This window comes from Convolutriloba macropyga, chromosome 14, assembly GCF_964194025.1.
Source record: "Convolutriloba macropyga chromosome 14, txConMacr16.3, whole genome shotgun sequence".
Taxonomy (NCBI): domain Eukaryota; kingdom Metazoa; phylum Xenacoelomorpha; order Acoela; family Convolutidae; genus Convolutriloba; species Convolutriloba macropyga.
The window spans coordinates 47,515,676-47,587,764 of NC_134481.1; the positions used below are offsets into that span (position 1 = coordinate 47,515,676).

The window sequence follows — 72,089 nt, forward strand, 5'->3', positions numbered from 1 at the left end:
TAAAATTGGAACCTGGAGCCGTATCTTAGCAGCAAGAAGCAAAAGCTACTGCCGTCAGTAACCAATCAAAATTATATTTTCAATGTAACCAAACTTATTCACAATTCTTATCTCAAGCAATTCTGAAAAAAGTGGCCTAAGCCGTGGTGCTATGTGAACGAAGTAGAAGCCGAGTACACTACAAATAATGTAGCAACAAAAACTAAATTGGATCAGCCATTTGACTGGAGACGATAGAGCAGCGTCAACCGAACTAGAAACTTCATTGCCTACTGCATGAGGCTGAAGACGAAACAAAAGGGCGCTCTCAAAGCACAAGAGATGCATCAAGCGGAACAAATATTCCACAAGTATCAAAGTCGTTAACAAGCAGCAAAGAAATCTCGAGAACATTGACTATCGCCAAATTGTCACTCTTCATAGGGGAAGATGACACCATTCGAGTCAATGGTCGTCTGAAGAATTTGAAATTTGATGAGAACGAGAAGCATCCAATATTCTTGACAGCAAAGCATCCAGTCGCACAACTTCTGTTGGAGAGCGCACATCGTTATAACCTAAATGAGGGCATAGAGTATGCGAGGAGCATTCTTCAACAAGAGTTCTAGCGTGCGGAATGTGCTAAGGAAAAGCAAGTCCAGATGTATCAAAAGTAGACACAGGAACGTCCAACCAATTCATCAAACCGGTGAGAAGCTTGACGAATATGCGTTCCTATTCACTCATACTGAAGTCGATTACTTCAAAAAATCAAAGAAAAGGAAAATGGTGCTGCCTATTCACTTGTCTCAACACGAGCAGCACACATGGAAGTTGCACGGTCATTAGACACCGAGTCATAACTACACGCAGTCACAAGATTCATCACAACAGGTGGCAACTCAAGTAGCATCCTCAGACTACGAAGCAATTTCGTTGGTGCAGCCATTGAACTAAAAGCATTCATAAAAAGATGGGACAAAGCTAAAATCAAAACTACTTAGCTCAGAAACGATTGTTTGGAAATGCAACCCTCTTGGATCCCCACACTTTGGTGGAATCTGGGAAAGATCTGTTCAAAGTTGCAAGAAGGTCATGATTGCAATCTTGGAAAACTGAAGCCTCATAGATGAGGTACTTGATGCAACATTGTGTCTTGGAGAGCAAGCTCTAAACGCAAGACCGCTGACAGCAGTGAGTGACGACCCCGAAGATTTAACAGCACTAAACCAAATTACTTCCTACTGCGGCCGAAAAAAGCTAATGCTCATTCATGCTATCCACTGAACAGCACCAGGATCTGACAAAATCCTTCAAAACAGCTCAAGCACACGGCGACAAGATCCAGAAAAGCCGGACTCGTGCAAAATCATCAAAAACGGAGCAGGAGATCCAAATGGTCGAACGAAAGCGTGCGTAACTTGAACGAAGATCTTATTTGGATGGTAGACGATTCAGTGGAAGGATGTCAGTACAAAATGTGTCGATTTCAATTTTTCAATGGAAATGATGGCGTGGTGAAATCAGCGAGGGTCAAACTGGCACATGGCGAATTCAGTAGACTGGTCGCGAAGTTAAGGCCAGTTTTCTAAGATGGTGTTTACGAGATCGAAAACAGGTCCAGTACTATGTCGTCATTACTAAGGCGGAATTTTCGGGGTATACCTCTACCACGCTAAGAGTGAATCCACTACAAGCTATCTGATTTATATTAAGACAATCAACTGTGGATACCTGGAACTTGTCAAAACTCGACAAGGTCAAAACTGAAATATATTACAAGTTGGGACCAAAAATCTGTACATCTCCCCATTTTGTGATGGGAAACCCTGAGCAGCCAACATTTCTAGCACATGGTTAGGGTTGACTCTAAGCTATTTGTGGATTCGACGAACATCACTGCTTCATATCAAAAAGTATGGCTATTCGCACTCATGAGGCGGAAGAGGACATTTTTCATATTTTCTCATTTTTTTTGTTAAATTTCGAAAATTGTTAATCAATTGAACCCTGTTTTTTATTTGTGGTCACATGCCGTATATTCAAGGCATCCAGGGTCACGTATGCATCTTATTCTCTTACGACAAAAAAAAACAAATAGGGCGGTAACTTGACATCTACTATATAAATTTAGACAAACCACTTACTCGATCAGCCAATCACAAAGGAGTAACACTGATGTTATAGCCGATATATAAATAAATACTTACTTTATCAAATTGTTTCATTAGTGCAATTTTAACGAAATTCGAACCAATAGAACATAGTTTGTCAATCATCATATTCTTAAAGTCAATTAAACCTGCAGTTACAATCCTTTAAGCGTCTGAGCGACTAATTGTTCCCACGAAATTATTTAGGCAATTGGATCAGAGTGAAAAAACAAGCCCTTAAACTCGAGAACAAGGCCGTGAAGATCTGGTTCCGCAGAGATCCTTGAGCAGCCGCAACATTTTCCATGATAAAATTAGAAAAATGAGTACATACATGCGTGATTTTAGTCAACCCAGTTTTTCATTTGTGGCGAGAGTCCAGCCAAGAAAATAAAAGTAGATCTAGCTGAACCCATAGAAATAAAGATGACTCAAGCACATACAATCTTTTCAAATATCTGACACATTTTCAAAATACAAAAAACGCATCAGCAATCTCGTACGGAAAAAAAAACTTTTCACGCGCTATGTGACAGCCAAAAAAGCACAGAAATCAAATTGCAAGAAGAATCTGAGAAATAAGGCTCCCGACAGCACAAATAGTCGAGGAGCTTTAATCATACGTACCTCCGAATATGATTGTTTTTCCAAGATAAAGCCAGGTGGAAGATTTAAGGCTGCGGGCTAATTTTTCTGTACAAAATCGACTTTCCATTAGAACGGTAGTTCCTCGTCGAACTTCAATCATAACCAATTACAGTCGGACGAATTAATCGTTTTTAAGTTGGGACTGAAAATCTGTACATCGCCCCTTTTAGGAAGGGAAACCCTGAGCGACCAAAGGCTTTAGTACATAGGTAGGGTTGATTCCAAACTATCTGTGGATTTGACAAACATCAATGCATCATATCCACAAGTGTGGCTATTATCACTTATATGGAACAAAAAGTGCAATTTTTAAACTTTATCATTTGCTAAACTTTTCTGAAGGTGTTAACCATGTGAACCTTTAGCAGTTTATTCATATTCAAATGCCGTATATTGAATGCATCCAGTGTCACTTATGCAACTCATGCGCTTAAGTCAACAAAAGCAAATAGTGCGGTAAACTGACATTTACTTTATAAATATAGACTAAAATCACTGACTCAACTAACAAATCAAATCGAGTAACAATGATGATATAACCAATTTTTGAAACCAATTTACTTTATCAAAACGTTTTATCAGTGCAACTACAATGTTCATCGAACCAATAGAAACTATTATGACGTGCAGTTGCCTCTCAGACTGACTATACTGATTCTTAATCAACTTTAGTCTTTTGTGCAAGTTTTAGTAGATAGTTAAGATCTGCAGAGTTTCTAAGTTAGAGCTTTCTCGACAATAAGTGAGCAACAGTACTATCATTTGGCTGAAGCCTTGCAAACTTCAGCGCGAGATTGACATAGTTTATCACTAAGGATATCCTTAACGTCAACCAAACCTTTAAACGTCCGAGCGACTAATTGTTCTGACGAGATTATTAGTCAATTGGATCAGGGTGAAGAACCAGGCCGCTGTAAAACTCGACAACCAAGACGTGAAGATTGGGTGTTGCTGCGATTCTTGAGCAGCCAACAAGATGCTCCATGATAAACATGAGAAAAACGATTACATACATACGTGATTTTAGTCAACCCAGTTTTTGATTTGTAAGGAGAGTCGAACCAAGAAATAAAAAAGATCCAGCTGAGCTCACCGAAATATTGATGACTGAGGCAGGCACACTCAATCTTTTCAAATATGTGACACATTTCCTCAATTCAAAAAACGCATTAGCAATCTCGTAAGGCAAAAGAAAGAAAACTTTCCACTCGCTAAGTGATAGCCAATAATTAGCACACAGTCCAAACTGCGAAGAGTCGCTAAGAAATAAGGCTCTCGACACATTAGTCGAGGACGTTTAATTATACGTTCCTCTGAAATTGCTTTGAATTTTTTTCCAAGATAAAGCCAGGTGAAAGATCTAAGGTTGCGAGCTAATTTTTCTGTACAAACTCAACTTTCACTTAGAACGATTATTCCCCGTCAAACTTCAAACATAAACCGATTAAGGCCAGAAGAATGAATCGACAGGCGAGGCAATTGAATTCAGAGGGGTGGTTGAAGAAAAAAGGCGACAAGTGAGGGCCCTAACCCGCGACTTCGACCACTCAGCTACTCCCGCTTTAAAATCGTCTTCATTTTAGCAACAGAATTAATTTCGAAATGAGAGCAATTAAGACCACGCAAAAATGAAGAAGTCAAGCGAGAAAAAGCGGTCACTAGAGAGCCACGAGAACGTTCTGAACAAAAGCTAAAAAACGGTCACGCAATCATTTTGCACGGTCACGCAACCATAAAAACGACACGCATTTACAACAATTGCTTCAAGCTTTATCGCTTCTGTGGCATAGAAAACTCTGTGCAAACACCAATTCGGTAGATAAAGAAAAAAAACATAAACCGACAAATGTCGGAAGAATTGCTCTAGAACGACAGGCGAGGCAATTTAATTCAGGGGCTGTAGCCTAGATCAAATTATGGGTGCAAAAAATTTTCCCCCCGCCGGGATTCGAACCACTGCCCTCCCGATCTACAGCCACAACTTCTAACCACTGCGCTACAGATTACATTCCTCACTTATTCTGCAACCGAATTTATATAAGCTTTACTTCAGAGCAATAGAGATCACTCAAAAATGAAGAACGAAAGCGTGAAAAAGTCACTTGAGAAGTCAAAGAATGTTCTAGAAGAAAAGCGCAAAACTGTCAAGCGAAAAATTTGCATAAAAAAGACACACACGTTTACAATAATTGCTATGAACTGCGTTCAAGAGCAATTAATTAGGTGTATTTCTGGACGAAAATTATATTTCGATTTCTCACAGACCCATTTAAATTTTATTTGAATAGAAGTCCATCAACCTAAGAAAGCATGTTTCAATGAACTACAGTAACCTAAAGAGCGTTTTTATCATTCAATTATTAAACAATGAGAACGAATGCCTCATCAAGCTGTCTGACGTTGCTCCAAGTACATTCCATCAAGCAAATTGTAATTATTATCACCTATAAATACATCCCATCGACTAAGTAGTCGTTTTTATCCTTGAAAAATTTGTTCATGCGTCTACGAGAAATAGCGGTGGGGTATCTATTCCAGAAGTAGCATCTAATAGACAAAAGAACAGTAAATAGAAGAAATACAGAGAGACCTAAGATCAAGGGTACGGCAGCTGAAATCGCAATACCATCATCAGATGGCATCTCTCCAGTTCCGTGAAGATCAGAGTCAGAAAAACCATCAGCACCTTTGTTATCGTTATCTTTTCGGTCATTTCCAGGTGATTTTTTGATACTATCTCCTTTAATTGGTTCCGAATCATCCTCATTGCGATTGCGACCACGCGAGAGCTCTTCTAATCCTTCATAATTGTCAGGTCCATAATCAACTGATCCGCTGTAGTCGTCGTCAAAATTGACAAGAGCTGGTTGTTCTACCGTCAGACGGAATTCTTGCAGGTCAAAGTCATCTGGGTCTGTCTTACCTAAACAAGAAAAGTTTACCAAAAGTTTACAAGCTAATTTGCTTGATTATCGTGAGAACTCAAGAACCAAAATAGAAGAGTACGCTTAGAGCGTACCGAGCCCCTCAGAAGGCCAAACGGCAACCTAATTCCCTCAATTTTTTATAACGTTTCCTTTGGCGAAAAACCAAAACAGTCAAACGAGCGACAGAACAAAAACGGTCAAGCAAAAATTCTGCATAAAAAACTTATGACTAAAATGATTGCTACATAATACGTTCAACGGACAACTATAACTATCAACAATTATCTGCGCAATCCTGGAAGATTGCTGAAAGAGCTGGGAAATAAAGTTTAACAAACCGACTAACTTGGATGAATTCCTCTCGAAAGACAGACGGGGTGGCGTAAGAGGTGGGTAAAAAACGTAATTAAGGTGTTGCTGCAAAAAAAAAATAAGAGGTTGCTGCAAAAAACCTACCCACTGGGGTTCGAACCCCGATCCCTGTTACCAGCATGGCATCTTAACAACTCAGCTACAAGGGTTTTAATTTCCCTTCGTCGCTCACAATCTCTTTTACCAATGAACTTGATTTCAGAACGCGAGCAACTCAAAAATGAAGCAACTGTTGCATTATAGATTGAGCTGTCAACGCAGCCTATGAAAACGATTCAAATTCAGTTCTCTTAAAATAATATTAATCGCTCAAAACTTCTCTATTCCATATCACTCCCGAATCCTATATCTATACAGCCTTCATTAAGCACTCAGCCTTTTCTGCCCCATTTACAAAACAAGGTAAGTAATTTATGCTAGAAAAATCGCACAATTCAGCTTAATCTCACCGCTAATGAGCCTAACAAATGACATAATACACATAAAAAGAGTAGATGAATGACATACGCACAAGAAATAAAACTGCTCTTTTGAGCTTCGCTGCTTCAAAAGTTGTGAATGGAAAAAACCTCAGACAACGACACAAAAAGAGTAATCAAAAGAAAGAAACACAGCTACCTTCAGTCGACACCTTCGCAGCTATAGAAAACGAAGAGCCGACAGCCAGTCAAAACATAGCCGCAAATTTCCGGAAAATAGCCGCCGTTGACGCGCTTGATGCACATCGGGATTGAAACAGAAAAAGAAATAAGATAAAGTGACCAAATTGTTTCCTATTTTTTTCAGTGTCAAAAAGTGTTCTAATTCGGCGTGCAGTTTCAGTTGGATTCTAATATTATACTTAATTCAGCCTCTAAACTGAAAGCTAAAAAGCTTAATACCAATGTCAGCTAGCAAACCCTCTAATGAACTTTGAACATAACTGACTAACGTCGGGCGAATTGCTCTCAAACGACTGGTGAAGGGTTGTATTTGTCAGTAGCTAGCCACAGTTCAGTGAGGCTAGCTCTAGCTTGATTCGACTCTGCAACTTTTAGTTTTCTAGCCTTGTTAGTAAATAAATCAAATAACTGATATTTTAAAAATTTGCAAAATATTGAAAAACTTTTTAAAAGCTTCCAGATTTTGCTGTGAAAATGTTCAAAACTATTTTTTGTCTCTGGAGTTATGTCAATTAACCTATCTAAAAGACTTGAAAAGCTTCGTTGGCCAGTAATGATCGTTAAACTCGGAAAAGGAAAAGTCAAAAATTTTGAAAACAATCGCAAATTTAAACAAAATGTTGCTAAAATTCAAGATATTAAAATCTTTAAAACCAATTAATTGTCTCAAAAAACTATCCATTATCCCTATTTCAAGCGTTAAATAGTTTCCTTGGCTCATAAATAACCATAAACTTGGAACATGATAAAAATTTTCTGAAAATAAGAAAAAAAAATTAAATTTATCAAAAAACTGCAAAGGCTGGAGTCATTAAAAAAATTATACCCATTCAATTAGATCTGAAAAGTATGCGACAGCTTATTATCAAGTCTTGGAGAAGATCCCTAGGACCCTGGTGCCAGAAAAAAACAAAAACTCAAAAAATCAAAAAAAATTGAAAATATTTTCTAAAAATTGCTGATTAAAAAATTTTGAAAAACATCCCATTACATCTAGTAGAAGCTGTGAAATGACCTATAAGCAAACCCCATAGGAGGTTGCTTGGCTCTTGAGGCTGGAGAAACTTACGAAATGACAAAATTTTCAAAAAAAAAATTGAAAAAAACTTCAAGTTTTATCAAAAAATTGCTCAAACTTGTGATGTTATATGTTGAAAACCATTCATGGCCAATAAAAATTCTTTATTAGTTTATTATCAAACCCTCAAGGAGTTTTTCTGGCCCCTGGGTGAGGACAAACTCAAATAATGACAATAAATGTCAAAAAAATGAAAAAAAATGCAAGTTTTAAAAAAAACTGTTAAAATTCGTGATGTTTAAGTGTTGAAGACCATCCCATGGCCGGTAGAAAGTTTTCGCCAAGCTATTATCGTGATGCTGGATATGTGGCTCTTGATGATGGATAAACCTAAGAAATGACGAAAAAATAGCAAGTTGCATAAAAAACTGCTAAAAATTGTGATAATAAAAGTTGAAAACTAATCCATGACTAACGAAGATTTTCCTGTAGCTTATTATCAAACCCTAACGGAGATTTTCTTTTAGGCTGAGAAACCAGAATAACGACAAAAAACGTCAAACAATTGAAAAATGCAAATTTTGTATTAAAAAAAGCTACAATTCGTGGTATTGAAACCTTGAAAAGCATTCTATTACAATTGGAAAATATACAATTACCTATTGTCGAACCCTAGGGGAGGTTACTCGGCCCTTGAGGCTCGAGAAACCTAAAAACTGACAAAAATTTTCAAAAAACCTAAAAAAAGCAAGTTTTATAAAAAAAATGCTAAAATTTTTCATATTCAAAAATTGAAAACTAATCCATGGCAATAAAAACTCTTCAGCAACTTATTATCAAACTTTTAAGGACGTTTTTTGGCCCCTGCGTCTGGAAAGACGTGAATAATGAAAATTAAATGTTAAAAATGAAAAAAAAATTCGCACGTTTTGTCAAGAAAATGCTAAATTTCGTGATAATAAAAAGTTAAGAAGAAGTAGAAACCATTCCACTACCACTAGAAACTATGCAGTAACTTTCTATAAAACTCTAGAGGAGGTTCCTTGACACCTAGAACCTAAAAACTTAAAAAAGACAAAATTTTTTAAAAAACTTCAAAAATTGTGAAAATAAATTGTGAAAAGTTGTTCGTCAGTAGCCACCAGGGGGGGGGGGGGGGGGGGTGTCTTCACCGGGGGCTAATGGTTGATGGGAAGGGAGGGGGTGGGCAACAGTGGGGTGGGGGCAACAACGTGGTGGCGGGTGGGGACAATAGTGGGCAACGGTGGGGGTGTCTTCAACCTCTAAGAACCGCCCTTCTCACCATAAGTTTAAGTCTCCAAAACAGTTTGAGCTGAAACAGAGCTGAAAGGCTCTAAGAGCACTTAATGCCCGCTGGGCGCTACCTGTTTATCCCGTTTTTGAGGACGAAAAGTCAAAAGCGTCAGACGAAAAATTGGTCAAGCGAAAAATCGCATAAAAAAAGACCGACAGGACTAATATAATTGCTACAAACTTCGTTTGAGAGCAATTATTAACCTAATTCTCAATGATTTAATTATAGCAATTTATCCAGTTTTTTTTGAATTCACTCTTTTGACATTGACTGTATTCACTATCTTGCATAATTCATTGAGTGAATGGATTTAAAAACCATTCAGTTGAAACAGTGAGTGAGGTAAGTCAGAAGTCAAACGTGAAAGTATGTAAAACGAAAAACGTGATCAAAAGGTAAAGCGAATGAAAAGGAAAGCGCCTAAATAATAGACCTTTGAGAGTCTGACGGCGGCTATTAAATAGCAGCCAAAAAGACCTACGTGCTAAAAAAACAGCTAAAGAATTGTATTGATGCAGTACTGGACGCCGTTTTAAAGAAAATTCTGCAATATCCGAGAAGGAACTTCATGCCAGCTAGCCTTTTTGCAATAGTATTAATGAGAAATCTTTTATGCACACGCTAAAAAATTATGAGTGGTACAAAAATTAGACGCCAGATTCCACAACATGAGTTTCAACGTTTCGGAAAAGAATTTTGCATTATTTTTCAGGTCTTTTTGAGAAGTTTTTGAAGAATTTCGTATTTCAAACAAGCTGATGTTGGAGAAAAAGAATATCGGGAGTTTGGAAAAGTTTATTTTAATATTTGATTTCAACTAAAACTGTCTACAAAAAAAAGAACAGGTATGATCTATTCAGCAATTTTTTTTGCAAAAGCTCATTTTAAAATTAAGATAAAAATTTTGAAATAAAAATTTCAACTATCTTGAAACATTGGCTGCACCTAAGATAGTCGGTTCTTCAATAATGAAATAGGAACTTAATAAAAGAGTTTTTTTCGATCTTCCATAAATGGTCTTTAGAGGTAAGATTTCTTTCTGGAGGAAAATTTTCGTACTAGGAAGAACTATTCTCATCTATTTTACAGTAACAAATCAAGCAATTTATTTAAAAAAATGTGTCTAGGCATCAACATCTACAGTGTGACATTAGCATTTGCACTTTTAAAATTAAAAAAATCGATAACAGATAAGCAGAAAAACAACAAACCACAGAAAGGTTAGTGGGCATGAGATATAGTGTGGATCAAATGTAGCTTGAGTTCTAATACAAGAATACAACAGACGAATTTTGGCACAATTTCTCTACGACTGGCGAATGGTTGGCTTTTCCAGTCATTACCTTAAGCTTAGGCAACAAATCTTAACTGGTTGAGGTGTAAGAACGGAATGTAGGGGGCAGGGTCGTATTGCAAACTTCGTAAGGCTCTTAAGAGAACGACTCAGCCCTCAAGCTTTTCCAGTCCATCCCGTTTCTAAAGAAGTATGCAAAAATCTGTAGTACAAAAAATTGAATAAAAAAGACCAGCGGGACTATCGTAACTGCTATAAGTTTCGTTTGAGAGCAATAAAAAACGAAGATTAAAATAACTGCTCTTCGAGACGAATAGAACGAGAACAACTAAATAGGTATTCATTTGAACAACTGAGCCCGGCTATTAAAAATGAGTAAATTTGACAAAATAGAAAGCTCAATGAAAGCAAAATAAAAACATAAATCGACAAATGTCCGAAGAATTGCTCTTGAACGATAGACGAGGCAATTTAATTATGGTCTTTAGTCTAAATTAATTTTTCTTTATGGGCGCAAAAAATTTGACCCCACCGGGATTCCAACCACTGAGCTCTCGCTCCATGGCCACCCGCACTCACCACTGCGCTGCGAGTCACTTAATTTTGCTCTGCTGCAACCGATTTTATATTAGCAACTTCGGAGCACTAGAGATCACTCAAAAATGATGAACGAAAGCGTGAAAAAGTCACTTGAGAAGTCAAAGAATGTTCTAGAAGAAAAGCGCAAAAATGTCCAGCGAAAAATTTGCATATAAAAAAGACACACATGTTTACAATAATTGCTATGAACTTCGTTCAAGAGCAATTAGAAATTTGGATAAAATTTCTCGAATACAGGAAAACAGGAGGTACTGCCGTAAAATGCAGTTAAAATCACAAAAAAGAACGACCCTAATTAAGTCTTGAAAATTTTTTATGAGAGCATTTAGTATACTGCTCACTAGAACTACGCATTGACTGAAATCATCACAGCAGTAAGCACCGAGAGACGAATAACCTTAACACGTCTATTGAAAAAAAAGTTTTGTGAACAACACGCTAATGTTCAAAATTTTGTTTTTTTTTCTGATATTACAACATAGACGCCTACAAGTAACAACAATCCTGGTAAATACCAATTTTCCTCTTATTAGTCAGAAGAAAGTTATCAAAACCAAAATGTGGGCATCATACATTTAGTAGAGAAATCAGTAGGTGAATTTTACCCAAGCGCTTTAATTATTTTGGGTCTGTTCCCCATCATTGAGTGTGTGTATGTTATAAACGCCGCAACGTGAACGCGCTATTTTACGTAACCACACCAAAATAGCTATTCATAAAGAGCAGGGGATGCGGAACACATCATACACATCATTTCAAATATTCATCAACCAGAACATGGTTTTAATGAAACTTTCAATCTGAAATGTTTCCATTTTTATCATAAGTGAAGTGAGACACAGGACTGCAAAACGGTTTAAAACAAAAATAAGGTATATTGAAATCCGCCTCGACTAACAAACGAATGCGATTCAAAGCTAATAATTATGATACACTTGAAAACTTAGTTCGCAAAATTGGCTCCGCCTGCAGAGGTAGCTGATTGAATTAAATATAAGACCCGCACAGCTAAGCCCTAGGGCCATAAACAATCTTTAATCAAGTTGCAATTTTCAGACATTGCGAGTGAATAAGGCGGAGCCACCACAAGAGAGAAAACTTGCAAAAGACTTGTTCAACTTAGACTTTAAATCCCAACGGCGTCAGTCAAAACCATCTCAAAAATTTTAATTAAATACTTTGAAATTTCAGTCAGTGAAGCAGAAAAGGAATATTTTCTATAGGCATAATTTTTGAAATTTATCGCGTCAGCTTTATTGTAAATAGTTCAGGAAATTTAGGAAAGATTAATTACTCCTGCTGTAACGCATTCCTCGGAAATTAATTCGAGTTAAGTGGAGTTAAGTTCTATATAAAGAAGCCACCTTCTTATTTGATTTCCGGGATACAGATTGATAACAATATATCCATATTAAATATGGGAATTAAACCCCATTTTAAGCTGAGCAAAAATCATACATTTCAATGAGAAGACGAGACACAAGAAACAATTATCAAAATGCAACGTCACGTCAAATTGAACCCGGTTCTAGTTAATAAATATCAAGAAAATGATTTGTTGACAAGGTATATAATAACCAAAATCGACGTACCCTCTACTGCAGTGCCTGTTTCAGCAGGCATTAGTTGGAGGGGGTACAACTTATAAGGAAAGGCTACAAATGATAAAATTACAGCTTAATAAAGACAACTACAATGCACTTTTCCTCGTGTTCGACTTTTATTAGTAAACTTTCCACCAAATGAGTACAGTTTCTTAAAAACTGTAAATGAGAGTAAAACTTAGATAGAACACGCAAAAATGAAAAAGTCCAGGAAAAGGTCAATCGAAAAAGTGAAATCCGTTAATAGGAAAATTTTATACAAAAAAAAAACCCCAACTGCAAACATAACTGGCAAAGGTCGGGCAAAAATTAATTTCAAACGCATGGCGAGCGGTTGGCTTCGTCAGTAGTTGTTGCGGCTTCGGGAGGCTAGCTAACGCTAAATTGAGGAAGGCATGTGGTGCGGAGGCGGGTTGTGAGTGCAAACCGTAATGGAGGGGCCTAACTCTAAGAACCGCCCTTCCCCAATTTGTTTCCTCAACAGTTTCGGTGTATCTCATGCTTAAATATTAGTAAAGGCTGCAGCTCTAAAAAACAGCTCAGCAACTTAATATCCTCCTGTCTGGATGTACCTGTTTATCCCGTTCTTGAGGATGAAAAGTCGCATGCATGCATGCATACATGTGTGTATGTATGCAATAGTCAGACGAAAAAAAAACTATAAGACAAAAAGTGGGTAGTACGAAAAATCGCGTATAAAAGACCATCAGGATAAAAGTAAAAAGGATTCTTTTCAGTGAGTACTCGTGCTTACTTCAGAGACTGAACTTCATTTTTAAACTTTTAAAAACTGAGCAAAGTGGACGACTATCCAAGTAGTTTTCAAATCATGCGGTTTAATTAAGGCTTTTCAAATATGGCGTTCATTTCACGCTCCTTAATCAGCTCCGGAGAAGCTTAAAAAAACAAGATAATAAAATGATTTTTTAACTGCCCTACCACGAGAATTGTCTCAAGAAATCTAAGCAATTTTTCCCTAAATATTTTCAAAAATAGTAAACTATTGAAACGAGGGTCGCGACCTCCTGGAAGAGAGAACATCGAATTTCCCAGTAAACTCTGTTACTTTTACTTTTATACTCAAAGTCATCGTTGAAAATGTTAAAGACACGAAGAAAAAAAGGTTTAAAAAGTGATCGAAGATTAGGATAAAAATTGACAATATTTCTGACATGCCATTTACAAACCTGATTGCTTAGTAAAACTAAGTCTACAGGAAAAAAGCCGAATTTCCGAAAGTTAAATTAAGTAGAATGACACAGAGTAGAAACAAAGAAAATGTGCACTCTCTTGCATAAACTACGTTTCAATTCTGCTATACGGAATCGGAACATGATGACGTACTGCAGCCATGTCCTCGGTTCGTCAAAAACTTGACTTTAGCAGCAAAATTTCTGTAGTACAGAAAATTGTGCGCTGCAAATTACGAATTTAAGGTGTCCTTGTACCATACTTTGTTAATTTATCAATCAAGACAATTTTGAGTTCCCTTCTTCACATAGAACTTACAAGTTGTAACTGCAACTCCTATTAGTTAAAAAGCGTATCTTGGTAGTTTTTAATTATGAGTCTGATATATGTCACCAGCATGTGGTCTAATGAAAACCTAGTAGTAAAAAATATCAGTACAATGAAAGCATGCCTTTACAGCCCAACCTAGCTCTTTTTCCAATTATAAAGTCAATTGTATTTTGATTGTTGAAACTAATACAGCCCTTTGTATTAAAGCAACAATTATCATACATTGAGCCATTTTAGATGGAACAAGCTTAGCTGTACAATATGATTTCTTTCAACAGCCGCCAAATAGAACGTTGAGAAAATTAGTTATCACTCACATAGCCGGCAGATTGCCGGATTAGCTGCGAAAGAATAGACCTGCGTGCCATATAATAGAGATAGAAACAGATACAGAACTAAATTGAAAAAAAAATCGACGCCGCTCAAAAAAACTAGGTAAAAAACATTCAGCGATAAATTAATAAAGCTTGTTAAAATTCATTCCGCAGAAGCCTCTTATTAGGGACCTTTACTGCACAAATGTGTTCCTTTGACCTTGAAAAATTCAAACTAAACTTAAGTTTTAAAGTGCAAAAGTCATTTTATTGAATAAGGTAAGTCATGTATGATCAAAATCTAATCAGGCAAATAACCAAAAAACTTTTGCTAAAGCAAGTGAGAAATGACGAGGAAGAAGTCATTCAGAAAATTTGACTTTTTCAGCTTTGCTGTGTGAACAAATGTAAAACGAAAAAAGAGCGTCAGACGACGAAACAAAAAACCAAGAGCACCGCAATATAGCTACACTCAGCTTACAGCTTCGCAGCTATAAAAACACCACAAAGACCCGGGACAAAAAAGTGATATTGGGAATTTGAATGATGATCATATTTTCGATATAAAATCTCTTCCAGTCAATGTAGCTCTACAATTAACTAGTAGGCGTAACTTCTATTCGATTTCAATGATAGTTTACATTATCAATTTAGATTTTAGTAAGTAAAAGTAGAAGTCATTTTATTGAGTGAAGTAAGATCTATATATTTAGAAAGTTTGTTGCAGCATTGATAAAACCATATATTCTTTGGCTTATAGGCAACGATTAAATGGTCGACTTAAATAATCGACCAAGACACCGAATTAAAAACAAAGTCACAAAAACAAAATCAAAAACAAACTTAAATAAAAAACAGCATATCAAAAGAGCATTTAGGATAAATACCTGAACAACTTGAGCTGGATATTTTCTCACTTGATCAATGATCAACCATAAAAAGGACGACCAAGCACAGGAAAAGAAGAAACAAAAATGAACAATTGCAAAGAAAAACATCATTTTTTAGGAAAAACTTAGTAACAATATCCGAACTATCGGAACATGCAAAACCAAACGCTGTCAGAACAAACGCAGCAATTTTGATTGGCCATAGAACACAACTAAAAAACACAGTGTTCTTGTGAAAAAAAAACAAGCAAACAAAAACAAACTTTAGGCAACTAAATAGCCATTACACTGCTTCTTTAATATCCAAAAAGTCGGAACGGAAACAATAAAACCTCAACATCTTAATCAGAAGCAAACTCAAAATTGCCAACTGAACTCAAAATTTCCTAATCTTAAACAGAAGCAAACCCAAAATCTCAATCATGCACAAAAACCAATTTTGCAAACTATTTAATGGATAACCGAGAAAAAAACTGAAGTTCTGGCACATGCTGCTCTGCTATCACCATTTCTCATATCGTACTGCATGATAACCAAACGTCATGGAAGCAAAATAAAAGAAGAAACAAAAATAATTAATGCCGAACCGGACAATTAAAAAGTATACGTAGTAATAATAAAAAATTTAAAAAACAAAGTGAGAAGATATCTTGAATTTATCAACAACAAACGGAAAACACAAGACGATAAAAAATTTTCAGAAAACTGGAAAAAAATTGTTTGAACAACTGGAAATATTGAAACGTAGTTGTTGACTTCACTATAATTAAGTCAATAACATTTTAATACTCAATAAATAAACCAAAACACTTAAAAAGCAGCTAACAAAAGAAGCAATAGTTCACACAAGCTCAAAATTTTCAGCACAAGAAAACGGAAACATACCAGCTGTTTGCCGTAGAATAATAATTGATTCCCATAACACCGACTGGGATTAAATGAACAGAAAAGCAATGATCGAAATTGATTTTTGTACGAAAAAATTATGAAAGTGCGTACTATCTTGATTAGATTGCTTAGTTATACATCCCTGTTTCTTAATTACTTAATTAGTGGACGGAGGGACTAGTATCAACATCAATAAGCAATAGGTAAGTAAGACTTCAAGCAGCGGTCATCTAAAATTGGGCTTTATGGGTTTATCCCGTTTTTTGTTCCTTGATACTGATTCTGTTCACTTCAGATTTCACTATCATCAGCAGCAATAATCAGTACGTAACTAAGACTTATAAGAACAAACTTCAAGCAGCCGGCACATAAAGTTGGGCTTTATGGTTTCATCACGTTTTTGATTTCGTTTTTCTATACTGATTCTGTTCACTTCTGTTTGTTGAGCAACCGCAGTTTAAAATTATTTTGAGCAGAATGAGCAATAAAAGAAACTAGCCTATAGATGTAACACAAAATTTGATGCAAAACATATAAGAAGCCGTTATCTAGGTTGAAGCCAAGTAAATTTTTCTTTGACGAAATGGAAAACATATCAGGGAAAATCCTGACAAAATTGAAGAATTTTCGTTGACAAAATAAACAAACTAGACCAAAATGGACATTCAATGCAGAAAAAAACCATTTGAAAAACCAAAAAACCGAAAAAGCGGTAAAAATCAATGTCAAAATGCCGCATGTGAACAAAAAATAACTATCGTTGAGACCCTTTGTATTTTCCAAAGATAAACCCAGAAAGTTTCCAAAGCTAAAACCAAAGTTCAAACGGAAATTGCGTTGATGGAAAAATTGAAGCAATCTAAAATACTTAAAAACAAGGTTTCGAAGAAAAATATTGACATTTTGGTCACGATATTCCATCAATAAGAACTTTCATTACATGAGAGTTTTTATGTACCTTGTAAGGGCTTTGAGTATTACCTCAAATGACCTCAATTAGTGTTAAAGGTCAATTAGAGAGTCTATGAATGGAGTGTATAAATGTAGACCATAAAACCATATGCATAGTTGCTCAAGTAAGAAACCAAAGCAAAACAGAACAACAAGCTTTTGGTGTGTTTAGAATTCATCATAAACTGAAAAAAACAGAAGGACAACTCTTGAACTACAACTCAAAGACTTTTCATTAAACAAACAAGAAATTGGACCTAGAGATTAATCGTAATTGATTAGGAAAAGCATGTAGAAAAACCATCAAAAACAGCTTATAAAGAAGTCAAAATTCGGTATGTGAACAAAAGCGAGAAAGAGAATTTTCGTTCAAACACCATTGTCTTATTACTTTGAATTTAGAACAAAAAATTTATGAAGTTCTTGATAATGATATCTTCAAAATTATCCCATTGTCTCTTGAAATTATCAAGTAGTCCGTCCATCTTCAAGCTCAAAAACATTTCATTCACCCGTGAAGACCAAAAATCTCAAATTTAACAAATCACTATCACCTTGGTCCTTTAAGATTTCGCTACCAAATTATATAGAGATAAAATAGAGAACAGATAAAATAAGTTTTTCAGATTCGAATAAACAAAAAAATGGCATTCAAAGCGTACTTACTTTAGGGATCAGCTTGTTGACACCTTGGTTTCAACAAGCTGATCCTATAAGTAAATATACTTTGATCCGCTAAAGCATTTGGCATCAAAATAGACACAGCACAAAGGTAAACCAAATTGACTAAATGAGCTCGGAAAACATAAAAGTGACGAAAATCTCTGAAAACTTTGAGAAAAAAATCAAAATCATCAAAATTTGTCAAACTCTTACTAATCATACCGATGTCTTCAAAACCAATTGTTTAACAATAAAATCCTTATAGCAATCAACTTGCATGCTAGCAACTTGCAATTCTAAACATTTGAAAAAAAGTGAAAAGCAAAACCTTTTTAAAGCTTCATGGCCCCTACAGATAGAAAAAGTGAAAAGGTTAATGAGAACTTTCCAAGAAATTAAAAGTAGCAGTTTCTAAAGTGTAGACAGTAAAGTAGTTTTTAAGGCAAGTCGTGCCAAAGTCGTGAAGACCGTTCGATCTCAATAAAAAACCTTTCAATCGATCAAATTTTGACTCATAAAGGATCTGCTTAGAGCTGTCCATGAGGATGAGTTAGAGGACGCTAAGTCGTATCAAATTCATACATCCGTCTGATTCCTGTTCAAACCCTTAACTTAATTTGATTAAACATCAAGAGAGCCGTCGACAACCCTCATTCATGTGACTAAATAACAAAACAACAAAAAGAAACACAAAACAGGAAAGAAACACAAAAACAGGCAACATGCAAAAGATAGCTCGCAAATTATTAAAGAGAGCCTCGATAGCGTTGTAGATCTGCAGTTTTAAAAAGATAGCAAAACAAAATATTTTTCATTCAATTCTGATACGTTATATCAGTTAAACATGCATGAACGAATGAACAAAAAGCACTTGAATTGATTGACTTCATAGGGTCGTAACAAAAATCTTGACGAAACAAAAACAAAAACAAAGCAGGGCAAGTCCAGACAAACAATTTAACGAAGTTTTATAGACTAAACAAAAAAAGACCTAGAAATGACATTCATTGGATTTAGCAAAAAAAACAGTCAAAATACCGCAAGTGAACAAAAATTGCTATCATTATGACCCTTTGTATTTTCCAAAGATAAATCCAGCAAGTTTCCAAAGCTAAAGTCAAAGTTCAAACGGGAATTGCGTTGATGGAAATATTGAAGCAATCTAAAATACTTGAAAACAATGTTTCGAAAAAATTTATGGCATTTGGTCACGATATTCCAACAATAAAAACTTATAAAAACTAGATATATCGTTTAGGTAGTAAAACTTCGTTATGATCCTTTGCATTTTCTAAAGCTAAAATAAGAAACTTTCCAAAGCTAAAACCAAAATTGGGATGACGGTAATTGAAGCTCTCTACAAAACTTAAAAACAATGTTTCGAAATTATTGGCATTTTGGTCACAATATGCCATCAATAAGAGCTTTCATTATATGAGAGTTTTTATGTACCTTGAAAGGGCTTATAGTAACCTCAAGTGACCTCAACTAGTGTTAACGTTTAACTAGTGTCAACTAATTAAGAGAGTTTATGCATAGCGAATGTATACCATAAAACCATATGCAAATTTGCTCAAGTGAGAAACCAATGCAAAACAGAACAACAAGCTTTTGGTGTGCTCAGAATTCATCATAAACTAAAAAACAGAAGCACAACTCTTGAACTACAATTCAAAGACTTTTCATTGAACAAACAATAAACTGGACCTAGAGATTAATCTAATTGATTAGGAAACGCATGTAGAAAAACCCATCAAAAACAGCTTAAAAAGAAGTCAAAACACCGCATGTGAACAAAAGACCACTAGCGAGGAAGCTGATTTTCGTTCAAACACCATTTTCTTATCCCTTTCAATTTATAACGACAGAAATTAAAGTTCTTAATAGTGATACCTTCAAAATTATCTCATTGTATCTATAGAAATCATGAAGAAGTAGTCCAAATTCACACCCAAAAAATTTCACACCGCAAAACCCCCCACTTTTTCGCTCCGCTTCCTGTTCCAGCGTGACTAAAATCATCACCCCAATTTGACTTCAAAAGTCATGAAAATATGCGAACAGATCTTAAAAAAGACAGCGTCCCAATACAATTCAAATTCTGTGAATAGTAAGAAAGTCAATAATAGCATTCAAATTCTGTGAATAGTAAGAAAGTCAATAATAGCATCATCAATAATCGCTTCGCCGCTATTGAAAATCACTAACATTTTATGAAGACACATAACATCTATGTTTGCGAACCATTAGTTGCCTTTTGTTGGGTTTGAACGACTGCAACTATGAATTATTAGAACGTTTATTTATAAGCTTTCAAAAGTATTCGTACAGTAAAAAAGAAGTCAAATTTCGGCACGTAAAAATTGTTCTTTTGACTTTAAAACAGTTTGAAACAATGTCACGCCTTATAACTACTCGCTTTTCGCTCCCTTTAATACTTCAGCGTGATTAAAATTACTACTTCAATGTGACTTCTCTTTGACAAGAAAGGGTCAAAAAAGTGTGAACGGATCTCAAAGTAGACAGCAAAATAGGAGCCTTTGAGAGGCTGATGCCGGCTATTAAAACTACAATGAAACCAGTAAAAACCTTAATATCACTTTGGATCGATAAACTAACCATATCATTTTCGAGTAATATATCCAAAAAATAATAGGAGCGCAATAATAGCCCGCACAGACGATGCGTCTATTAAACATAACCAACTCTTTCGACAAATTACTCTCGAAAGACTGATAGCTTATAGAAGCAAAACGAGAAATCACGAACTCATGAGTAACAAGTTAAACTATCAACAAAAAAACTGCATAAAAGAGACACACATCACTAAAATAATTGCACCAAACTTGATTCGAAACGAACTAACATCATCTAAGAAATTTGGGCAATTAGCTCTGTTTCAGTAGCATAACTGAAACTGTTGCCGCTTCCTAACTTTTTATCTGATCTGCGTAACTAACCGTGAACGTTGTTATGAGTGCCTGAGCCATGATGAAACTGTTCCCAATATACTGGTTCCTCTTTACGCATGTTTCCACTAGTGCCTGCTTTGGATCTTCCACTGCTAACCACAGGAGACGATGGTTCGTCATGGTACCTAGAGGAGGAACGGGATGGTGTTTCGTAACCCCAGTCCGAATTCCGATTGGAATCACTGGCAGATTCGGATGGCAAGTATGAGTCGTAGTACCTGAAATGGCTGTCATTTTAATTCTAAGAAGGTCAGAAGCTCACCAAATAGAACACTGAAATGTCAACTCGAACCAAATTTGGAACAGCGTACGAAACACTGGCAAGTTGACAAGCCTTTTGAAGCTAAAAACGCATGTCTTTCAGCTTGCATCTCTGGGTCAACTGCGATACTTAGATAACATAGAATCTAAAATCAACTCTTTATCGCATCAAAGATTGCGATCCCCTCTCCCCCAATGCAGTTTATAACCACAGTTGCAAATGATGCGTTCTTCTATAATTTACAGCATGATATATTTAACAAAGAGCTATGAATTTTGGCCGACAGGTGGCTTAGCCGACAAGTACCACATAGCCGGCAGATTGCCGGAAAACAGCCGCGATAGACGCTTGTGGCCTTCCATGAAAATAAACAACTAAAGAAATAAGATAGACGGATTGACCACCAGACCTTTAACAGACCACTAGACTTTTTGGTTAGATTAGGACTGTCATTTTTATGCGACACATGCGCTCTGCTCCATAAGAAAAACGACCTACTGGAGCTTTTTCAAAATTAATATTCGAAATCAAAAAATCAAGACTCTAAAATTCAAGAATTAGGGCATTTACGTGTGGCACTACTTAGATGCACACTATTGACATTTAACTAAAAAATGTTCATAAAATTTAAAGTTCATTAAGCGAGTTCAAAAGCAATTTTTTGAGTGAGGTAAGTCACGCAACTGACCTAACAGCAGAACAAATGACGTCACGTACAAAAATTTTAACTGCAAGGCAGTAGACATCACTGAAATTGAAAAAATCAATTCCAAGAAGTCACGTCGCATGAAAAATCCATGGGGATGACGACTTAAAAAAAACATAGCAGGACAAGTCCTAACGTACAATTCAAAGAATTTTCATTGACTAAACAGAAGACTGAACCTAGAACAGACTATGAGTGAATTGGGAAAATCATTTCCAAAAAAATCAGATCGAAAAAAAAAACATAGCCGCCGGATCAATACTCCAATTTGACTTCAAAAGTCAAGAAAATGCGTGAACAGATCTTTAAAAAAAAGACAGCGCCCCAATACAATTCAATTCTTTGAACTGTGAAAACAAACATAGCCGGCAGATTGCCGGAAAATAGCCGCGATAGACGCTTGTGGCCTTCCATGGAATTGAAACAACTTAAGAAATAAGACAGAAAGATTGAACAAAAGTCCTTTAAAAGATGAACAGAGTTTTTGATTAGACACGGACTCATTTATATGAGACATACGCTCTATATTGAAAAAACCCTAATCGAGCTTTTTCAAAATTAATATTCTAAATCAAAAAGTCAAGACTCTATACTCAAGAATTAGGGCATTTACGTTTGGCACTACTTGGATGCACACTACTGATTTTTAACTAGTAAATTTTCATAAAATTTAAAGTTCATTCAGTGATTTCAGAAGTCATTTTTTGGAGTGAGGTAAGTCACGCAATTGACCTAAAAGCAGAACAAATGACGTCACGTACACAAATTTTAACTTCCAAACAGTAGAAGTCATTAAAAGACAATTCCAAGAAGTCAGGTCGTAAGAATCATTGATAGAGACGACGACTTAAAAAAAAAACACAACGTCCCCAATAATAGCCGCTATCGCTTCGCGGCTTTTAAAAAACAAAAAAATCAAAGTTGAAATGCTGAATTTGAACAAAATCCACTAGCTAGAGAGCAAAATTTGGCTCAAACAAAAGGAACTAGGCGTAGAATGAACTATGAATGGATTGGGAAAACCTTAGAAAAATCCGATCCAAAAATCGAAAATACAGTAAAAATCAAATTGCCGCGTGTGAACAAAAAATTACTAGCGAGAAAGCGAATTTTTGTTCAAACACCGTTTTCTCAATCTACTTTAAAATTAGAGTGAAAAAAATTCACGCCGCAAAACCACTCGCTTTTTCGCTCCACTTCCTGTTTCGGCAAGATCAAAATCACTACTCCAATTTGACTTCAAAAATCATGAAAATATGTGAACAGATCTTAAAAAAGACAGCGCCCCAATACAATTCAAATTCTTTGAATTGTTAAAAACACGATGTCCCCAATAATAGCCGCTATTGCTTCGCGGCTATTTAAAATGAGAAAACTAGCCGAACTAATTCTGATTGCTGCGCGGTTGCCGATTCACCAATAGTCGTGTAACGATAGCATGTGAAAAGTGCTGAGAAACTATATACCCTATGAGGCCAGTGGACATATAAGACATAATTTAATAGGACATTTGCAGTTAACTCAATTTGCCAACCACGTGAAAAAAAAACATGCGCAGTCAAACAGACGCAAAAATCTCACCTGCTATTAGACTGCTTGCTTTTTGAAGAGTAATAATCGCCAGGATCAGAAGAATAGCGACTGTTGTCACTTGAACGACTTCCGCTACCAGTGCCTTCTGAATAAGATCTGTCTCTATAATTATCATTTCTACTTGGTGAAGATTGGTAGTAGTTGTCATTGCGCTCATACGAGGAGGATTCTGGTTTTCTGGACGTCTGCTCATTTCTTACATTCTGGCCAGTGCCCGTTTTGCCTTTTAACTGGTTTCCGTCTTTCGAGGACTGATCAAAGCTGCTGTCGCTTTTCTTCACTTCTGAAAAAAAGGTATAAATTCAATTCGAGAAAATTGAGCATTTAGCTAATCGAATTCTTTTCAGAAACTTTATGTTGCAATTCGGACTAAATTAACCATAAGAGTCCAGAACTTTCTACTTTCCTCTCTCCGGATTTTTTTTGCATTACTATGCTCGGACAAACTAATGCAAAATTTGTACCGATAATAGTTTAGATAGCCTTATTAAATGCGAGATTATCCGTTACAATAAAAACATATCAATATAAAGGCGTAAATATATCAATTGTTCGTAGTTATTCTCTACTGGAGGAAATCAGCTTCGGTGACCTATAGGAGTTTAGATACTCGATATGTCGTTTAGGTAGCAAAATTTCAATATGACCCTTTGCATTTTCTCAAGCTAAAATCAGAAACTCTCCAGAGCTAAAACGAGAAATTGCGTTGATGGTTATTGAAGCCCTCTACAAAACTTAAAAACACTGTTTCGAAAAAAATATTGGCATTTTGGTCACCATATGCCATCAATAAGAGCTTTCATTATATGAGAGTTTTTATGTACCTTGAAAGGGCTTAGAGTAACCTCAAGTGACCTCAACTAGTGTTAACGTTTAACTAGTGTCAACTAATTAAGAGAGTGTATGCATAGAGAGTGAATAACGAAAAACCATATGCATAGTTGCAAAGTAAAGCACCAATTCTAAACAGAACAACAAGCTTTTGGTGTGCTCAGAAATCATCATAAACTCAAAATAGCAAATCTTGAACGGAAATTCAAAGGATTCTCATTGACCAAACATAACACTGGACCTAGAGATGACTCGGATTTTATTCGGAAAAAGCATATAAAAAAACCACCAAAAACAGTTAAAAAGAAGTCAAATTGCAGCACGTTAACAAAAAAAATCACAATCGAGAAACATAGCTGGCAGATTGCCAAAAAAATAGCCACAATAGCTTCGTAGATCTGCAGTCTCAAAAAAACAGTAAGACACACCAAAAAAATTCGTCTTTTCATTGAAGGCTGATATGTTAAATTTTGATTAAAAATCTATATACGATTTTGCTGCCTCTATTAGTTGCTCTCGAATAACCTTCATTTAGAGTGAGACACACCCATTTGACCTTATCTCATTGGGTAAGTAAATAAAAGTTAATTTCAAAGTGAGGAAGTCATTTTTGAGAGAGAGGTAAGTCAATTGTGACCAAAAATTTAATCACGCGAATGAACAAAAAACTCGCTCCAATAAGAGCGGAAAATGACGTCATGCACGCACTTCAGTTGAAATTGCATGAACAAATGAACAAAACGCAGATTTGAAGTGATTGTGACGTCATATGGTCGTAACAAAAATCGCGACGAGGAAATAAAAAAAACATAGCAGTACAAGTCCTGACGTACAATTCAAAGAATTTTCATTCACTAAACAGAAAACTAGACCCAGAACAGACTATGAATGGATTGGAAAAAACCATATAGAAAAAAAAAATCCGATCCAAAAAATCGAAACAGGAAAAATCAAAGTGAAATTGCCGCATGTGAACAAAAAACCACTAGCGAGAAAACATAGCCGGCAGATTGCTGGAAAATGGCCGCGATAGACGCTTGTGGCCTTCCATGAAGTGAAATAACCAAAGAAATGAGAGATAGATCGACCACCAGTCCTTTAATAGACCACTAAGGATAGATTCGGACTGTCAATTTTTTGACACATACGGTCTATAAGGAAAAAGTGCTCAGAGAGCATTTTCAAAATGGATATTCGAAATCAAAAACTCAAGACTAATACTCAAGAATTACGGCGTATAAGTTTGGCACTACTTAGATGCACACTATTGATCTTTAACTAAAATGTTCATAAAATTTGAAGTTCCATAAGTGAGCTCAGAAGTCATTTTTTTAGTGAGGTGAGGCAATTGGCCTTAAAGCAGAAATGACGTCACGCACACAAATTTTAACTGCAAAGCAATAGAAGTTAGTGAAAAATTCAATTCCAAGAAGTCAATTCCAAGAAGTCAGGTCGTAAGAAACATCGATGGAGACGACTAATTAAAAAAACCACGATGTCCCCAATAATAGCCGCAATCGCTTCGCGGCTATTAATCAAATTTTTGCTCAAACACCGTTTTCTCACTCTACTTTAAATTTTGAGCAAAAAAAATTCACGTCGCAAAAGCAGTCGCTTTTTCGCTCCACCTCCTGCTTCGGCGTGACCAAAATCGCTACTCCAATTTGACTTCAAAAATCATGAAAATAAGTGAATAGATCTTAAAAAAGCAGCGCCCAAACACAATTCAAATTCTTTGAAATGTAAAAAAACCAAGAGAAGTCAATAATAGCCCCAGCTATCGCTGCGTGGCTATTAAAAAGAATTTTTGTTCTTTCGCCGTTCTGTCTGTTCTAAAATTGGAGTGCAAAGATCTCACGCCACAAATGACTCATTTTTTCGCTCCATTTCTTGTCTTGGTGTACTCAAACTGACTACTCCAAATTGACTTCAAAAAAAAAATAAAATTAACCTTGGACGAAGTGCTCTCGAACGAATTAAACTAATTACATAGTTTCCGAGAAAAAAGATAAAAGAACTACGAAAACGCAACAAAAAACAAAGTCAGTGATATTTTTTAAAACAATTAATAACTTAGATAACTTCTAAACATACAACTATGCATTATTAAAAATAAAGTAAAAGACATTTTAAAACTATTAGTTAAGAAAACCACAAACAAAATTGAAAATAAATCAAATTGCCGCACTTGAACAAAATTTGCTCTCAAAAACCAAAAATTTGTTCAAACACCAACTTATTACCCCAATTTAGAAGCAGCTTGAAATAATCACGCTTCAAACTTACTCCCTTATTAACTCCTTTTGCTCAAGCGTGTCTAAAATCACCACTCAATAAATTGACTTCTCGTTGATACCAAACAGTCGAAAACAGTATGAAGAAATCTTGGAAAAGAGACAGCGCACCAAAACAATGCAAATCATTTGGATTGCAAAAAGGTAACAGAACAAGCCCCAAGCTACAATTCAATGTATTTTTGTTGACTAAACAAAAAATTAAACCTAGAGTTATCCAGGAATTTGATTTGCAAAAGCATTTAGAAAAAAGCGATAAAAACTAAAAGTTTTAAAACATAAGTAAAATAGCCGCACGCGAACAAAAAAATCACAACCGAGAAGAATAATTTTTGCTTTATCGCCGTTCTCTCTGTACTTTAAAATTGGAGTGCAAAAATCTCACGACGAGAAACCATTCGCTTTTTCGCTCCACTTCCTGTTTCCGCGCGAAAAAAATCACCACTCCAATTTGATCCAATATTTGATTCAATATGATGAACTCCAAAAAACAACTTGCGATCTTAGGAAGTTCTAAGATTTATAGAAAATCTGAAATCAAGATTTTCAACAAAAGAATCAAAATAAACATTTTGCAAGTTTTCAAACTTTCGGAAGGTTGACTTCGTATTTACTTTTTGACCCCAAAATTCTAGTTTTTAAATCTCTTTTCCCCCAGAAACCATGATACTCGTCTTTTCAACAGTGACCACATGAGATTCCAGAATTTGCAGAAATGCGTTATTTTCAGTTCGTACTCATAAAAATCTGCAATGTTTAAAACACTAGATATAGTGATTTAGTATATAACACTAGATATCCACCCACGGCTAAATAATATTTTTTTCTTATTTCTCTAAATGAGAAAGCAATTGTAATCCCAGCCGCTGGGTTTCGAGTTATTTTATTTTACAAAAGGCAAAATTTCAAATGCAGGCCAAAACTAGACGAATTACATACATTGCAAATAATTGCTTGTATTTAATTATTTTTAGGGTTCTCTTAAAAATTTGGAAAACAAAATTTTGCTATTTAATAAAGCTCCGAAGTAGTTGCTGCTGTAGCCAGCTGGCTCTCATTAGGCAAATGAGGTCTAGCAGATTATCAATTTTCTGTTTTTCTACACTAGTACCTGAAAAGAGTTTCTGAAAAGCTAGAAACATCTTGAAATATCTTGCGTTTTAGAAAATTGTTGCATCGATTTTTAGTGATTTGAATTCTAGACAGCAAATTTTCAGTAAGTTGGTCTGTTATAAAAACTTGACAGTTGTTTTTTTTAACATAAAAGGCTGGAAAAACGAACCTTTCTCACCAGTCTCATCAGAGCCACCATCTTGAACTTCTTGGACACGGGACCTCTTCATTGCACCACAGACAGCCATGCATGCAGAGTGTGACTCGAATCTGTTCATACCAGTTGCACAGATTGAGAAGTGACGCGGATGACATTTCTGTTCTGTCACATTGTAAAAGTACTCCACTTCAACTGATCGTGTACAAATCCCACTCTCGGGAACACTTAAACAGGCGCCTAAAATATCACAGTAATGTCATGCATGTGCCCATAGGTTAATACCTTCCCCCACTTCCTCCTCCACCCCCCCCCCCCCCCACACACACACATACACACCACACACACACACATTCCGGTTCCTTGCTATGTACAAAATTGAACAAATAAGAGAAAAATTCTGGTATTAGGGGCGGGGGCTAGAATTTCATGGGGGGTATAACTGGAAAGACCCCGAGTTATTTACTCTATTGGAGCTCAATAGGTTATTGGTTGAACAATTTATCCACCATTCTTGTATGCACGTGGATAAATTAGCCTAATTGTTGTATATATTAAATAGTTCCAGAGAAGCTAATGACAGCTGAAATACCACCGAATGGTGGAAGCAAGGATATCTTTCAGACAGAGACCAGCATAGATAACCTGCCTGATCTGAGACAAGGATTCTGAGACAACCCCTCGGGAACAAAGCGTACAGCACTGGAACTGAGTCACCTAAGTCAATATTCTGAAAATATCAAAAGGACAATTGAAGATGCTGTCAAAAATGCCGAAAATTGCAGTTGCTCAGATAGTAACATGCGGGAAAAGCAGAAATTCAGGAGTTTATTCAATTAACAGTAAATTCAGTAGTGACAAATTTGAGAGATGAGATCATGAAATCACTGCAAAATATAAATGATAGGTGCTGAATAACTCCGAAGCTATTTCAGTTTGCAAAGCCGAATTACTCGAAACATACAACAGGAGGGGATAAAGTGAAGATCTATGTAGTGAATGAGTAGGGGACCGGTCAACATGAGGAAGGTTCAGAAACTATTCGCAAAGTGCTCGGTTTTGCAAAAATGATCGGTGTTGATGTAAAAGAAAACAATATATCAATTGCTCATCGGCTGCCTGTCAGGGATCAAACAAAACCAAATATAGTTAAGTTTAAGATAAGAGTTGGTAAGGTAAAGTTAATGCACAAGAAACGAACTAAAGGATACTCAGCATAGGGGAAACGTTAGAATCACTGAGGATGTCAGCAAACCAATCGCAAATTTTTTGTGACGCGCGGATGATAGAATAACACAAGTTTGGTCTAAAAAAGGAGCCATATATTATAAAAGGGAGAATGACGATATGTGCTGTAAACTTTTCAATTTGCTTGATGCTGCTACTAGTCTTGACTACAGCGTTAATGACGTTTTGTAGTGTTTTCGGAAATAATAAGTCTACATCAACAGATAATATTGCTTCTATTTATAAAAACAAAAACTAAGACTAACGTTTAACATTTAAATATAAGGTCACTGAAACCTAACTTTGAACAATCGGAAGCACTTTTACTCCAGAGTCTCCCCCAGATATTATATGCTTAACAGAAACAAGGATGAATGATAATGGTAACTGATCAGGCTATTTAAAAGGTGGCTATAATCAGTATTGCACAAAATATAGATAGACCGCTTATAGTGGTTGAGCTACAATGCAAATGAGGAATATCTGCAGCTTCTTGAGAGTACTGGAGTTGGTCTTTGAATAGTGCTTCATAGCAGAATTACCAATTAAAGGACAAAGTGAAAAATACGCATGGTTTAGAAAAAATCAAAAGGAAGGCATTTGTGGAACAACTTGATCATTATCTAGAAAAAGTCACGAACTCTAGCTCTTCGACTCTTTGATTTTATGTAATAAATAAATTTGAGCTAGCACCGGAAACTGCCACACGCGTAGAAAAACCAATCTACAGGAACTTGTATTGACCACTTTTTATACTAAAACATGTTTGGGCCCCAGATCAAAGCTCCTCAGCTGCAAAATGTATTGGATCATTTTGCAATTTGTTTTCGAGCAGTAAATCAAAAAAGTTTTCAACTTCCACAGATGCATCTTTTCTTTAAAAACCTGAACAAGTAGATAAATTTTCTAACCATCTTGAAAACGATACTTTATAAAAACTTAGACCAAATTGTGGACTGCGAGGATGTCAATAGTGCTTTAATGCATTTTAATAATATTTCCAAAAAACTATTTGCTCCGATCAAGAATGTCTCTTAGAAGTTCCAAAATACAAAACCTAAATGGTTTGTTAAAGTTGAACGAAACAAGTCTCACAGGGGGAGGAATCATGAACAGAGAATCACGGACAAAATTGCTTTATTCCTAACGATCCGTAAATAATTGAGGACCAGGTTAAGAAATCAAAAAAGCAATTCTATTGGAATAAGTTCAAATCAAGCATGGGAGCCTGAAGACGAACTTATAAAACTGTTAATAAGATTAGTGGAACAAATAATACTAAGATAGAGATACCACTTCTGTTCAATTGCCCTCAGTCAAGTATTGACCAATATACTGAAACAGCAGAAGCATTGAATCATCATTTTACCAGCATTGCCAAATTGATTTATGAGTCTATTCCGTCAGAAAAAGTTGAAGTTTTGCCTGATACAGGCAAATCAATCTATTGTTTTAGTTTTACTGAGACAGATGTTAGAAAAATAGTTGATAGTTTGTCTCTTAAATCATCTGCTGGAAATGAATTTATATGAAATAGAATTATGAAAGTTTCGGGAGGTGCTATCGTGCTGATTTTGTAACATAATTAAAATAATTAAAATTTTTGATGAAACCGTTTTTACCGAGCCACTACGGAGGGCAAAATTTATTCCACTTTATAAAGAGTGATCAAAGATTGATATCAATAACTATCGACCTATCTCGCTTTTAACTGTCTGGAGTTAAATAGTTGAGCTAGTGATGTACAATCAAATGTACATTATCATTTCTCGCTTTTTTAAGAAAATCAGTCCGGTTTCTGGTTTAAGCTCAGTAAAATTGATGCGTTGGTAGAACTGACAGAGAAGATAGTGTCTTCGAGTGAGATAACGATCAGTTTTCTCCATGATTTAAGAAATGCTTGACAAATTAAACCGCGTTTTAGTAGATAAATTAGAGAAATATAGTTTGAGGAAATTAACAAATGCGTTTGAAACATCCGACAAAGACTGCAGCGTGTGGAATCAAAAGGCTTTTCTTCTGACGGGAAAAAGATAAATTATGCTGTCACGCAAGGCTCCGTACTAGGTCCTTTGCTATTCCTAAACTAAATAAAAGATTTGCCTCGTATATGGAGCACCCCAGACGTTCTTCTTTTCGCTGATGATACAATTCTCACGTCTTATAATTGTTAAGTCAGTAATGTCGAAAAAGATCTGGTTGCCGTCAATACTTAGCTTTGTGCTAATAAACTTAATCCTAATATGAAGAACCATTCTTTACTTTGCAGAAAAAAATTCTGAAACTCATAGTTTTTCGCAAAAGGCGGCATAGCTGTGGTAACATAGTTAAAGAAAATGAAGTATTGTCTGTGTTTGAGTTAGAAAATTATAAATTACTCAAGTTTGTTCTAAGATCATTTATCGAAGTGCACAAACAAGATGATCAAAATGATATGTTTTTTTTTCACTTGCCAGACGCAAAATTGAGGGCAATTCCAAGTATTGTTTAGCTAGACTTTTGAACAAACTGAGCAGAAAAAAACATCATCCCTGAAAAAAATCACATCTTTCAATTTGTGTCAGTTAACGAGGTTTTACCATAGTGTTAGGTATTTGTATAAACCGCAAAACGAAAATTTAGCTCAGCACATATTTGGATTTCAATTTTACTATTGTTTTTCTTCATTTGGTTTGTGTCTATTGAAATTTCTCTCATCAAGTTTGAGCAGCTATAAAGCGAGGACAAGATATTCACATTTACCTCTTTGAAGAAACACTTATTACCTCAATAAAACTCAGTATTTTTTTCTGGTGCCCTCTGTGGAATCTGTAGATCGGTTGGACAGTTATGTATCTTTTAGTCTCGAACGCTCGCTTGCCGTTGCTGAGGGGCTAATTAGGTGCATATAACAGTCAGTAGCCGCAGAGGGCGATACCAGAATTTTCAATGAATCTTATAAAAATTGCCAGAATGTTCCGATTTTCCTGAATCTTTTGAGCTTGTACTCATATGAGGTTAATCCCATTTTCTTGAACGTCTAGGGAACTACCAGTCATGCAAATTAGGTTAAATTTTTCCAAATTCCAAAGCTACAGCTCTTCGCTTTAAATCGTTTTTGGGTTTTTACTGTTCAGCTGCATGTAGTTCATCTCAATTCTGTATTTCGGGTAAAATTGTGTTTTTTTTTACAAAAAATACCTTTGAAATAATCAATGAATAAATAGGTCAGGCGTAGTGAGGGACGTAGGGCCCCGTTGCCTGTCCTTTCCGAGTATCAATTGCATTTGTTTCCTGTCTTACAGTAAGTTTGTATTGATACAAAGGCTAAATTAATTCTTCTTCTACGTGTTGAAGTACGAGGTATTTCCTACCTTAAAAAATAACAATTGTCTTACTTTCAGCAAGCTGGTACATTTCAATCAGTGTCATCATGCTCAACCTGTCTTCCGGAACGAAACCTGAAGCATCACAAATAGTAGTCAAACCATAACTTCTTCCAAATTCTCTCTAAATCAAATCAAAGAATTCATAATCATATGAATACTGTACGTCCTCTGATTCAACTTTAATTTAGCAAGCAAAATCATTTTAAGAATTAAGTTTATTTCATAGTCCAATAAATCAGCCTTACTAAAATGTTCCTGAAGTCGAAGAAAAAGTGCCAACAGCTAATGGACCTTTTCTGAAAAAGTTAAGTTCTGCGAAAATTCGCTTACCCACGAGCCAGTCAAACATTGGATGACTTGAGACAGCTTCCACATCTGTTTTAACTGAAACATCATCCGGACTAGACCCTTTCCCTGAATTGGCCGCGTCATTTTTTCCAAATTTTTTGCCCTTATTCTTGCTGCTTCCATCGTCATCAATTTGTCCTCCACTTCTGGAACTTTTCGCATCTATAGTCGGTTTTTCAGTGTCTACTAAATCTTCACCAGAAGAGTAGTCACTCCAATCTTCATAAGTGTTGTATGGTTCCTCGTCGTCAGAAGAGCCTGGACCTGTATCTGCGTTTTCAGGTGAACTGGATGAACTTTTAGAGGAAGTTCTAATTGGTTGGAGTACTTTTCTCGGCTCATTCCCTGTTCGCACCTAAAAACTCTCGATTGGCATGATTTGCATAGTTCAAACATGAAAATGCCTCAAAATGATCCAAAAATTACCTTTATCAAACATACCCGGCAGGTTGCTCGAAAATAGCCAAAATTGGTTCCCATAACAGCCATTGGGTTAGAAGGGAAAGAAAAACAATGATAAATAAAAATTGATTGTGTACGAAAACATTCTTAAAGTGCAAATTAATTTGATCGGATTGAATAGTTATACATGCTCCGGTTTCTTAATGTGAGGATGCAGGGGCTAGCATCAATGCCAAAACGCCTTAGAGATGTTAATTAAGACTTATAAGAACGAAGTTCAAGTAGCGAGCATCTAAAATCGGACTTTATGCGTCTATACCGTTTTCATTTTGATTTCGGATTTCGATACTGATTCTGATCACCTTAGGCTGCTTTAGTAAGTAACTGCTGTTTAAATGCACTGGGAGTAGAATGAGCGAAGTATGATACTAGCATAGAGAAGACAAAAAAGATTTCGTGCCAAATGTTGAAGAAGCTGTTAACTAAGTTAAAGCGAAACAAATTCTTGTTCGACGAAATAAAAAAGAACAACAGGACAACTCCTGAAACACAATCCAAAGAATTAAATGAAACACTTAGAACTACAGTATCCAACTCGTACATCAAGTGAACAATGTCAGCCAAAAAGCGAGAAGTCTCAAAAGCAAGAAATTAAAATAATCAAAGTAAACAAAGTTATAAATCTTTGCTAAAACTCTGATCGAGAAATTTACGCTGATCGAGAAATTTGATCAATTTAAATATATCCATTAACCCACGCACACGCCTTGAAAGTTGCTGAACATTTTTTTTGTCTCTCGGATCTCCAATCTGCTCAGTAACACATCTGCATACCCTAAAAATAAATTCACTGGCCCTTAAATATCGATAAACTCAGAAGTGCATGAACATTTTCAAAAAGTTTGAAAACAATTGCAAAAATTCGTGATATCAACAGAACATCTTCACATTCATTTGAAAACAACAATAGTTCGTTAAAATTTTGAAAAACGCAAAAATTTTTAAAATAATCACAAAACCTCGTGATATTAAAACGATGAACCATTCTATTGACATTACACACTATGCAGTAGAGGAGCTTCCTTGGCTCTGGAGGCTAAAAACAACTCAGAAAAAGACAAAATTCTCATAATTGCAACATTTAATTCATTTTGCGTGTTTACTTTTGCAGTACAAAACCTTTAGCTCACAAAATTGTCATTTAAAATGATTATATCTTGCAAAAAGATCAATTATGACAAAGGGCAATAAAACACTGATCAAATAAACTCCAAAAATAACCATGCATTAAGGCATTCCCATCGACCATTAAGGCATAAGCCTGCCTAAGCACATGAAGGACTACTAAAGCCAGCAATGGGCTTCTAATGAAACTTAATGCCCACTGGACGTTTCCAGTTTATCACGTTTTGAAAGATCAAAGTCATGGAAAACTGTGAAAATATTTTACAACATAACTGGCAGATTGCAGTCTCAAAAGCAATAGATTTGTAGATATGCAGTCTCAAAAAGACAGTAAAAGAAACAGATCAAAAAGGAAAGTACTCTTTTTATTAAAAGCTGAGATTATATTTTGCTTAAGATTCTGTTTGTCTTATTGCCGCTTCTAATAGCTGCCCTCAAATTCCCCCTTAATGTAGAATGATACGCACTCACTAGACCTTATCTATTTGAATTAAAGTAAAAAGTAAAATTCAGAGTTAGCAGGTCAATTCAGTTGAAAATGCACGAACGAATGAACAAAAAGCACGATTGTGGTGATTGTGCCGTCATATGGTTTTATACAAAAACCTTGGCGACAAAAAAATATAAACCGACTAACTCTGCTTTGTTGAATAATCGACCATTCTGCAGTTTGTGTTGACATGCGCAGTTTGTGTAGACATGATTTATTTCGTTCAAAACCATGCATTGAGAGCTACTTCAAAGCTCGTGAATCTTGAAACTCTACAAGAATGGGAAGAACATAGCTTTCAGATTGCCAGAAAATAGCCGCAATAGATTCGTAGATCGGCAGTCTAAAAAAAACAGTAAAAAAGACAGACCAAAAAAGTCGTCTTTTCATTGAAGGCTGATCTGTTATATTTTGATTAAAAATCTGTATAAGTTATTGCTGCCTCTCTTAGTTGATCTCAAGTAACCTTCATTAAGAGTGACACACACCCATTTGACCTTATCTCATTGAATAACTAAATAAAAGTCAATTTCAAATGAGGAAGTCATTTTTGAGAGTGAGGTAAGTCAAGTGTGACCAAATATTTAATCACGCGCATGGACAAGAAAACTCGCTCCACTAAGAGCGAAAAATGACGTCACACATGCAATTCAGTTGAAATTGCATGAACGAATGAACAAAAAGTGGCTGTGACGTCATATGGTCGTAACAAAAATCATGAAGACGAAATAAAAAAAACATAGCAGCACAAGTCCTGACGCACAATTCAAAGAAGTTTCATTGGCTAAACAGAAAAACTAGACCTAGAATGGACTATGAGTGAATTGAAAAAACCATTTTAAAAAAAATCAGATAAAAAACAAGAAAAAACAGAAAATCAATGTCAAAATGCCGCATGTGAACAGAAAAACCACTAGAGAGAAATGAAAATTTAATTCAAACAAAAAACTAGGCCTAGAATGAGCTGTGAATGGATTGGGAAAACCATTTAGAAAAAATCCGATCCAAAAACTCGAAAAAACAGTAAAAATCAGAGTGAAATTGCCACATGTGAACAAAAAACCGCTACCGACAAACCGAATTTTTGTTCAAACACCGTTTTCTCACTCTACTTTAAAATTAGAGCGAAAAAAATTCACGCCGCGAAACCACTCGCTTTTTCGCTCCATCATTTCCTGTTTCGGCGTGACCAAAAATCACTACTCCAATTTGACTTCAAAAATCATGAAAATGCGTGAACAGATCTTAAAAAAACATAGCCGGAAGAAATCCGGAAACGACTCGAAGTAAAAATCCATTTAAACGCCATCCAACTACTCATCAAACAAGACGTGCCTTCAGTAATTTATGGTTATCTTGAAACAAAGTCATGAAACAAAAAAGTAAAAACAATAAAATCAAATCTGTTAAAATATGATAAAAAATCTGATCAAATTTTGTTAAAAATTGAGATCCCGAAAAACTATCTCTGCCAAATAACTTCATCAAAACAACTAGTACTTACAAAAATCACTTATGTGAATTTTGAAAAAAATACTTTAGGCTAAAATTATGAAAAAATAGCCCTTAAAAACAACTTTCACTAAAAAACTGGAAAAAGTTATAAAATTTTTTAATATTTCAAAAACATATAAATCCAAAGAAAAATACACTTCAGCCAATAGGGTATCCATATGATCTCAAAACAATAGGCAAGTCATAATAGGCAAAGAAACTTAGCTAAAAACAGAAAAAAAACGAAAAACTGCAAAAATTAAAAAAATATTTCCAATTTTCGCCATTTTTTTGTCATATCTTTCAACAAAAAAATGATTCTTACCCACAAAACTGTAACCAATTGTTATAATAAAATTGCTCAAGTAGAAGAGGTTTCTTCAATAACCATTTGAGCCAGTAAAACAAAATAATCGTCAAAAAAACGCAAAAATTAGCCCGAAAATCAGCAAAATACATTAAAAACCTCCGAATTATCATAAAATTCATATTAATTTCCAGAAACCTTCAAACCACTACCGAAACTAGCCTAAAATTAAAACAAAATCATAACCAAACCTCTTAACCAAAATAAATGAAAAAAAAACTGCTTTAAAATTCCGCACGTGAAATTTCGCTCGCTTAGAGAAAATTATTCCACACATCAATTTTTCGCTCTCTCAAAAACAGCGGTATGAACAAAAACTACTCTCTTTTCGCTCCGCTCTTCACTTTTGTTCACCGCCAAAATCACTCCAAATTTTTTCACGCGTTTCATTTCCCGCTTCAAAAATCACTGCAATAAAATTGATTAAAAAAAGGACTTCTCCAATACTCCTCTTCGAGTCGAAAGACAGCGCCCCAATACAATTCAAATTCTTTGAATTGTAAAAAACCAAGAGAAGGCCAATAATAGCCCCAGCTATCGCTGTGCGGCTTTTAATAACTGGTCCAGTGTTTGTCTACTTATCATATTTAATTCCAGCAACAATTTATTATTCATTTTTCTGTCTCTTTGATTAACTCACCTCGGCGCTGCCAGGAATGGCCTCGCGACTGAGGGGTATCCCGTTACTCTCTGATGATTCCGAAGATGTTGAGGATGAGGAGTGTTTATTGCCCCTGTTAGATGTCCTTGATTTGGACGAAGTTGATGATGTTGATTTGGAATGCGAGGAGGAGGAGGCAGTTTTAGATGAGGATGCGCTTTTTGATGAAGATGATGTATGTTTCTGATACGCCTTCTCGTACTCCGATAACTCATCGTTGTCAGCTTCGTAGTCTACAATGGAACCTAACAGTTATAGGCTTCGAAAAACCAAAAACTCTAGTGGAAAATTTTCCATAAAAAGAAACAAACGTTTACAATAATTGCTCCGACCTTCGTTCAAGAACAATTGAACAAAGCTGGCTGACAATGAGAAACAATGGACTAAATGTCGGAAGAATTGCTCTCAAACGACTAGTGGGAGCTCTAATGAATTGTAACCTGCTACAGTCGCGGGGAGGGGGGAGCCTAAATGGGACTAAGAAGTTCAATAGTGGGCTTCAAATAACCACATTAGAGGCTAAGATATACCACTATAAAGATTTAAACTGAAAAATGGCACCAGTTTCGGCGCAATTTTCATTTATTTTTAATATTCAATTGCCGCCAATTGAGTTCAGCTGCTTAAAATTGTGATTGAGAGAGAATTTTAGATCACGCAAAACGCAAAAAGTAAAGGGCGTAAAAGTCACTCGAAAAGTCAAAACTGTCAAGCAAAAATTTTGCATAAAAAAGACACACGTTTACAATAATTGCTATGAACTTCGTTCAAGAGCAATTAAAAATAAGATTCAAGGAGAAAAGCATTTTCTAAATTTATTTTCTCCCTTGCAATGTGCACTCTACTTGTCCAGAGACACATCTCAATTGAGCGTGATTGTGTTTAGCATAATCATTACAAGAAAGTTGTCATTTTTATTCTGTTAAAAACTGACAATAAAAACTTTTCCACAAAATCCTCAGTGTAAAAGCGGTGAAACTTAAAGACCGCAAAACGATGAGCAGACATACAAAATTCCATAAATTAAACTTATTGCAAATATTTTGCAACTCAAATTTTTTTACTGAAAAATAGATGAAATTTTCTTGCTTTAATTTTCACATTCTCATCAAGTAAGAACACAAATTATCTCAAATACATAACTCAGATCAAGCAATTGGATAAACAAATTTCTATCTTTACATTTTTCGGTGTTTTTGTTTCGTTTTTGACGGGTTGCAACAATATGCGAAAACGCATATTACCAAACCATTTCTTTTCTGATCTCAAGGTGTTGCTTAGAGGTTTCTAATTGTCGCAAAAATGCCCCCAGCCCAGAGTGGTTCGAACACGCAACATCCAGGATAACATTCTGACATCTTACCCACTAACCTATGTCGTCACTGCAACATCAACGCTAAAAATTGCTTGAGAGAGAATGTTTTAGAACAAAAGCGCAAAAATCTTCAAGCAAAAATTTTGCGTAAAAAAACCGACACCTCTACAATAATTGCCTCAAACTTCGTTCCAGAGTGATAAAAAATTGATTATTATTATAATCATCAAATTTCGACATCTAGTGCTATGCAAGTTCAAGTGCAATATGTTCTAAGCGGTTCCCCTAATTTTATTAGTTTTAATTAAACAGCAGCTTCGCTCAAACTTTTAGGGTAAGGGGTTCTCTGCAAAAACGTTAAGTTAATTTTAGTATTCTGGAGCAAACTGAATAGTGGGATTTTATGAATTTTCACAGCGTTCAATATTATTCAACTTAGGATCTTTTACGTGTGTCGCACATGCTATATTTTTATAGAATGATTTACTATGTAATGGCACCTGCTCTGTAATTGAAGGGGTTCATAACGTACGGGAGATGGGGGCAAAAACGGAAAAGATCCTCCTTTCTATCATTATTAACTTGTCTAAAGTTGAATTTTTTTCATAAAATTCAGCAAGATAATCGCGCTCAACTCTTAAATTGTTCCAGAGGCAATCTGTGTCTTGGATGACAGAAGTGATTTGCAATACATCATCCGTAAAGAAAATTACCCTATACTATACATCACCCCTTATTTTTAATACATTTGATTTGAAGAGCCAAATTTAACCAACCCGAGTAGCAGCCGAGCTCATCTGATTGGTCCTCACAGTCTATGTAGCGATCACACGTGTATGACAATGGAATGCATTCTGCACTCGTTACACATCTGAACTTCGGAAAGCAATCTAAACAACCAAAAAATAATCACAAGGTTTCGGTTCAATGGAGAAAAATGAAACCAATTTCTGAGCGCTTTTGATAACACTTTTAATTATGAACTGCTTAGAATTAAGGTAGCCGCTTAAATTCTGAAAGAGATTACGCAAAACCCAAAAGTCACGCGTGAAAGAGTAACTAGAAACGCTCAAGCGAGTGAAATAATATTCTGGTACAAAGCGGTTAACCACAAACTTTTCATTAAAGACTTGAAAAATCTGCGCTTCAAACGTCATTCAGGGCCAATTAAAAATGAAACCAATTTTGCGAGACTCTTTTTAGTTAAAGTGCTCAAAATTCTAAATCCAAGAGCGATTTAGAAAACCCAAGAGATCAAGAATCAAAGAACTCAAAATTCAAATATCCGACAAACCGACTAACGTCGGAAAAATTCCTCTCGAATGGCAAGCGGCAAAATTTAATTTAGGGGTTGAAGTCTAGATAAATTTTTCTTTAAGGGTGCGAGAACATAAGCCGAAGGTAGGATTCGAACCCCAACCTCATGAGTCCGATTCCGTCACCTCGACGGAGGTATTATCCATACGGCTATTTGGGCCTTGTTATCAACTCTCTAACAAAATCTATTTCGGAGTGAGGGCAAGTTAAATCACTTGCCCTCACTTGCAAGTTAAACCAAGAAGAAGTGCGTGAAAATGTCATTTGCGAAGTCAATGATTATTCTAGAATAACTGTCAGGCGAAAAATTTGCAGAAAAAAGGCACACAGGTTTACAAAAATTGCTTCTCATTCGAGACCAATTAAACATTTCAATCTATTTGACTTCAGAAAAAAAATGTTTGACCAAAAATGTTGCAAAACAGCTACACACCTCGACAGTAATTGCTCTAAACTTTGTTCGAGAGCGATCATTATCTTCACAGAAACGCTACTATTAGTCTACATCCAAAGCAGCTATACCACAGCCTGGCCTATCGAGGTATCTTGCTTTTAAAACTTTTTCCCAGATATCAATAGAGTTTCTTCAGACTACTAGATAAATATAGGTAATCAAAAAATGATGCGTGAAAAAGTTATTGGAAAAGTCAAATCGATCAAAATAATAGTTTAGACAAAAACTGTTCAGAATAAATTTTCCACTAATAAAGACGCTAAAAACGAAAACGCTTAAAATGAAACCAATTTGGTGGGACCTTTCCGAAGAACTTTAGTAGAAAATTAAGTTAAACTAATCAAAATATGAGCAAGAAAGTTGTATTAATAAGTCGCACACGGGGACATAATTGCTTTAACTTTGATCAAGACCAATCATTAACTTAAAAGAAACTCTACTATTGGCCTTTATCGAAATCCGCTAAATGACAGCGTGGCCTATATTGGCCGCAATGACAAGTAATGATGCGACTAAGTATCAACACGAGAAAATTGCTCCCAAAACAGATATTCAAACAGCAAAAAAAGGTATTTAAGAGAAAGTAAGTTTTGATGAAACATTTATAAAAACTGGTTTTATTTCAAAACTGTGAACGATAATCTTGAGCATTTTTAAGGGGTTCTGCGTTTTTTCATTGAACAATCTGTATATCAGATTTTCAAAAATTGGCAAATTTTGAGTACTGATTTGGACCTAACTTGAGTGTTGATTTTTACTAGTAGCTGATAATATTGCTCTTGTTCAGCTCATAGGGAACTGTGAAATGTTTAAAGGACACCGACACTGGTCATAAACAACCTGCTAACTAACCAAAGGTTTTTAATATACAGAAACATAGCGAAAAACTGCTAACAAATAACATTTTAAGAGCTCAAATAGAAATGGCAGTATTTCAGGAAATCCGCTATCAGTATACATAAACAACATTAAGAAGACTGAACAACAAATAATATGTAAAACAAAACTGATCAAAATAATAAACCGACTAATGTCGGAAAAATTGCTCTTGAACAACAGGCGAGGCAATTTAATTCAGGCACTGCAGCCTAGATCATTTTTCTTCGTGGGTGCAAAAACAGTTAATCACACTGGGATTCGAACCATGGACCTCCCGATCCCTCACCAGAATCACTGCCAGCTCAGCCATCAGTCCCTGCTTGTTGCTATGCTGCAATCGTTTTTATTTTAGCAACAAGCTTTACTTCGGAGGGAGATCAAAAGAGATCACTCAAAAATGAAGAACGAAAGCGTGCAAAAGTCATTTGAGAAATAAAGAATGTTCTACAAGAAAAGCGCAAAAACGATCAATCAAAAAATTTGCATAAAAAAGATCAACACATTTACAATAGTTAAACTTCGTTGAAGAGCAATTAAAAAAATCTAAATCCGTTAACTTTGAGCGAAAAAAAGAATTAAATGCTTTCAATTTTTTAGAATTGAAAATGTATGTTGGAATTGCCACTTAATCAAAATTACAATTTAATGCAAATATCAAGATGTAATTATTAATAAAAAAAGTTACATGTCAAAGTCAACTAGACGAAGTTCCAAGAATCAGATTCGAAACGACAGATAATGGTATCCACTTCAATAAAAAAAAACATTTATTTGCTTGTTACTTTGCCTTCTTCAAAAGTAATTGCACCGATTCAATTCATCGCTTTCAGGCCTCTAACAACTGACATAACTAGTGAGCTAATTATAGAATACAGTTTCAAAATGCGCATAATACTTTCAAATTGATATTTTCTTCTCAACTTATTGGATAATCTATTTTGAAGAGTTATTAGAAAAAAATGCTGAAAAAAGGAAGAAAACTTTCCCAATTGACCAGCTAAAAATAATGATTTCCAGAAAATGGTCTCCTTTGTTTTCCATGCACTAACTGAACAAAAACAAGATCGAGAGTAAATTCAGAGGAGAGTATGATCTCACATTTTGGTAATAGAGCTGATAAGATTTCTCTTATTCACTAAATTAAAAAAAGAAACTTACCTTCCTGTAAAAAATTTCTTAAAATCCATCATCAAAAAATAGTGATTTCAAGAACTAAATATGTTCTCTTTCACACAAAATTCTTTGAAACAAAAATGCATTGCGATTAGCCCATCAAAAAAAGAATTTCAACTTTTACATTGATGGAAAAAAGGATAGAGACCAATGTATTTGATACTTAGCGTAGGTGATTCAGCAAAAAATTTCGAAAAATGCGTTATAGGTTTTGGGACTTGCATGGTTGAATTTTTGACTCCTTCTAAAGATTATTTAACTCAACTTTTGCTCTTTCTAACTGTCTAATTTCATTTTTTTAGTTTAAAACGCAGTGATCCATTCATATTTATTTCAATATCTACAACAAGAAGTATTAGAAAGCACTACACTTTTTGGAAATTATATGTGTAGATGTTTGAACAAATTTAACTTAACTTCAAAAACAATATAACTTTAAAAGCTAAAATTTTTTCATTTTCACAACATTACTAAGAAATTAATTTTGCAGAGAACAATATGAACCAAGATTCGCGCTTTTTGTTTTTGGTCACAATGCGTTTAGTGGTTAGCCGAATTGGTTATGCGATTAAACATACTGACTCAAAATCGCTCTATGGCGAGGTTTAAGAACATCCATTATAGATTACAGCACTTTAGTGGTAACCTAAAAAGCCTAAGTAAAAAAAATGATGCGAGGGATCTCAGCAGTAACTACGCTCAGATGCATGAAATCGGACGAATAGTGGATTTGAACCGGTTTGTCTAAACTTGTATGTCTAGTTGTCCTTTGCCATTCACCAACTGGTCTTAAGCTCTCCCTCTCCGGTCTGTGATAGTTTGATCCTTTCGTGGACAACAGACAATGTAACGGTAAGCGTTGATAGCAGCTACGCAGACGTTACAAAAACCGGCAACTGAAACCAGTCTGAACTAGTTTCGCTACCGTCACAAATATCCTCACACGCCTACAACCTTAATCTTAAAACATAACCCACTAACGTCGCCTGAAGGGACGTTAGTGGGGGGTCAAACTCGTTAGTGGGGGGTCAAACGTTAGGGGGGGGGGGGGGGGTCAAACTCTTCCAATTCGAGAACCGCTCTTCACAACATGAATCCAAAACAGTTTCGGTGAATCACATTGTTAAGTCCAGTAAGCCGTGAGGCTCTAAGAGAATTTAAGGCCCCCTGGCTTTACCTGTTCATCCAGTTTTTGAGGACCAACAGTCAGAAGGGTCAGACAAAAAATCTGTCAAGCAAAAAATCCGATTGCGGAAAAAACCCCACGGTAAAAACCCCGCACTTCATTTTAGATAGTAAATAAACCCCCACTTTACTATTAAAGAGCTCCGCATTTAGCGCGCTTGGCCATGCCTCAGCCATGGTTGCCCGTGGGACTTGATATGAAACTATCACAACCGAAAAAATTATCACGACCGAAATTCATTTTTAAAATGGGGGTTTATTTCCGTGGGGGTCATTTTCCGTGGGGGTTTATTTGCTATCTTAAGTTAAGTGTTTTGTTTCCGTGGGCGTTTATTTCCTAGACCCGATAAATCGCATAAAAAGATCACATGACTTGTATAATTGCTACAAAATTTGTTTCAGCGGAATTTAAAAAAGTCGTGGGTAATAGTGACATTTTCGAGTACAAGAATGTACAAGAGAAAATAGCTTTTGCAATTTAATGACATTTCACATTCATTTTTTCTTTCTTGTTCCTCAAGTCTTCAATTCTGATAACTCAAAAATTCGTATTTGTTGAAACGCCATCTTTTTAATGCAAACGAGTGGACAAAATTGAATTCTAAAAGAAGCGTTCAAGAAGTTACAGGCTTCTCTCTGAATGCAAAAATCTATTAAAAAGGATCAACTTTTGACGGTATGCTCGGCTCTTATTTCCCAGCAGACATTTTTGAGCACCTTTAAAATTACTACTCGCAACAAGCATGAACAAGTTTCAGCAACATATCAATTCTGCAGATCTTCCACATCAGTGTTATAAATAACATCAACCACAAAGACGTACGACTGTCTATTTTTTCCATTTATAGCAAATTTCCCCTCTTAAATGGCTCCATAGAAATTAAAGGTCATCAATTTCAGGCGTCGATTACAAATTTCTTTCATGTGAACAAATACGCCTTAAAGTTCACCATAATTAATTGTTGGCAGAAAACGCCTAACGTCGCATCAGTAAATTATTTTCTTTCAAAGCAAAAACAAAAAGGCGACTGCTATTTTGCCTGCTAAGGCCTGCACTTTTTGTACCGAAACCGACTAACATAAACGAGGCACGCTTTCACGCTTTGACAAAAAAACTCAATGACAAATTTTTCCGTACATACTTTTATTTGAAAGACCTCGAAGCTACTGCACTGCGCCCACGTATTATAATAATAATAATTTCGCATAAACAATACGTTTAGTTTCATAGTTAAATGTCACTTTTAATAAATTTGGCTAATGAGGCAAATAACATTGTCACATTATGTCACACCTAATGACAGTACGTTAAAAAAAACGCAGTCTTTGTTACCGTTGCATCAAAATTGGAAACAAGAGCATTATTACAGCAAAGCAAATTGAACATAGCAATTAGAAAATCTAACATTCAACCAAAAAAACAACCAAAAGATCTTCATTATCGAACAATTTTCAAGTGATCATAGCGGAAAAATTACTCCATGGTTGTAATCTGTAGATTCCAAAGCAAATGATTAACCATTGTGGTATTAAGAGCTATTAAAGCTCAATTATTTATGGCCGCATTACATTGATGATTGAAAATATTAAAATACCCCAAAAAGGTCAATGGCCATCATCAAAGTTTTTTCTCCCAAAATAATTGAAACGCAGAAATTCCAAATAATTACTTTCACAGGTTAATAAAAGAGTTCAAAGAAATGACCATTAATAGAAATGAAATCTCTCATCTTTTCACCCGTTGCATTGAACACAGATCATTAAAAAACAGCATACTATACCTTTATTAACTCGCGTGCACCTTCAGTTCTTTCATTGTCAGCTAATTTTAGATAAGTTATAAGATAAGGCTGTGAATTCGATTACAGAAAAACTGGAGGATTTGTAAAAGCCCACATATCACTTTAGAGGATTTTGTGTTTCGAATTCTAATCATAAGAAAGTCAACTAATAACAAAAAAATAGCTGTCAAACTGCCATAAAAAAGCTCGAATAGACCCGCAGTCCCGAATTACAGCACAGCAAACCAGAAAAATTTCATTTTTTATAACTAACTGTTGTGATGTCATACTTCAATTAGAAGGAATTGTACAACTTGTGTTATTTTTATTAGTTTCCCTCAAAAAGCTTCAATTAGAGTAACATTTAATAAGTTGATCGTATCACCATCAATTAAAGCACGCAAGGGTCTCTTTAAAAACGACTATCATTTCTGAGAGTGCAGCAAGTCATATGTGAGCAAAATTTCATCACACGAATGAATAAGAAAACCCGATCCACTAAGAATAAAAAATGACGTCATGCACGCAATTCAATGAAAGGATGAAAACAAAGCAGTATTCAAAAGTGCTTTACGTCATACGGTCGTAAACAAAAATATTAACAAAATAATACACATTGTCTGAAGAATTCAGCCATGATCAAACGAAGCGTTAACATTTCCCGACAAAAAAACAATCCCACCACAAAATAAGGAGGAGGGACAACTTGATCACAATAGTTGCGAAAAAAGGAAAGAACGAGAAGCAGTTGAAATTGACAAAATATTCTTTTCAAAATCATTATTTTTAAGCAGAAGTATCACTTTGATAATGATTGCCAATTTGGTAACTTGAAACCTAGTAAATAGAATATTTTGGCATAGTCATCGTTGAAAAAAGCAACGTATAAATTAAAAAACGATTAAAAAGTAACCTAAAAATTATGTAACCTAAACAAATTTGCACCTAAATCCCAATCACAATATTCCTGAGTTAAGGAAAACAAGTCGCAGAAAAAATTATCAACAATAAAGCTATGTCTTAGCAGAAACAAACTATCTGGTAAAAAATGAAAAAAAATGTGAAAGTCATATATTTAAGACTAACAAAAACTACTAAACTGAAAAATCGGCAGCCTACTCATTTCACTTGGTGGATCCAGATGACCTCAAGAGTTCAGACACATAGAACGACTCCAGAATAAACAATCGTCAGATAGAATTACAATAATTTGATCTGCTGTAGTATAAACTTTTTTCGGTAAAAATTCGAAGGAAAAAATTCAAAATTTTTTTGACATTTTGATCTTAGCATCTCAACAAATTCCTTTTAAATTGTTTGCCGATAGAAAAACATTGATGAAATGAATTACGTCTCTTAAAAAAAGTATGACACGAGAATTTTCAAATATTCTAGTTAGAAAAGGCTGATAATTCAGAAAATGAAACCAAATGGAAAAAGTAGAGCATTTGAAAGTCTATATAATGGTCCCAATCGATAAAGCTGTGATAAACAAAAAAATTGATAAGGAGCACTAAAAATTAATTACGTCTCTTGAAATGAATTACGTCTCTTAAAAAAAGTAGGACACGAGAATTTTCAAACATTCTAGTTAGAAAAGGCTGATAATTCAGAAAATGAAACAAAATGGAAAACGTAGAGCATTTGAAAGTCTATATAATGTCCCAATCGATAAAGCTGTGATAAACAAAAAAAAATGATAAGGACAAAAAAAAATGATAGAACTAAAATTGAATAAATTTGCTCATTTAATATCAGCTATTGACGATATTTTTGGAGCTGTCTTTTTGGCCAGGACAAAAATCGAAAAGTAAAATTACACACTGAAACAGTGCCTTTATTAAGAAATAGTACAAAAAAGGTGATAAAAAGTGAAAACCAATTCAATTATCAGTAACAAAATAAATTTTCCCTTATCATTGAACCCCGAAAAACAAAGACTTTAAGTTACAAATAACTGCATTCAAGATAAAGAACTAAACACCAACAATCACTCAACGCCAAAATAAATGAAACGAACAAAGCAAATCGTCGAAAAGACAGCCAAAACGTTCAATTAGGTACATCATTATATCGAAAAAAAATAATGCAAAGTCAAAAAGTCACCCACTCAATGCAAACTCGCTCTTCATATTCCAAATGCAAACTCGCTTCCACAAGGCTATAATGCTGCCAGAACAAATGTACTTCTTTTAAAAAAAATCAATACTCGTTAAAACCAAAAGAAGATCAATAACAGCTCCGCTCAGCTATCACAGTTATTAAAAATAAATCGTCGAGTACACTTTTCCATAATTCATTTCGAGTAATTAAGTGGTTTTGCCAAGAAAAATGAAATGTAAAATGATCACGATCGAGCAGCGATAATTTGAGATAACTTATATAGAGGAGCACACCGATTTTTTCAAACTTATTCTCTCGCATTTGAAGTTGCGTCAACAATTTGTACAGGATAACTGCGCGAATTTAAAAAATCATAGCATAGCCAGCAGCTTACGGAAGCTGACTTTAGCTATAATGAGGGTGGATGGGGACTTTGGGAGGTCAGTTTTTTCTGTTTTTGAGGACGGAAAGTCAATTGACCGGTCAAAGAAAATCAGCCAAAAAACGGAAAATTTGGTTTAAAAAAGACCAACAGCACAAATATAATTGCTATGAAAACCATGCCAAATCATTTGTATTTAACACACTTTGATGACCTGTCAAAAACGAAAAATTGCTTACCAAAAACGCAAGAAATAAACCTTGCTCGAAACATGAGACAAGCAGAAGCAAAGAAAATTAAATTAATTATAAAATTTAAATACACTTAAAAAAATAGAAATTCGCGAAAGTTTTTGATGATCAAAAACCTAATTCTCTCCCTTAATTCTAGACGTCGCAATGCAGCGTCCCTAAACTTTTAATTGGCGTGTTGTTAAAGGGTTTCAAATGTGTCCTGTTCGTCGTGGGGCGCCACCATGCATTACTATCTGCCTCGTCGATTTCTCTGGCTATTCGTTTTGTGACTAGACATACTATACTACCCGTGTCAACCATTATATTATATCCACGGTTTCCCAAATTCGTAAATAGATATTTTGGTTCGTTTGGCTCAGTGTCAGATTCATCCAAAGTAAAATTGATGCCATGGTCATCACTGGAGCTTTCGAATGTCGAATGTAGATCCATGTCCAATTTCACTTGATTGGTGTCGCTCTGATTATTGTTCAGTGCTGTTTCTTCGCATGTTGTTCACCGATTTTTTTTGTTTTGCTGTTTTGTTCACTGTTGAACGACACATTCTTGCGACACCATTTTGCCTATTGCACTTCCTGCATATTGCAACTGTCGCGGAGCAAACGGTTTTGTTATTGAGGCTCCATTTCTGTAAGCAGTTTCTACTATCATTCGTGGGCCGATTGTTGAAAGTTATGTTTTAACGATTTCTCCGATGTTGTCTCCCTCCAAAGTTCAAGACTGGTTCCGTACGTCCAACAATTCTTATCATTGATTTATCTTCACCGCGAATTTGTGCTTGTTTTTTCCCATTTCTAAGGACATTGCTTTGTCTAGTTCTTCCATCGGATCCAGTGTATCTTTCAATGACTCCTTCTGTATTATGTGATTGTTCATGTTTGAAATGAAAATGACTGTCCTCCAGAGCGTTGAGTTTACAGTGTTCTGCAAGTTCGCCGAGTGCTAAGTGGAACTGTTCCATTGATTCTCTCTTGGCTTGTCTTCTAGTCAACAAAAAGAATCGATCACATGCGATATTTCGAGGCCGCATGAATATAACTTCCAATTTTTCCCATAACTCCTTTGTATTTCCTCAAAGTGCACCCACATGATCAGCCAATCTGCATTCGTATTCCCATCGTGCCTCTGCCCGCGCATACCTTGCCATTCTGTCTCTCGTCAACTGCGCTGTAGGATTATCTACTTCTTCTATGACAGGTGTCTTCGGCGCGTTTGTTACGCAGTGCAGTAGGATGTGCTGCCAAAAAGGTGTCCAACTTACTGTTAAATTAAGCGATAATAATTCAGAGCTTTACATTCGTTCTCCACTTTTCCCAAGGGATGTTGGGGTTTAGGTTGGGTCGTTTCCAAAAGGGTACAATATTAAGTGCTGGTTTAGCACTTTTTTCTCTTGACTGTACCATTTTAGTTGAGATATCTCTCTATTGCTGTTTTGAGCCGCAAGCGTGTGTAAGCGACGAAGCTATCCGAGCCATGAAACGCCATAAATTACCATCGTTTTGTTTTTAGCAAGATTAATTTTCTAAATGAGGCCAAATGAGATCACAAAAATCAAAAATTCAGGCTTGAATAAGTCCCTCGAGAATTGACGAAAGAATGTTCTAGAACACAGGCGCGAAAACAGTAAGTGAAACTGCTGCATCACGAAGTCACACGTTTACAATAATTTTGTTCGAGATTAATTGATAAAATTTGCTTGAAATGACACTACCATACAAAAACACAAACTTTTCCACTTGTATCTGGTCACTGCATACTAAAACTAACATCATTTGAAGACCCAAAACACACAAAAAGAGACCAAGAAAAGAAAAAAAACTGCCTCACTCTGGGCCCAAATAATGAACGTTTCATTTCTCAACAAATTAGCTCTGAAAACAACACTTAAGGTCTCTACAGCAAATAAAGACCTCCAAGTTACTTGTTTATCCTGTTTCGACGCTAGCAGTCATCAACAGAATGTGTGAGCTCATCTTCCAAAAAAGACAGCACCATTATAATACAAATTTTTTGCATTGCAAAAAAATTGAAGCACCTCAATAACAGCCGTTTGAGTATATGAAGGCGGCCCTTAACAAGCATTATTCACTTAAATTGAAGTACATAAGCTCATAAAAGCAGGAAAAATTCAGAATTGAGAAAAATTTTGAAAACTTTACACTTTTCCAAAAAGAGCAAAAAAAATGCTTCAAGAACCGATTCAGTTTTTAAGAGTTTTTCAATGGTGCCACTTTTATATCATTCCGCAGAAGATATAGATCCAAACAAAACAGGCTAGCACAAAATTCAGGCGGCCCCCAAATCAATTTTGAAGGTGAGAACAGTTAAAATTCAAAATGGAATCTAACTTAAGAAAATAAGTTAACCTACGGGTTTTTCACGCAAACAGGGGAATAATAATAGATTGTCTTTCGAAGTAACTAACAATATCATCTGCCGTTTTATTCATTCAATGACTTAAACCTTTTCAAGACAAAAAGGGGTCAAAATTGAGCTCTGAAATTCTAATTTAAAAAGCGCTGATCGAGCTTGAACCAATACTTTTTCATTTACATTTTATACTTTTCATGCAGTTCTGGTAGCTCTCAAAATAAAACCTTTAATTATTTTTAGAGGAGCAATTAAGCACTCTTTCAAATTCATTGCGGAACCTGACTTTTTAACCTTTTCGATGGAAATAAGCGAAGTTGAGAAAATATACCCATTTGGATACAATTCCATTAGAATAAGATGAATACGATTACAGATATGCGTTAGAAAACGTCTCAGCCATTTATAGAAACCATATTAGCGTAGACGCATCTGATGTAGAGAAAATGAAGATGACGCATTAAAATTTTGATTAAAAAATCAAACAAACAAATTAACAGACTGATTGATTAACAAGATTGAAAAAATTGACTCATTTATACTATCGATCAGAATGTCCTCAGTTATGAAATTAAAGCTGAGTTCACCTTCAAATCTAATTGTACAAAAGAGGAAGCCCGTACTTTATATAACATATGAATTGTTGTTGGCGATTCTCAAGTCACTCGCACAGGGCGGGGCAAAAATACATTTAGCAAAAAGAAAACTTGAAGCAAAAAATTGTCGTGCAGGAAAAACAAGACCAGGTGTTACGGGGACAATCAATTCAACTTTTAAAAGTCCTATAAAAAATTATGGCACACATGATTAAACAAATTGCAACTTATTTTTATTCGGTGCAGGGGTTTGCTTTTGACGATTCGAATTTCGTAATAGCAACTGAAAGAAGATGGTTGCCAATCGTCCAAAACTTGTCCCAAACTTTCAAAAAAGGTTTCTACAGTTGACCATTTTCATCTACATTTTAACACAAAAATAATGCAAAGGACTTAAGATCATTTAAATGAATGTTCGTAGAGAAAATTATATCGAGGAAAACTAAAGCATCTTTTTCTAAAGAGTACTAAAGGCAAACAAATTAAACAGACAAAAAAGTAAACTCAACTGATTAACTAAATGAAATCAATTTTTCTTTATGGGTGCAAAAAACCGTGCCCTCAACGGGATTCGAACCCATTACCTCGTTCAAGAGCAATTAAACATGATACCTGACATGGAGCCAAAAAGAAATGTTGGAAATTAAATTACAGGTGAAAACAAAAGCAACCGTAAACCGTCCGTTTTTAAGTTTGAGGTCGTTTGACTTTCGCTACCAAACCCGTTCCCAAAAAAGGTCTCTCAGAAGCCCGAGATAGGTAAAAAGAAACACCATGGGCAGTAGTCTGTTGAAAGGGCTTGAATTAGCCGACATAGTTGATAGCAGTAAAAGGAATAAACAAAATTAAGTAGATGAAACAACTGAGAGTTGGTTTCTGTACAAATAAATCAGCCTCAATTTTTAACTAAAACTATGTAAATAATAACCATTACGTAAATAATAATAATTACGTTGATCATAAATAATATTAATTAATGTAAATAATGGTAATAATTTAATAATACCCCATCCCAATAAAACCAACCTTTGTGAGCGTGTTGATTACTCTTACTGGCAGTATCGCCTTCTTGCTTCTGTTTCACCCTCACAGCCGACACATACATCGAATGGTTGTCTTCAAACTCACAAACCGAGGGCTCTTTACAGTCAAAGAGAACACACTTAGAAGTCTTCTTAGAAAACACAAACAGATTGCACTTTGATAACTGTAAACAAAACTGTCTCTTTCCCACCTCACTCCGTGTGTTTTTTGTTTGTGTTTTTTTTTTGGGGGGGGGGGGGGGGGAGGGGTTCACGACCATGAGTAAAAAACCTTGTGAGCTTTTATGTTTTAATAATCGTTGCCTATAATCATAAAATTAATAATTGGGTCATTAATTTTTCGAATAATCGTTACAATGTTCATAAGAGGTGGTACTGACCCTAATAAGTTAAAATGTTATAAAAGGTTATTATGAACATCTCAATTATGGATGGTTATATTTCAACTGGATGAATGCGGGAGAGGGGAAGGAAACAGTTGCCTGTAAACAATTGTCGGCACAGGTGTGAACACTTTGTTGATTGCTGCGCATGTCAGGTGGAAATAAAATGGTCGCATTCTTGGCCAATGCTTCTTCTATTTTGATGATCGAGTTTGGCAAGACATGGAATCCTTGCGAGGACAACGATTGCACAGAATCTGCCCTCAACCCTCGACCGAAGATCAGACATCCCACAAGCAGGAATAGAGGCCAGAGAGACCCTCCCATAATACGAGTTCCTCTTTCAATAGCTCCGGCGCAAATCTGGATGGTTATTCATGAACTTTGCTACATACCCACAAGTAATATATGTCCGATTTGCATCAGAAGTTGACAAGGTTCATCGTGTTTGGAAAAGAGAGAAAGATATAGATATATACATAGATTTAACCATAACCCACCTGAAAAATTACCATCGCTATATCTAACAAATCAGTCAAGGGAATAATTGTATCTTATCAAACAATGCTTCTGTCTCTACCGATATTTACAAAAAATTCTCTCATCTATTCCATATTTCGAAGAGGTAACTCAGACCATAACATTTGTTCAAAAAACCGATATAACAAAAATGTTATAATTACTTTGCCAAAAATAGGTTTTAAAACTAACGTACGAAAAAACGAAAAAATGCTATCTTTACATCATGTTCATTAGTCACGAAAAGTAGCTTTAAATCAATAAACCTTCTGAACACTTGCCATTTTTTCGATTATCTAAAAATTACACTAATTAAAGTTTACAAATATTTTGCTAATGCGATTAGCTCGAGAAACGTCAACCTGCGAGAAATTGCATACAAATGTGAAAAGGAAAAGAAACACCATCTAACACAATGACGTTACATGTGGCATTACCTCAAAACGATTCTCACAGATAGAGTACTTCCTAACAGCTCCTAGTGATGAGATCTCAGTCGAGAGTTCAACAACAAACGAAATTGGGCTACTATTGGAAACAAAGTTTAGTGCAGCTTCAGAAGTTCACATGTAAAAACAGCAAAACTATTACTATTACAAAACTATATGTCATAACACTCGGAGAAAGTTGAACAAATCGTCAAGGAACAAGAAAGGCTGTTTTATTGTAGAAAACGCTCTCATAAATGCATATCACTCCTGCAGTATATCTGACTTTAAAGCAGCCGTTACGCTGACACGTCAACACGTTGAACAAAAGACTGACGTGCCTTAGTGTTTGAGATTTTCGTATTTTCGACCAAAAATGAACCTAAAACTAGAGATTATCTTTAGACAAGAGAAGACCACTGAAGGCAATTCTTTTGCCGGATGGATTCCAAGAAAAAAAACATAAACGGACCAACGTCTGGCAAATAGCTCTCGAACGACAGGCAGAGCAAAACCAATTAAAAGGGGCAGAGGCTAGAAAAACTTTTATGGTGCAAAAACTTCAGATTGGTTAGGGGTTGAAACCCGTGACATCTCGGATGAGAATCCGAGACATAAACCTCTACACATCACGTCATATACGTTCGGCGCTCGTCATCGTCTTTATTTTAGCAATTGACTTTATTTCTGAATGTGCGCAATTCAAATGGCACAAAACAATCAAAAAGTTTAGAGTGAGAAAGTCACTAAACGTGTAAAAGAACGTTATAGAAAAAAAATCGCAAAACCGGCCAAGCAAAAATTTTGCATAAAAACACACGTTTACAATGAGTTGCAGTAAATATACCTTAGCATTTTTAGTGCGTATTTTGCATCTCAAACAGCTCACTCATATTACTTCCAAGAACAAATTCGCCCACCCTACATCGAGATGGAGTAAAAATCAATTGATCATTTTACCACAAACCGTTGTTAAGTCGATATAAACAACTTTTGATATAAACAAAAACAACTCAAATATTTGATCTTTTCGAAAAAGCGCGACGAAAAAAATCTGGTCAAAGTCAATGAAGGTCCACTTAAGTTAACGCAACCGAGAGCATCGCATCCTCTCAGGTTTTTTTAGATACACAACGCAAAACTACCATTTTGCAGCTTAGGTAACCAGCGAAATGCCGATCCTTTCACTTAATTTAGAGTGCTGATTCTTGATTCTATTTCCTTTATGATATATTTTCACAACAATATTTGCCTGGTTAACTTGAAATCAACCGCTTTAGTGATAAATGAATCAATTTTTTCTTCAAAACTTGAATCTTTTCAACCCATGTATAGTAGAGCGTTTTCGTGAATACTTGCTGACTTCGTTTTATATAATCAACTAAAATTACAAAATATTTGCTGAAAAATTGTCTGAACTGATTAAAAATAGAGAGCGGCCCTAACCATTGTCCCTTTCTGTCCGCATTGATTAGATACAGCATAAAATCATACTCGACGCCTAAACGTCATTTAGGCAAGCGCTTTTATAACCAGTACAAGTTAGTAAAAGATCAGAACTCGATTAGAAGACGAGGCGGGGATGATAAACTCTGTCTTTTAAAAAAGCAGGAGGTCTAGGACTAGTCTAGGATCTGCCAGAGAAACTACAGTTCAAATTGACTATGAATCCATTTTTTTGTTTTTGATTCTTTTTAGTTTTCATTGTTTTAGGTCTAATTTATCAATTTAATGGTCTGTACTCGTGATCCGTTTTACTAAATTAACGTTTTCAGTCAACCTAATGGCTCTTTGGATATATTTCTTTCAAAAAATTCATTGAACTTTTGATCTTTGCCACCCTCAATTATATCAACTTGTCACTCGGTCTTACTAATTTAACATAACCGAAAAACGTGGGCAAATTGCTCTCAAAGGACGGACGAGCGGGAGCGGTTGGCTTCAGTAGCAGACAGCTGTTGCTTAGGGATGTTAGCATTAGGAACGGGTGACCCTGTGTGTATGGGGCGGGGCAAGCGTTGGGGGGGGGGTTCAAGCAATGGGGGTACGGTTGCGAAGGCTAGATGAGAGTGGGGTTCAAACCGACAGCTGATGGAGGGTGGGCAATGAGTGTTGAGAGGGGATGACGGCGGGGGTGACTAAGGTGGGTCAAACATTTACGATTAAAAACCGCCCTTCACACCATGAAGCTGTCTCCTCAAAACAGTTTTGGTGAATCGCATTCCCGGAGTGTAGCAAGGCATATGGCTCTAAGAGAACTTAATGCCCTCCGAGCGGGAGCGGTTGGCTTCAGTAGCAGACAGCTGTTGCTTAGGGATGCTAGCATTAGGAACGGGTGACCCTGTGTGTATGGGGCGGGGCAAGCGTTGGGGGGGGGGGGTTCAAGCAATGGGGGTACGGTTGCGAAGGCTAGATGAGAGTGGGGTTCAAACCGACAGCTGATGGAGGGTGGGCAATGAGTGTTGAGAGGGGATGACGGCGGGGGTGACTAAGGTGGGTCAAACATTTACGATTAAAAACCGCCCTTCACACCATGAAGCTGTCTCCTCAAAACAGTTTTGGTGAATCGCATTCCCGGAGTGTAGCAAGGCATATGGCTCTAAGAGAACTTAATGCCCTCCGAGAGCTACCTGTTTATACCGTCAAATGCGTCAGACGAAAAAACGGTTAAGCAAAAAATTGCATAAAAGGACCACATGACTAATATAATTGCTACAAGTTCGTTTAAGAGCAATCAGTTACTGCTCCAATCTTCTCTCCAATGAATCAAAAATTAGTCTGTATAGAGATTTTGTTCTAACTAATAATACAAAGGCTTTTAAGACTTTATATTTGTTTGAAAATATTAGTGAATTATTGAAACCACTAACTTTATTTCTGTCAACTAGTAACTTCGATACTGGCAAGAGTGATATTTGCATGAACAATAGTCTCCATGGCTTGCTAGGTATAATGGAACATATTTAACTCCTTATGTTAACAGTTGATGGTTTTGACATCAAAGATACTTGTTTCAAAAAAGTCAACTTAAATTTGAACTTTTCACTTATTTATCTTCTTTTTAGTCAACGTATAATTTAGTCTCATAATTTGCAGTTCCCATCCCCCTTCTTGTGAAGCAAGAATTAATCTCTACTGGTTTTCTGCTTCAACAGATGTTATTATTATTTTGGTACTGAGTTGAAACTGGTCAATGTACTTCGTTCTTTTTGTTGTCACTTTCACAATTCCACATTCGAAACCGGCAGTAAAAATGTTCAAATTAGGCACAAGTTGCTATATTAAAAAATTCCGTTATAAGCTCATGCTTTTAAGGGTTTCAAACACTTTGTTTTTACCTTTTATGCTTTTTTATTATCGCCTGTTTTTGTTGCTATTTTGTAGTCTTGCCATTTAGTGTCTCTGAAGGCAGGTGATGTTGACATCTCAAGCATTTACTGTAAATCCATCTACTATTTTTTAGTAGAAAGTTGATAGTTGTTGTCACTTGGGAGAATTTATTTGGTTTCAAAATTCAATGGATTTTTGAGCTTCGCCTCCTATTGTTTTTCTTTTTGTCGACTGGTTACCTAGTTTCATAAAAGACAAGTGAGTGGCACCTGCTTTCAATAAAGTTCAAGTTGATTTACTGAGTTAAGGTCTCATCGGATACTATTTCGACTCTGTTACTAAACGTTTCTTCAAATCTATCAAAAAGATTAGTTTTATGGCAATTTTTTTTACACCAATTGTTTTCGAACAGTATGCTAATATTTGAATGTTTCCCATCGCTTCCTCATAAGGTTTACAATCAAGTAAAAATGAACGGGGTCAGGACATTATGTGCAAATGCACAATACCGAGCCTCCTTGTTTTCATTATTTACATAAACGACATGCATGATGTGTGCAAAAATTTCATAGCATTGACCTAAGCTAACATTTGTGCTATTTTAACATATGGTTTCAATAAAGAGTGAGTAAAGCTGGCATCAGTTTCAATTGAGAGGCGTACCAATATGGTCTCACTTAAAACAAAAAAAAGACAGAATTCAAGGCATTCAATAAAAGTTTTTGTTTGCTTCCTTAAAATGCAACCTATTACACGTTGTTATACGTAGGTTTGAGAATAGATCAACTCGTGAAATTTGAAAAGCGCAGTTCCAGAGTGCTTAACTCTGTCACCAGATGGTTGGTAGGATTTACTCGGAGTAAAAATACTTAAATAAACATGACACTGTTAAAAATTAGGACGCACATATTAAGCCTAAGATGCTACACGTATTAATTGTCTACGGCTGTACCTCAAAATTGGAGCTAATATATTCAAAGAACCTTCAGAAAAATTTTTTAGGCGTCTCAGTTTCAAAAATTACAATCATGAGAATTCTCTTGACGTTGAGTGCATTCCGTCTGCTGATAAATAATTACAAGTGTACGATTTGTAGAAGTTCTATTTTATCCTTTTCATGATACCCCAATACAAGACTAACAGCTTAATATCTGAAAAATCTGCAGTATTAACATTGAATGCATTCATTTATGTATTTATTCATGGAATGAGTGTATACTAATTAGTTTTCAGTAACGAGTACCACACAAAAAAAAAGTTTACTGCACACATTTCCAAGGATAGCGTGTTATTTTTTGATAAACACCAAGCTGGTATTGTCTAAAATTAAATTTAACCTTTTTCTCTAAATGACGTTTGCATTTATCTGCAGTTAGGTTTAATGTTCTTAGTTCAGTCTCTCACAGTTTTTATGCCCACATAGTTATACGAGATTCAAGGGTACTATTTCAAAGCAAACTGCAGTGAAGAGGAGCAGCTAAATGAAAGAATTACTTGAAAAATTGTACTGAGATTTCTGCACAAGTTATAACAGTGTTGTATTTAAATTGTGATTGTGCCGTAATTGTGTTGCCTCTTATTATTTGGTAAGCTCTTAGTGTTGCTTGCACCAATAAATCAATTGTGTAATTAAATGAACCCATTTTCATTTTTTCAACTTAATTGATAATGAAGTCTACAAAATTAGGTGCTTAAAACCTTATGCTCAAATGCAATTTAATTAATTTTGTTCCACTTCTTGGAAACTTTGGTGCTTGTCTGCAAATATGTATAAAAATGTATGAACTCTAATTTTCGAGCGCCTCAAAGTCACGTACGCAACGCCCTTTTATGACCTGCTGATAGTCATTCAATTTGAGATCGTGTAAAAAAACTGCCAGAATTCATGTCGAGAAGCTTGAACCCTCATATAGAATTCATTAATGAAAAGTATTTTTTGCTGGAATTGAGAGTTCAGCAATTCGCTTGGGAGACGTTTTCTTTCTTTAAAAATTAAGAAACTATAAATCTTTTTATCAACGATGTCAAAATAGCGGGCATGTAGTTCACAGAATACTCTTTTCTAATAATTTAAAACCCTGTTCCCAATGAAAAAAAAACATCTAATTAAAATTTAGTTACAGTTGCTGATTAAACATGTCATAAAAATCGTGTAAATGCACAACACGCACATGGTGTGTGACGCAAGTAAAGAAACAGGAAAGTTCAACAAAATTAAACTTGTTCGACCACTGCACAGACGCTCGACAAGATTGATTGGGCTTTTCAAATCACAGCCAGACTATTTAATCTCCCAAAAATTGACATCAAATCCGCTATTATATCTTGATTGTATTTGTAATAAGTCTGCTATTGTTTTATGCTTTGAAAGTGACTTGAATTTCATTTTTGGTATCGCAATGCATAATAATCAATTCCCTGAAAAGCAGCAGCGAAAGCCAATATATCATGGTTTATCACTAATCATTTCCTCCTAGGTTGAAAGGTCAGGACCTTTAAAAAGCAGTACCTCACAAAATTACAAAAATTCTTTGATTTAACCCTAAATTGCCGACAGATATAGACCAATATACCCCTGCTCAGCGAGGAGAAACACCTAGGAGTTAGTCTGACCTTCAGCAGTTCAACTGCGAATTAGTGTCCATGTAAAATATGCAAATTTAGATGTCAATAATTGGGAATTTATCGACAGAGTCTCCATCAGATTTAGAATTTAAATTTGGTAAATTTAAGAGCAATTTTATTTGTTCTACTCAAGAAAAACATACTGACGTTATTAGGGCTGGGGTTAATACAGACAAATTCCCTCTGACCCTATTATGTAATAGTTTCACTTCCGCGACTTATTATTTCTTTTTAAATCTATAAAACGTAAATTCAAAATTTTATATCCATAAAAAGTTTGGTTAAACACTTACATTTTAATCACTTTATAAACATATGAATGGTTTATAAAGTGATTAAAATGTAAATATTTAACCAAACTTTTTGTTATGGTTATAAAAATTTTAATTTACATTTTATAGATTTTTTTAAAAAAATCGTTGCCCGTTCAAATTTCCAACAGCCAGTAAACTAAAAAAAATGCAACAATTTTCTTTAAACGTTTGAATGAAACAGCGGTATCATTATCTCTACAAACATGCATGAAATCTTCGATGCCATTGGATGTTTGTTCCGACCCTCTTGAGGGGGGAGGAACTATATACTCAAATGGGTTTTTTTTGTTCCGTGAATTTTCCCCGCTCGATATATTCATCGTAGAGTGTTGAGACTGGTATCATTAGACAGCTCGTCCAGCGTAGAATATGGAATTAAAAAGATTTTTTTAATTTTCGTTTTCTACAGGGAGTTATCGAGGTTTAAACTTCTGAGAAAAGAAGAGTGAATTCACGTTGTTTTTAATCACATTTTCCGGAATTTTTGCCTAAATTTTCGTCAATTTTGCTAAAATTTGTTCTAATTTTTAAGAAAAGTGTCGTTGATTTTATTTTTGAAGACAAAAAAGCATTGTTGATTGTTTTGATTTAATTTTTTTGGTCAAAAAATCTGGATAAACATTTCAAAATTTAGCCTTTTTCATCAACAGCACGAAATAAGCTACTTTAGTCCACTTTGATTAAATTTGCCGACAGTAGACCCCAAACAACACTCATACAATCTTTGTAGACTCAGAGGGGGGCTATTTCTACTTCAGAGTCCGCTGAGAGTGCACTGTAGTTAAAATTTTGGCGTTTTTTGCTAACTTTACTCGTTGATCATCAAAAATGCAGAATTTATTTTGAGTTTTCAACTAACAAATTATCTATATCTACAACATTCGAAAAATCAATTGTTCCCAACGGACAAAAAGTATTAGCAGGGCTAGTTTTGGGCCATTCTTGGACTGTTACAATCCAAAAAAAATCGGGTTGCAATCAGTCGGTCTTTTTAAAAAAAAAAGACTTTTTTTAATAATAAAGAGAACATATCAAATCAAAGCTCAGGAGTGATAGGTCCAACCAATTCGCTTGCTAAGCAGCTCCAAGCTAAAGCATTTAGTTTTTTAATTGAAAGTTTATGGTCGTTTCTTTTTTTAAAAATAATTGACTTTTCAATAAATAATGGCTTAATTAACTTTTCCCCTATTTTTTTCTTAATTTGTTCAACTTCCAGCTTAGTGTCAGCAAATAAAGACTGCTTCTTCTTTCTACTGATTTAACATTTATTCTCGGCTGCAGTTCTAAGCCTGAAGTTATTGTTTTCTGGCCTTGATACTACAAGATTTCAGATTTTTGTTTGTTTTGATATTTGCCAGTTTTTCACGTTTTCTCATTTTGTCAAATTATCACATTATTGACAGTTCTCATGTCACCTTATTAGCATTCAGAAAAAGGCACAATTGAACATATTAAAATCCTGAAAGATATACATCATCGTTTTAACGGCCTCGACGCCTCTTTCTTGAAGAAATCAATTGAATTTTTTAATTTTGTCTCTAACTGTCATTTATACTTTGTCGTTTCGGTCGTATGAAATTTCCTGTATAGTGATAGTTTTCATTGGCTTTTCATGGAAGAATAGAAGAACCGACATTCTGATATTAGCAGATAGCTGATGGCTTTCATGACTTTGAAAACAATCGTTTTCCAAAATTAAAAAAAAAACTTTTTAACTTCGCAATTTTGTTCTTTTTATGTTTCTTTTTGTTACCTAATCTCGTTAGTTAATTACAGGTCAAATATGACATTATGGGTGTCAAAGTAATAATAGGGATTGGTGTCCCAAAATCTTTTTTTTAAAGAATTTGTTATGACCTTGCTGGCTTCGACACCGGTTTTTCACAAAAAAAAAGTAAATTAATTTGATTTTTGTCATATTTGACGTTCTTTTTGTAGATGCAAGAAATATTCTGGATAATTACAGGTCTCGAGGGCTTCCTTTTCATGAATAAAAGACCCTATTTAAATAGCTGTTTTTGTAATTATTGCCTTTCATGACATTGAATGTAATTTTGTTTCGAAAAAAAAATTAAAAGTATTACATACTTTAGCACTTCGCTTTTTTGTCTACTTGTTACCTAGTCTTACTAATGAATGGCCACGTACCACATTATAGCTGTTTGAAGAAGGCACAATCAAATATATTGAGTGCCAAAATTTGGCTTGACGGTTTTGACAGCGTTTTCTGGCAAGTTTCAATTGAAATTTTGTTTGTTCTTTGTTGTTCTTTTTAGCCGCTTTAAAAAGTGAATAAGGACAGGTCCTAATGCCCTTCTATAGAAGCAGTGGTATTCGTAAATTTGTGGTAATATTAATTGATTCCTAATGGTATTTATTACTTTGAAGTTAACTGTTTCAAAAAAATAAGTTAATTTTTTTACTTTACTGTTTTTGTTCTTTTTTGTATAATTGTTACCAAACCTTTTTATGGACTGGTCGCATATGTTTTCTGGTGATTTATAAGTTATTTTTGTTTAGTTTTAGGTTTATTTGAGGGTATGTTGACTTTGTTAAAAAATTTAGTTTTTAAGAGGGACATAAATTTTTTGATGTAATTAATGTTTGTTGTTGTTGTTGTTTGATTTTGCTGTTCGTCTTGACTCGCTTTCTTGACATATTACAGCAATCTAATGCATCAATTTTTACTCCACTGAGTTATTTGCTTTGGAGGCTATCTTATCGTTCACACACAATTTTTTGAAAAAGACTTGGGCTTTTTTGGGATTCGCAAAAAATAATTTTTGGGTTTTTCTATCTGTTCCTCATTTGGTAGACAATTATGCCAAAATTGTGGATGGGCGGGGTCGGAACCTTATGTGCCATCGCACATTACCGAGCCGCCTTGTTGTTTTTATCATCTGAGCAGTCTTTTCAAATCTGTCATGTACCAGAAAATGGTTCCAAGATTGCTTCCAAGCTAAAAAGAAAAAGAAAACTCGAATGAAATAAAGACTGGGAAATGCCAGACAACAAAAATTAAGTTTAAAAACTCGACACGTCATTAGAACAGTCAAGCATTCGCAAATAGTAGAAACAATTTCTAAAAGTTTGTGTCAAGATGATGCATGCAAGTTTATTTTGCCTGAAAATTTTTCATCAGTAACATGAAAAAATTAAATCCCAATTGCATGAAATAATTTGCAATCGATAACTGAACTGAATAAAAATATCCACAAATTGATGTCTCTGTAAAAAAGCATGTTGCCTGAAGGTGCGTTATAATGCAAATGTACTCATTAAAATTAAATCAAAGTTATTGTGTACAGGTTTGGTAAGATCTGAGAAAATTAGGCATCAGCTAAAATTTATATATCATTCCAAATCGAAAAATTAATTGGCTGAGAAGTACCACCTCTCTGGCGCCAAATTAAAATAATTGAAGGTTTTGAAAGCTGACACTCTTAAAACTGATTTAAAGAACAGATTTAAAATAGGCACACAAAGAGTCGATTACTCGAATCAATCATAGAGACTGTTCAACGCAAGGCAACTAGCATTATTATAGAACTCCCCCAGGATTAGCTGTAAAATGTTTTAAAATGTTCAAAAAGGGGCTAATAACAATTTAGAAATACTGGCGAAAGCTCAAACACTTCGTAACAGGAAGCGGATCTATTCTGTTTCGGCGCCCCAGTGTTTTAATGCCCCCAGTTACAAATTCTATGTTATATAGCATGTTTTAAAACATATCTCTAGTCTAATCATTTGTTAATTTGTTAAAAGAGCACGTCTAAGTTTCACGTTGTGGGACAAAAGAGTCAAGTTTTTGTTGCAATTTTGGCGGTTTTTGAATCATCTTGAAAGTTGCAATAACATTGGCAACATGCTGCAAGGGAACAAAGGGGGCCTCAAGGGTTTTCGGAGGCATCAATTGATTGAAGTCTTTTGTCATCTTCTTTGAAATTGGCTCTGAAACTGTAGGCTGAAATGTTGTCAATATGGTCAGTACATCAATTTGTGGGAAAGGGGTAACTCACGTTGCCTAAAAACGGAGCGAGAAAAATCGAAAAAAAAACTACGGAGAAAATACGCGTGCGAGACCGGAAACGGGGCGAACGAACGTGCCGTAAGCCGTTTTTACCTTTACGACTCGTGTTTCTCCATCTCGTCCTGGCGTTGTCTCCATGACTCTTCCCAGTGGCCAAATGCCTCTTGGTGTTTGGTCTTTCAAAACCCAAACAATGTCGTCCACTTTGAGAGGTCGATCGTTGCTGTTTGACCATTTCGACCATCGGCTAAGCGTTGGCAGATACTCTTTCACCAAGCGTCGCCATATATGGTTCATCAGCTTCTGCGTGTTTTTCCATGTCTTCAAGCTTGCAGGTTGCTGGTCTCAAAATTGTCCTGGTGGCAAGCTATTGAAGGGACGCTGGATAAGAAAGTGGTTTGGAGTCAAAGGTTCCTCGTTGTCAGGCTGCTCAGCAACGTTAGTCAGTGGTCTGGAGTTGAGGATTGATTCTGTTTCCACCATAATTGTTAGGAAAGTGTCAAAAGAGAGTCTTCTGAATCCTAGAATGAGGAGGAGCGTTCTCTTGGCGCTCTGGATCAAACGCTCCCAGACACCGCCAAAATGAGGGCCGTATGGGGGATTGAATTTCCACGTTGTATTGGCTACTGCTAAAGCTTTGTAGATTCTGTCATTGTCCAAGGCTTTAACAGTTTTTTTCAGTTCTTCAGAAGCGCCAACGAAAGTTTTCCCGTTGTCGCTGTAGAGAAGTTGGGGCTGGCATTGACGACTGCAAAATCTTCTGAAGGCATTGAGAAACGTATCTGTATTGAGGTCTGGACACGTTTCTAAGTGAACTGCTCGCGTCACCATGCATGTAAATATTAGACCATAATGTTTTTCTAAAATGCCTTTGGAATCTTCGATGTAGAAGGGTCCAAAGAAATCTACACCAGAATTAGCAAAGGGGAACTGTGTTTTTGTTGTTGGAAAACGAAAACTAGGTAATGGTGCCATAATTGGTTGAATGTTTTTCGTGTCAAAGCGTCGACATAAGAAACAATGAAACCGTACGCTTGCTAACGCTTTCCGAAGGCCAATCACATGCTAACGTTGTTGAATGAATGCTTTTGTTGGTTCTGTGGACTGGTGGATACATATTTGATGGGCATGTTCCAAGTACAAACGAACAATTTTGTCCTTGGCGTGCAAAATTATTGGACGTTTTTCCAAATCCAGTTGTGTTGGCGCATACTGCAATCGACCACAAGATCTGAGTAATCCGTCCTCATCCAACAGCGGATTTAAGCATCGTATTTTGCACTTAGAATCTAGTTTGATTCCACGTTGTAAGGAATTAACGGTCGAATGGAAAAAACTGTCCTGAGATAATTTCAGGAGATAATTTCTTGATAATTGAATGTCTTCAGTTGTGTATTGGTGATTGTTCGTTCGCATTTTCTTTGCACGATTAATTAGGTTGAAAACTGTTGCAACTGTCAGAAGAAGTTTGTTCCATGTTGAGAATTTACTCGGATCGACTATAGGTTTAATTGTCTTGGGACTTCTCGTGACTGCCGCACATGTTGCGCGTGGTTTGTTTATCTCATTCCAGGTCGACTCGCTTTGGCAAAGAAATTGGGGTGGATCTTTTATGAATTTCTCGCAATCTGTTTGAAACAAAAACGTTTTGCTTCTTATTTGAGGCTACCCAGTCCAAAACTACTTGACTGTCGGACCAGAGAAAATTTGGTCGAATGTCAGTGTCATTTCTCTTTGGATCAGTTGTAGAAGGCGCACTCCTATAACAGCGGCTTCTAGTTCCATTTTTGGCACACTTATTTGTTTAATGGGAGCAACTTTGCATTTTCCCATGAGAAAGCATGCTTGTGGCGGAGTGGTTTGACTATTGGTTGTACGGAGGTAAGCAACGGCTGCCATAGCTGCCATTGAGGCATCCACAAATATATGAAGTTGGCTGCTTGTGATTTTACTGGAATTGTGAACAGTTCTTGGTATTCGGATTTCGGGCATGGCAAAGTAGCTGTTTCGAACTTTCTGGAGGTTATGGTGTAGTTCATGTGGTATCAAATCATCCCATTTTCTTCCAAGTTTCCAAATCTGCTGCAAAACCATTTTGATTCTAATTGTCAGGGGAGACAACAGACCAAAGGGATCGAAGATTGAAGATACCAAACTGAATATTTTCCTTTGTGTGTACACTGTTGCATCTTTAGGAAATTGTTGTAGGGGAAACATGACAAAATCGTCAGTTGTTATGTTCCATTTTTGACCAAGGACTCTTATGATCTCTTTTGTTTCGTCTTTGTCGTCGGAAGAGATTTCAGCAAGTAGATCTGGTTGGTTCGAAACAAATTTTGTCAACCTGAAGCCACCATTTTTCAGGCATCTTGTTGTCTGTGATATGACTTCTTTGGCTTCTGAAATTGTTGGCAGGGACTGAATGTAGTCATCCATATAAAAGTGGTGTTTAATAGCGTTCAAGGCGGCTGGAAATTCACTTTTGTTGTCTTCTGCACATTTATTGAGCACATAAATTGCGCAAAATGGTGCCCATGTTGCGCCAAAAATTAATCTAGTGAATTGAAATTGTCGAATGGAGTTGTCTATCATCCAAAGGAAACGAAGAGCAGACTGGTCTTCTTGTCTCACGGCAATCTGCATAAACAGTCCTTCGATGTCTGACAAAACAGCAACCGGGTGTTCTCTGAATCTCAACAGCACTCCAACTAAGTTATTTAGCCAATCAGGACCAGTTAGAAGATTTGAGTTCAGTGATTCACCGCGGAATTTTGATGCTGCGTTGGCAACTCTTCTCACTTTTCCGGGTTTGTTTGGATTAGTGACTGGATGATGAGGTAAGTACCATATTGACTCTGGGGGTGGTGCTTGCATTTCGACTGGCTTGACAAAATTTTTATCCAAGTCTGTTTGGAGTGTCTGGTTGTACTTTTGATTGAGACCGGGATGGTTTTGTAGTCGTTTTTGTAGACTTTTTAGTTGACTGACTGCTGAGAAATAGTTATTCTGGAGTTTCTTTACAGGTTTCCAAGGAAGGCCAATCTGATATCTTTCACCGTTGTGACAGATTGAGTTTTCCATTGTTTGGACTGCTAATTGGTCTAGTGAGCTGTCTTCATTCTGTTCGGGTAATGTACCTTCAGCTTCTATTTTCCAGAATCTTTGAACTAATTCGTCCAATGGTTCCTCTTCAGTGTCTTTCCGGCAGACATGGTAAATGAATGGTTGGCGAGGGGGCTTGTTTGAGTTCATTGTTTTTAGGAGACAGCTCGTACTCTCCAGCGAGAGTCCAACCAAGCTTTGTTTTTACGCCGAATGGACGCTTTTTGCTACCTTGGATTACCTCGACTGGATATGTGAAGGGAAACGTATTGACACCAAGAAGGGCGCCTATTGCACCGTTGGCTATGTCATGGAAATAAATGTGACTAAGTTCCTTGAAGGTGTCGCATAATTGCTTGAGTTCAAGAACGTTAGCGGGTGATACAGTGAGACATGGCGTGCTATAGGCTCTTGCAATGCTGAAGTGTTGACTGATTTTGTCATAAGGCGTTACTGTCACTGTTTCACTAATTTTGGACAGTGGCATTTCATGTTCAGTGTTTAGGTACTGCAGAGTTGTTGATACTTGTGCTTCGCAGGGAAGCTCAAGAAAGCTAGTAACTTTATCCAGCAGGAAGGTGAACTGGCTTCCGGGGTCAATCAAGGCGTAGGTATCAAACACTTTACTTCCGTTTACAAATGAAACTGGTATTATTTGTAGTTGTTCATACCATTCAGGAGGAGGAATTGTATTTCGGTTGATACTGATGTTTTGGGTCGGATTCGAAGCACTCAAATGGGCGCGTTGAATATTTTGTTGCTGTGATTGTCTTTTACCAGAAAACGATTGACCGTATCTTGTCTGCTGGCTCTTTGTACTGCTGACAGTGTCAGTACTTTTGTTTTGATTTTGTTGTTGAAAGGATGGCTGTGTTTGGGGGCTTGCTAGATTTTGTGTCGGCTGATTGGGATTGCTTGTTGAGAAGGCAGCGGTGGGCCGCTTAACTTGTTTCGAAGGATCATGCAAAGTTGTGTGGTGAAATCCTTTACATGTTTGGCATCGTTTTGTGGACGGACATGACTGCTTAAAATGTTTGTTGCTTAAACAGTTCGAGCAAAGATTGTTCTTGCTCACAATGTCATACCTTTGGTCTGGCGCACATTTCTGGTATTCAGGGCATGTTGCGAGTATGTGACTTCCTTTGCATTTCTCGCAAGACCTGTTTGACTGATCAGCATCTTTACGCGGAGGAAAGAGTGGTTGACCATGCTGGTTTGCAGGGCGACTTGAGTGCAATGAATTCGGTTTCCAATTGTTTTGTGAAGTATTAGAAAATTGATTCATAGCATTGCTGTTCCTATTATCATTGTTGTTGTTAATTCTGCTAATGCTATTACTGTTGTGACCGAAAGTGTTCCAATTATTAAACGGCTTAACATTTTCTCTGTTGATTTTGTCGCATACTTGGGCCTGTACTTCAAGCCACTTCTGAAAATCAGAGACGGTTGGTTGATTTCCAATTGATGTTATTGTATACTCTGTCCATTTTATCAGAATATTATGTGGAATTTTTTCTTTTGCCTTTTTCATCAATGTTGAACTTTGCAAGTCGGCTTTGAAGCCTAAATATTCAAAAGCTTGCACTAATCGTTTGAGAAAAGAAGCAAAAGATACGAAACTCTGTTTGTTGTAGTCATTGTTCGGACGCCAGGCTTCCAGTTGATTGATGAAAGCATTCACAACAATGCTGGGATCTCCAAAGTGATCCATGAGCTCTTTCAAATCAATCGCGTAGAAAGCTGGGTCACACGAGTAGGCTTGAATTTTTTCTTTGGCTTTTCCTACGACCGAGTTCTGTAAGTATGTTAAACGGTGTGTATCCGTAAGGCTAGTATAATTGTGAACTAGGTTGAAAAAATTGTTTATCCACTCATGGTATTTCAGTGGGTTACCATTGAAATTTGATATTGTTATTGGTGGAAGTTTAATGGAATTTTTGTTTGTGGTTTGTAAATTAAAATCATTTTCAACCGGGATTGTTTCTGTTTGTAATTCAGTTCGTGGCTGAAACAGTTGCTTTCCGGAAAAAGACCAATTTGAAATTTGTTTCGAATTTCCCGAAATGTTTGGTTGGCTAATATGTTGAGTAAAGGGGGGAAGAATGGCTGTTTGGTAGTTTGTAAAGGGATTTTCCGGGGTAAGCGGACAATTAGGTGGCTGAGTTGATGTACAGCAAACAAGGTTGGTACCTTGGTTGTTGAGTGTTGCAGGGGAGTGTTGAGGGGAAAACAATTCCATTGTTTGGTTCTTCCGTTCGATTTCCATTGCTAAAATGAACTCCAGTTGGGTAAAGTGGGTTCTGAAATTGTTGGGAAACGTTTGTTTGCGCTACTGTTGGTAACGACATTGCTGACGCCAATTTTCCGCTGTTCTGGTTTTCAATTATTGGAACAGCTGAAAATTGAGTGTTTGAAACAGTTTGAGCAGTTGCACTTTGATTATTGTCAAAATGTAGGGGATTGTGACGACTGTCTTCGTAACAATATGGATTTGGCGTGGTCTCATTTGTCACTCTATTTGTTCCTTTTTCTGAATGAAATTGACGCTGAAGCATTTGCTCATTCAAATTGCATGAACTTGATGTTTGGTATGTATTGGTTTTGTTAACTGAGCAGTTATGTTGAAGTGAGTTTTGTAAATCTAATGCAAGACGTTGTATGCTTTTATCTTCTCTTTTGTTATTTAAGAGAACAGAAGACTTTTCTTTTGGGCTAACTGTGGCATTTGCTGGTTGATTCATTGGCATTTCGGGCAAAGTGATCAGCTTTGAACTAGAGAACTGGTTCAATTCTCCAATTGACGAGTGAATTAATTCCGGCTGGTTATCAATAGATTCAACAGGAAATAAGACTGCAGTTTGATTCATTGGAATGGAGGGTTGTTGAATTGACTCTTGCTCTCTGAGAACAACTTTGTGTTCTGGGGATTGAGGATTACTAAAGACAAATCTGTCCTGAATGTTTGCTCTGGATAAAAGGGTTGATGCTGGTGTTGGGGCTGCTAACAACGACATTGATTGATTTATGTGTTCAGCCGTCGTAAAATTTTTTACTGGTTCTTCAGTCAATTCTCTAGTATCCTGCGCAAATTGGCTGTTGCTCTGAAGGAATTTGGAGAGAAAGTTGGGTTTATTTTCTCCTTGCGGAAGGAAAAACGATGGTTTCGCCGGTCTTGGGGGCACTGGAGGGGAGACATCGCTGGCAGGGTTCTTTACTGTCATGTTGTTTTGCTCTGAGTTTTCGGAAACCGGTGTCAATCGATGCAACTCGAGTTGTCTTCTTGAGGACTGTGAGATGCAGCTGATGTCATCGCGCACTCGAGTTGATGATTGACTCAATTGACCATCATCGTCGAGACTGTTGACTTCTAGTTCCAACTTTTCTAGACGAGAGATCAAGTTCGATTGACGCTTCATGACCGAATTTATGCTACTTGAGCTTACTTTTTCAATCATGATGCTGTCAAGGTTTGTCTTCAGCTCTTCAACGCTCTCCTTGATTTTGTTGATCAACAAAGAAAGAGTGCGGAAGCTTTTTCTCTGCTCAACGGATGTCTGTAACAGATCAAGCTGATTTCTCATGTTGAGCTCAGTCATTTTGAACTTATTCAATGCGTATTGTAACTTCTGGCTGTTTTCTTTTGTCATCTTGATGAACCGGCTGTAGCCAACTCGTAATGGTTCTGTTGTATTTAAAGTAAAGGTAAAGAACGGCTCGAAATTTACGGAGCGACGACTTTTTGGTAAATTAAAAACCTCTTAAGTTTTTTGTAGGCTAATCAGCCTAGCTCTTTTCGTTCAAAAGTAGCAACGCAAATTTTCACAAAACAGGAATCCTAAAGGTGTTTTTTTGGTGCTAAATCTAGCTAAAAATTTGCTTAAAGGAAAAACTAAGCGTTCGCGCGTGTGTACCGTTGATTTGTTGAACAGGACCAAATAATTGCTTTCAATTTTTTTTACATATATGACTTCGCAACGATTCTCCTGTAAATTTTAGTTCTCCTTTAATCACAATCAAAGTACCAGAAAATATTTTACTGAAGTGTTTTCTTTTTTTTTTGTGTGGAGTTTTAGGAACAAATAAAACCTAAAGCCAAACTAACTAAATCTATATTGATACTTCTTCAAAATAAGTTAACTTTTTTTAGAGTTTAAAATGCGGTGCGACCAGGCAACGTGGGCTACAGACAAGCAGAGAAAACTGGTTGCTTAAAAACTGGGTCTACTTTGAAGCTCTTTTCCAAGAAATTCTGTTTTGCGATTCTTATGAAGTTAATGACAACTGCTACCATTAAACTGCTTGTATTTGTTTCTGGATATTATCTGCCACCTATGAATTGCTCATCTTTACTTTGGTGACTACTGCGGCCCAACGGAAACACACTCCTCTTCAGTTGGTGACTACTGAGACCAAAGGGGGAAAAGGGACTTCTTTCGGAAACTTCTGAGACCGCGGACAAAAAAGAAGAGACGTTTGAATTTTCCAACTTAAAGGGACTATATGCGTGAATGAATTTGAGTGGGGAATTATTCGAGAGCTTTTGATTTACTTCTTTTTGAGATCTTATCTTCTCTTTTATTTCTCTTGAGAAGGTATTTTCAGTGTATACTACTCAATTAACTAGATGCGCGGCTAGTAGTATGCAAAATGAAAACAAAATAAGTGTAAATGTCAGGTTTTCTTAGGAAAGCATACTACCCCATTAACTAGGCTCGCGGCTAGTAGTATGCAATTAAGATCAAAGAATACACAAACCTCTTTGCAGGTTTTTTTGTCAGAAGCTTTTCAGTAATTTTCTGTCTGTTGTTTTCGGTTTTGCAGAATGGTTATATTGTTTTTCATTTTGTCTTTTAATGAACTGCGGAGGTATATAAAATAGCTCTTTTTTGAAAATTGATTGATTTTTTCTTTAATAAGAAAAAAAAACGTTAGAAAAACGTTTTTTGATTTTTATATAACAGAGAAACAATTTTGCCACTTTTCTGTTGCTTCTTTGCGGTTTTGAAATAAATGAAATAAATTTTCAGATTATTTTAAAACAAACGGAAGGAGCTATTTCGAACGCTTTCTTGTTATCTACCGAAAATTTCCAATAAACATTAGAAAAATGTTTTTTTGAGTTTTTTAATTAAAAGAAGCAAATTTGCAAATTTCAAGTTGCCTCTTTATAAGTTTGTATATTCAATCAACTGATTTTGAGACTTGTTTTCCAACAAAACCAGGGGAGCTAATCAATG

The 72,089-nt window shown here is 35.8% G+C and overlaps 1 protein-coding gene across 1 annotated transcript; it reads right to left on the bottom strand.

The window, feature by feature from the left end:
- Positions 1 to 5,147: 5,147 nt before the first annotated feature.
- Positions 5,148 to 53,000, bottom strand: LOC142353679 (uncharacterized). Its single transcript, XM_075405988.1, has 10 exons — positions 52,604 to 53,000; positions 52,105 to 52,285; positions 39,361 to 39,474; positions 37,249 to 37,502; positions 32,653 to 33,025; positions 32,332 to 32,394; positions 27,740 to 27,967; positions 23,321 to 23,615; positions 20,760 to 20,989; positions 5,148 to 5,703 (listed from the first exon to the last, which is right to left on the bottom strand). Exons 1-10 carry the CDS (start codon positions 52,829 to 52,831, stop codon positions 5,225 to 5,227), a joined length of 2,445 nt encoding a protein of 814 aa, XP_075262103.1. The 5' UTR covers positions 52,832 to 53,000; the 3' UTR covers positions 5,148 to 5,224.
- Positions 53,001 to 72,089: the final 19,089 nt, after the last annotated feature.

What these genes read in the sequence shown, in the direction of transcription:
- LOC142353679 (XM_075405988.1), bottom strand. Translation starts at nt 52,831, where the DNA reads ATGGGAGGGTCTCTCTGGCCTCTATTCCTGCTTGTGGGATGTCTGATC. An exon ending in GTGCCGACAATTGTTTACAG is followed by an intron (nt 52,286 to 52,603) that starts GCAACTGTTTCC and finishes TTTTGTTTACAG; the next exon opens with TTATCAAAGTGCAATCTGTT. An exon ending in AATGTTTGACTGGCTCGTGG is followed by an intron (nt 32,395 to 32,652) that starts GTAAGCGAATTT and finishes GTGATGCTTCAG; the next exon opens with GTTTCGTTCCGGAAGACAGG.